General features: G+C 48.6%; 3 protein-coding genes and 1 long non-coding RNA gene across 4 annotated transcripts in view; 2 read left to right on the top strand and 2 right to left on the bottom strand.

Annotated features, from left to right (window-relative positions):
* Positions 1–3,814, top strand: part of LOC109755552 (uncharacterized) — a 6,019-nt gene extending 2,205 nt beyond the window's left edge. The window contains exons 2-4 of the mRNA XM_020314448.4: positions 1,089–1,789; positions 1,872–3,026; positions 3,128–3,814. Coding sequence (XP_020170037.3) covers positions 1,098–1,789; positions 1,872–3,026; positions 3,128–3,668 — 2,388 coding nt within the window. The 5' untranslated portion in view covers positions 1,089–1,097 and the 3' untranslated portion in view covers positions 3,669–3,814. The remainder of the gene's footprint in view (positions 1–1,088; positions 1,790–1,871; positions 3,027–3,127) is intronic.
* A 41,569-nt stretch (positions 3,815–45,383) lies between these two features.
* LOC109738302 (uncharacterized) lies at positions 45,384–47,254 on the top strand. Its single transcript, XM_020295909.3, has 2 exons — positions 45,384–46,478; positions 47,117–47,254. Exons 1-2 carry the CDS (start codon positions 45,384–45,386, stop codon positions 47,177–47,179), a joined length of 1,158 nt encoding a protein of 385 aa, XP_020151498.3. The 3' UTR covers positions 47,180–47,254.
* A 3,174-nt stretch (positions 47,255–50,428) lies between these two features.
* Positions 50,429–51,412, bottom strand: LOC109736704 (pollen allergen KBG 41-like). The gene has a single exon (XM_020295912.4). It carries the CDS (start codon positions 51,383–51,385, stop codon positions 50,681–50,683), a length of 705 nt encoding a protein of 234 aa, XP_020151501.2. The 5' UTR covers positions 51,386–51,412; the 3' UTR covers positions 50,429–50,680.
* Positions 51,413–62,146: 10,734 nt separating this feature from the next.
* Positions 62,147–64,695, bottom strand: LOC141025314 (uncharacterized). Its single transcript, XR_012186799.1, has 3 exons — positions 64,520–64,695; positions 62,841–64,166; positions 62,147–62,550 (listed from the first exon to the last, which is right to left on the bottom strand). It is a non-coding gene; the product is annotated as an uncharacterized lncRNA (long non-coding RNA).
* Positions 64,696–72,089: the final 7,394 nt, after the last annotated feature.

Raw genomic sequence — 72,089 nt, 5'->3', positions numbered from 1 at the left:
ATTTCAAATATTTGTGCACTTAAGGTTGCCACTATTTCAAACACTTTTTGCTATTGCGTTGTGATTGGAGAAGCAGGATTTCTATTGAACAGATGCTGCTGCTCCCGGTGGAACATGATATCCTATAACAGTGTTCCCGTTGACAGGAGTCATCGGTTCCTTCTTTTCCTAAGATTTCAGTGTTCCCTTGTTGCTTGTTCATGAAAAAAGATTCCATTTGTCCCCGTTGTTGCATTGGAGTTCACACGCTCTCGCCCCGCCGCCGGTCATGCAGAACTGGCCTCTCCATCAGTGGCGGAGGCAGGGGGGGCGAGCAGGGGCCTGGCCCCCCCCCCCCCCCCCCCCCCCCAACGATCGAGCGGTCATGAAGTACGTAGTATACAATTGACGATACATAGGCAGGCACGCATGTATTTGGCCCCCCTAATTATCTCAGCGTCAATATTGGTAGCAAGAAAAAAAGGCCCGTTGAAAAAAGCCCACTAATAGAGGCCGATGGGCATTGGCCCTAGTGCTCTACCGCTCTAGTCCCCTAGCTGGCTAGCTTTCATCGTAACTGTACATCCATAATTAGCGACGCCGCCGTTCCAGTTTTCGACGCCCTCGCCCCTGTTTGCCTGCGCCCATCTCTCTCCTGTCTCCTCATCTCCTAGCTGAGGCTCGGTGGCTCTGTCCTGGTCTTGATTCTCGATCAGGGATCAGGGATTCAGGTAAATGGCTGCTGCACTTGTCAATTCTTCGTGCAGACTGCAGTCCCGCTTCAATCCACGAACTAGCAAGTCGATTCTCATCTTGTATCCGTGTCGAATTGATGCTCCAGATTGTTTTTGCTTTGGTAATTTTGTTGTGTAATTTGTGACTCTATGGTCATTGATTCTGAGTTTCTGACCGCCCTCACAACTATCATGATAATTTGTGTAATTTGTAGTTCCCTGTTCCCATCTGTTCACATCTTCAACTGTGTGTGCCGGCCAGTTCTTATTTTTGTGAATTGTGATGCAATCCGTTATCTTGTATTAGTTCCTACCTAAGATTATGTCGAACTTATACAGTATGTTAATTCTCCATGACTCCATTCCAATCTGCAGGCAGCAGCTATGAAGAGAAAAGCAGGGCCAAACACCATTAAGATTAATGCTTTTTTTAAGCCCCTTGCTTCAAGTTCTCAACCTACTGAAATTGTTAATGAGGCGGATGTGCAATATACAAATCCAAGTCCAGTTAACGCTTCTGATCAGGAAATGCCGGACGTGGTAAATGTTGCAGAACAAACAGAAGTTATAACCACACCTTATCAGAGAGACCCCGGTAAACGTTGTCAAATTTGGGAGCTCCCACCGGACAAGCAAGATGATGCTCGGCATTTTTATATATCTAAGGGAGCATATCGACCAGAGTTGGAAGAATACCCATTTGATGAAAAGTCTAAACACCGTCGTCGATTTCAGAAAGATTGGTACACAAATTTCTGGTGGCTTGAGTATTCAACACACACTGATAGCGCATATTGTTTGCCGTGCTTTCTCTTCTCCAAAAAACCTGTTGCGAGATGTGGGTCTGATACATTCTCGGTCAAGGGTTTTAGAAACTGGAAAAAGGTTAACGATGGAAAAGCATGTGCTTTTTTAACTCATGTTGGGGGCCCGGACTCTGCTCACAACTATTCCGTTCGGTGCTACGAAGATCTCAAGACCAGTGTGGCTCATATCGACAAGGCGATGGAAAAGCGAAATGAGAAAGTAGAAAGTAATGCGAGATTGAGGCTTAAGACTACCATCGATGCCATGAGGTAAGCAAGTTTTTTACATCAACTAAAATTTGACATGACTTAGTGTTTTGGTATCTAACATCTAGTCGCTTTGTCCCATTAGGTGGCTGATATTCCAAGCTTGTTCTTTTAGAGGTCATGATGAATCTGCGGGGTCTAAGAACCATGGAAATTTTCTTGAAATGGTTAAGATTCTCGCTTCGTACAATAAGGATGTCGCAGGAGTTGTTCTGGAAAATGCTCCAGGTAATGCAAAGTATACATCCGGAGAAGTTCAGAAAGAGATTGTTGGCATACTTGCTCTAGAAGTGCAAAAAGCAATTAGAGAAGAAATAGGTAATGCCAAGTTTTGTATAATGGTTGATGAAGCTCGGGATGAATCAAAAAAAGAACAAATGGCAGTTGTTCTTCGGTTTGCCAACAAAGAAGCAGAAATAATTGAGCGTTTCCTTGATCTAGTTCATGTTAATGACACTGCTGCCTTAACTTTGAAAAATGCAATCTGTACTGTACTGTCAGATAATAACTTGAATGTACAAGACATCAGGGGCCAAGCATATGATGGTGCAAGTAATATGAGAGGGGAGTGGAATGGATTGAAGGCTCTTATTCTCCGTGAGTGTCCGTATGCCTACTATATTCATTGTATGGCTCGTCAATTACAATTGGCGCTTGTTGCTGCATCACGAGAGGTACATGAGGTACATAACTTCTTCCAGAATGCAAATTTTGTAATAAATGTTGTTAGTGCTTCTACAAAGCGGAGCGATGAGCTACTAGCGAACCAAGCGGAGGAAATTGCTCGTGAAATTGAGTTGGGAGAGCTTGATACAGGCAGAGGGCAAAACCAAATAGGAACCTTACAGAGACCAGGAGACACAAGATGGAGTTCACACTATAAGTCCATACAGAGCTTAAAGAAGATGTTTGCTGCTACAGTTGCTGTCTTAAGAGGTATAGCAAGTGACCGTTCAGTCTCAAAATATTCTCGTGGAGATGCCGTTGGATCCCTTAAAATTGTCATATCATTTGATTTCGTGTTCATTCTACATCTGATGGAAAAGATTATGAAGATCACTGATGTGTTGTGTAAGAAACTCCAATACAAATCTTTGGATATTTTAAATGCCATGGATTCTGTTTCTAACACAAAGGTCCTACTTGGTGAGCTAAGGGAACATGGTTGGGACTCTCTTTTAGAGGAGGTCAAATCTTTTTGTGTGAAGCACGAGATTGATATCCCAGATTTGGACCGCAAGTATGTTTTTCTACTTTCTAAAATTACTTAACTTATATTAAGTTATATCTTGGTTGTTTTTTATCTTGAGAATTTAGCTGACTTTGTAATGAAATTAACAGGTATGTTGATGTTACCAAATCTCGAAATAAGCATGACAACACAACAACGCTCCACCACTACAAAGTCGATGTTTTCAGTGTTGCAATTGATCAACAACTGAGTGAACTAAATGATCGATTCAGTACACAAGCAACTGAGCTCCTTACTCTCTGTTCATCATTGGATCCAAGGCATGAATCTTTTGATATCCCAAAGATAAGCACTCTTGCAGAAAAATTATATCCCGCTGATTTTTCAAGTCAAGAATTAGCTCAGTTGGAAAGTCAGCTACCTCATTTTCAGCTAGATGTGTGCAACCATCCAGAACTGATGACCTTGCCATCTATTGCTTGTTTAACAAAAGGGCTAGTTAAAACCGGAAAAGCTTCTTCATACCCAATGGTTGACAGGTTGCTGCAACTAGTTATCACTCTCCCAGTCTCAACGGCAACTGCAGAGCGGGCTTTTTCGGCTATGAAAATTGTCAAGACACGTCTTCGAAGTAAAATGGGAGATGATTTGCTTCGCCATTGCATGATAATTTACATAGAAAAAAATTAGCAGCTAAGATATCTTCTGATGAAATTATTAATATTTTTGATCTTATTGGCAATCGTAGATGCCACTTTAAATTAATAGAAATGTAATGATATTTTTATGACACTTCAGCAAAACCTTGTTCTATATGATTATTTTTGTACCGGATATTTTTTTCTTTGCTTGGTTTGGCTTGCCCCCCCCCCCCCCCCCCCCACCCCCCCCCATATCCAAATCCTGGCTCCGCCCCTGCTCTCCATGACGAGATCTATGGCACAAGTTACAGGTGAGGCTCTATGTTCTCTCCACTTCTCCCTTCTTCATCTTTGTCTGTCTCCAGATCCAGACTACATTCAGCTTGCCGTTGTGGTACTCCATGTCCAGATCGAGCCAGGTATAGCCAAGTATGCTCCTGCTCTGCCCACTCACTTCAAGTGGAAACCCAAGTCTTTTGTACAAAAAAATTGTGTGTACGTATGGCTAAGGATTTGGTAAAGCTGTACTGCAAATATTAACAGGGTGTGATATCGCAGTACAATTGTTGTAGGGTGTGGTTGGTTTGTTGCTTAGCTAACTTGGTTTTAGTATATCGTATGCGACTTTCACAAAATTGTTCTCATACAGATTAGCAGTTAACTTCAATTAACTAAATTATGGACCATAGCTGTTACAACCACAAGTGTTCCTTTATGTTAACAAGAGATAAAAAGTTATATACTTTAATCATACAAAACCATAATGGTCAAGGTTTTTCCCTCAAGAAAAAAGATGGTGAAGGTTTTACAATTTAAAAGGCGATGGACGCATGTTACGGAAAACTGTAGGAACAAGCATGGAATTCCCCTTGAGGAATGCTGAATCCATGATGTTAACTTTGTTTTCTCCAGGCACGTGATCATTGGCAACCATCATGATGCCTAGATATTTGGGGCAGTCAATCCTAATAGTGGCACACTTTCCATGTTTAGTTTATGTACTAACTTTTTTTGGTATCGTGGGTGGTATTGAAGTAAACTTCTCAACTGCTTGTGCTGTAGGTGTTTCTTGACATTTCAGAATCATGCTCCATAGGGGTAGGTAAGAATGTCTATTCATCTTGAGAGATTCCGGCGAGCCAATATACTACAAGGCGGAATCATTCATGCAAAAGGAGTTAATTATGTAGTCAATTAGGGGTTGAACATTTCCTCGTGCAAAAACATTTAAATTGTAAGTATTCTTTATCTTGTTTAACTAACAGGTATGGAGGTTAGCACACGACTTTTTCCTATGGGTAGTGTTGGCTTTCACTTTGCGTTTTCTTTTTTTGTTTTCATCCACTGTTGACCATATCCATTTACTGAGAGCTTGAAATTCCATTTCACTCACCCAGTTCATGCTTCCTTCCAACGAGGCTTCTGTACAAACACAACTAATCACATCGCACTTGGTGAGCTCAGCCTTTCCATTTGGTTGAATGCAAACACAGATCTTAAATACCTATGGTGCAGGCTTATGATGGATTATGGTACCAGCCATGCCATATTAGTGAATGGCAAAAGTAGAGTTGTTAGAACGTAAAAATGTAAAGAAAGATACTTATGTAATATTTTCTTTAGAAATGCTTATGCACTTTATTGCTTTTATGTGGCTGGGCAAAGCTGAATGTGTTGATGATACGTGCAACAAGTGCTGGAGGCGAGGAGGTTCCATTACTACTTTGTGTCATTAGTTATTTCGTTTCAGTTCTCTTCCACGTGCGTTGAAATAGTGGATATGTGGACTGTGGGCTATCTTCTAGGATTATATGAACAAACTTGGCACTCCAATTGATATTGATTGTGGCAAAATACTATTATGCCTTTTGAGATGAGGAGCTATCTATCGTATTTTCCATTAATTACTGGTGTTGTTATGTTGTCCTTAAATTGCAAACAACTTGGTTACTATATTTCATGCCACCAATAACGGTCACTCTACTGGAAAAATGAAAAAATAAACGGGCGCAGCAACGCGCGTCATCAATGATCTAGTGTGCATAAATATTAGGCTGTATTTAGGCTGTCAAATATATCGGTGTATGTGTCACTCTCCCAGCCGATGTAGTGTGTCTCAAACAAATTTAATACATACAAAAAAGTGTAGTTGTTCTAAAAAAAGTGTAGTGTGTTTGTATTTCTTTGAGCACATATTTTTGACACAAAAAAGAAGGAAAATAAATTAAGAAACTATGTGCATCCCACGTGTGTGCAAATCGAGTGGCATTATTTTTTAGAAAAATATCCAAACATCACTAATTTAGAAAAGAAACAATAACACAAATCCAAAATGCAAAAATAAATAGAAAGAAAAATAGAAAGTACAAAATCAAAATTGAAAAATAAATTCACATACTGGGACGCCCAAGCTCCTAGGCCCCCGCCCCGCCCGCACCCAAGTTATGCCCGGCTGCTGGCGTCGCTTGCAGTTGCATGCAAACTATAACATATGTGGTTGCACATGGGGCGCCGTGCAGCTGGTGGCGCGTTTGAAATAAGAAAACACCATTATTTAGAAAAGCTAAAAGACCTACAAGAATAAAAGTAGAAAAATAGAAATAGTGGCAGACATGCAACCACGGTAGGGGCGACACTTGCATTTGCGGCCTGCTATCCCCTCAAATTAAAAGCGCCGCTAAGTTGGAGTTGCGTCGAATACATGCAGTTGAAGTCGGGTCGATACTTGTAGTTGTTTACCTAATGCGGACATACAACTGCTACCCCTCCCCTGGACAAAACACCAATGAGTTGAAGTTGCAGTCGAGGGAGACATTTGTAGTTAGGGGTGGGGGGGGGGATAACGCTTGCAGTTTCATGGCTACTATCGGGCATGCATCTATCCTACTCCTACCCCATCGTTGTTGCCTCCGAAAAATAAATCCCCAGTTGGAACCATGTTGGAAGACATGGAATTGTAGTTGGGGGACGACACTTGTAGTTGCATGACTATTGTGGGACATGCAGTTGATCCCATCTCCTCGAGGTCCCTCCGACAAAACAAAAGCCTGATTGCAACCAAGTTTGAAAGACATGCAGTTGCATGACTACAGTTGGACATGCAGTTGCGGTCGGGTGCGACGCTTGCAGTTGCGGGGATGTTGTCGGGCTTGCAACTGGCCCGCCCCCTCTACCGGCGCCCCCTCCGACAGAACAAAAAAGCCTAGTTGCGGTCGGGCTAGAAGACATGCAATTGTGGTCGAGTGCGACACTTGCAGTTGCATGCCTAGTGTCGGACATGCAACAGGCCCGCCCCCTCTCTCGCCGACCCCTTCGACAAAGCAAAGGTCCAGTTGCAACCATGTTGGGGGACATGCAGTTGCGATCGGGTGCGGCGCTTGCAGTTGCGGGGCTGTTGTCAGGCTTGCAACCGGGCTGCCCCTCCGACATAACAAAAAGTCCAGTTGCGGTCGGGTTACAAGACATGCAATTGCTGTCGGGCGTGACACTTGTAGTTGTATTCCTAGTGCCGGACATGCAACTGGCCCGCCCCCTCTCCTACAACCCCTCCGACAAAACAAAGGTCCAATTGCAACCATGTTGGGGGACATGATGTTGCGGTCAGGTACGACGCTTGAAGTTGCAGGGATGTTGTCGGGCTTGCAACTGGCCCACCCCCTCCGACTGAACAAAAAAGTCCAGTTGCGATCAGGTTACAAGACATGCAGTTGCGGGGCTATTGTCGGGCTTGGAACTAGCCCGCCCCTCCGACAGAACAAAAAAGTCCAATTGCGGTCGGGTTACAAGACATGCAGTTGCGGTCGGGTGCGACACATGCAGTTGCATTCCTAGTGTCGGCCATGCAACTGGCCTACCCCCTCTCCCATCACCCTCTCTAACAAATCAAAGATCCAATTGCAACCATGATGGGGGATATGCAGTTGCGGTCAGGTGCAGCGCTTACAGTTGCAGGGTTGTTGTCGGGCTTGCAACTGGCCCGCCCCTCTACCGGCACCCCCTCCGACAGAACAAAAAAGTCCAGGTGCAGTCGGGCTAGAAGACATGTAGTTTGGTCGGGTGCGACACTTGAAGTTGCATTCCTAGTGTCGGACATGTAACTGGCCCGCCCCCTCTCTCGTCGCCCCCTCCGACAAAACAAAGGTCCAGTTGCAACCATGTTAGGGGACATGCAGTTGCGGTCGGGTGCGGCACTTGCAGTTGTGGGAATGTTGTCGGGCTTGCAACTGGCCCGCCCCCTCTACCGGCGCCCCCTCGCTGACAGAACAAAAACTTCCAGGTGCACTCGGGCTTGAAGACATGGAGTTGCGGTCTGGTGCGACACTTGCAGTTGCATTCCTAGTGTCGGACATGCAACCGGCCCTACTGATCTCTACTCGAACCACAAACAAAGTTAAAAAAACTCAAACCAGAAACAAAGTCTAGTTGGCCGGTGACAAATATTTTTGAGAAGAAAAAAGGTAAGTTACACGCCAATGACATACATACAACTATATGTGGCCGATATGCATGACACTGTGTGTGCTCGACGGGTGTGTCGGCGATAATATTTTTGGACAGATAAAAAGTTGCACACGGACACGGACAATAAAACATGTAATTGCATGTGATTCAATGTACATGCAATTGTGTGCGATCGATGTATGTGTAAACAAGTGACAATATTTTTTTAAATAATAATAGCAATTGAAAAAAAGGAAAAAAATGGGAACAAACCAAATCGAACAGCCCTATTAATCGCTCCTGTCCCACGCAACACGAGCACTAACAGAAAATTCAGCCTAGAAGAAAGCCCAAATAACAGACAAAGGAAAAGCCACACACCCCTCACGGCCAGCCCATGGGGCATCTCTGTCCAACACAAAAAATAGAAGAGAAGGCAAGAAAAGAAAAAGAAACAAGGCAATGGGCCGGGAGCACAACTAAAACAGGCCGATACATCACATGGAAACAGCGATCCTGAATCTCAAACAGAAAACTATCGAAGGTCAAAGTACATCGACTGAGTTACTCAAAAAAAAGTACATCGACTAAGACTTCCTTAACACTCACTCGACTGAGTTTTAGCCGTCCCCTTTTGTTATTCGTGTAAGCTTGCCAATCGATAAGAAAGTAACCGTGTTCACCCTAAAAAAAGGTAATTGGAACTAACAAAGTCTTAATTAATCCTATATATAGTGTTAGTCTAAATCAAGAAAGTAATTGGACGAAGATGGTGGCGACGAGCGAGCGAGCGGAAGCTGTGATGCATGGCCTCATGCAAGTACCATCAGCCGGTCCTCGATCGCGGCCTGCGTGCGAAGCTCTCGTGCTCATGGCCTCTCGACCACCCACCTGGCCACCTCTCGTGGTCGATCATGGTCGCCGCTCGCGCGCGAAGCTCTCTCGTTGCCCGGGCGGTCTCTGTGCCGTATAAAAAGCTAGCGATCATGGACATCAGACCACCCAGAGCTACCGATCGATCCTCTTCCTCCCTCCACGGACATCTGCTCCATCTAGCAGCTAGCTTGCAATGGCACCTCAGCGGCAGCAGCAGCAGCACAAGGCCGCCGTGGTCGCGCTCTTCCTGCTGTCCGCCCTCGTGGCCGCGCCCGCCGTTGCTGCTTCCAGGCCCGAATCCGGCGGCTACGCACCCGCCACGCCCTCCGAGGCCGCGACGCCGGCCGAGCCCGCCGCCAGCACGCCCTCCAAGAAGGCGGCAGGCTACACTGACTCTACGCCGGCCGAGTCCTCAGCCAGCACGCCCGCCGAGGCGGCGACGCCCGCCAAGAAGGCGGGAGGCTACACTGACTCTACACTGGCCGACTCCTCAGCCAGCACGCCCATCGAGGCGGCGACGCCGACCAAGGCCGCCGCCAGCACGCCCGCTGAGGGGGGGACGCCGACCGAGGCCGCCGCCAGCGCGCCCGCCGAGGCGGGGACGCCGACCGAGGCCGCCGCCAGCACTCCCGCTGAGGGGGGAACGCCCGACAAGGCCGCGGCGGGCTACACTGACACTACGCCGGCCGAGCAGCCCGCCGCCGATGGCACTAAGGTCAAGGTGCCGCCCGGGGAGGGGAAGGCGACGACGCCCGAGCAGAAGTTCATCGAGAAGGTGAACCAAGCGTTCAAGAAGGCTCTGGACGCGGCCAACGCGGCGGCGCCCGACGACAAGTTTTCGGTGTTCGACGCCGCCTTCAACAGGGAGATCAAGCAGTGCCTCGCCGGCATGAGTGCCAAATTCATCTCCATGATCGACCGCGCCTTCAAGATAGCGTACAACTCCGCCGTCGCCGCCACCAACGCGCAGGAAAAGTTCTCCTGCTTGGTGCTCACCCTCACGGAGGCCCTCCGCTTCATTGCCGCCACCCTGGACGCCCACGCCATCAAGCCAGCAATCGAGGAGGTGGTTGCCGGAGGCATGAAGGCCGCGGACGGCGCGACGCAGGTCATCAAGAAGCTCGACACGATCATCAAGGCAGCCTCCGCTGCTGCCAAAGAAGCTCCGAAAGCCGACAGGATCCTCGTGTTCCAAGCCGCCCTCAACAAGGCCATCAAGGAGCAGATGGGCCCCGGCTACGACGGGAGCAAGACGACCTCCGATCTCGACGCGGCGTTCAAAAAGGCCGTCGAATCCGCCGCCACCTCCAAGCCGGAGGCTAAGGACACCGACGTGGCGGACGCCTTGGCGAAGTCCATCACCACCATTGCCAATGCCACCAAGGATGGCGCCGAAACTGCTGCCGCGCCCGCCGCAGAAGCCGGTACCAAGACTGCAGCTGCCGACGCCGGCTACAAGGCCGCCGACAAATCCGCTGCCGAGCCCGCTGCCGCGCCAGCTGCCGAAGCCGCCGACAAATCCGCTGCCGAGCCCGCTGCCGTGCCAGCTGCCGAAGCCGCCGACAAATCCGCTGCCGAGCCCGCTGCCGCGCCAGCTGCCGAAGCCGCAACCGCGCCCGCTGCCGAAGCCGCTACCAAGCCCGCGGCTGATGAATCCGGTTACAAGGCCAAGGCCAAGGCCAAGGCCAAGGCCGAAGCCGCTCCCGAGCCCGCAGCAGAATCCGCTACCAAGTCCGCTGCCAAGCCCGCAGCCGATGCCCCTGCCGAGCCCGCTGCGGAAGCGGCTACCAAGCCCGCAGATGGCAAATCTGGCTACAAGGCCGCCGCCGATGCCGCGACCAAACCTGCTGCCGCAGGCGGCTACAATCTGTGAGCTGCTGGCGCAAGCTAGCTTTTCCCTTTCCATTCGTCCACGCATTTAGCCGCGCGATCGACACAGTGCCATTGCTTTAATAATTCCTTTTTGTAATTTTTGTCTAGCATTTATGTGATGGTGCATTGCATGGATGGATAACATGCAATCCCCATGATAAGTCAGGTTAAGTCCCTGTCAGCCGTGATAAATCTTCAGTTATGCTAATTTATAGTGGACTGGCTTTTTTTCAGCCGCATTCAAAAGAGTTTTGTCACTAGCTTATGTCTTTGGTCTATTTCAGTCCCAATTGTTCCCTAATTAGTACCCCTCCGTCCCATAATGTAAGACATTTTTTGACACTACGTCTTAACTAGTGTCAAAAAACGTCTTACATTATGGGACGGAGGGAGTAGTTTCTAATCTTGGCTCAAATGGTTTAACTGAAAAGCTCCATTGTTGCATTGGGAATGAACCATGTTCTAGTTATATGGAACAAAAAATTTCCTCGGGTCAGTTAATAACGTAACAATCTTGCCTAGTACAAATGAGTGAGAAGCCTCATGGGATTCTTCTCGGGTCCGATATCAGCAACACCATCCAACCGTGTCACAAGGGCACGAGTGCCATGATTTCATATCTGAACCTATTATACTTTCATGAATATAAGTGAGTTTGGATCCTAGCTTGGAAGTTGTATGCACCTACTATGTGTTATGATCCGCAGACCCCAAAGTGACAACAATTGGGACTAACTATCCGGTGATGACTGTAGTATGAGGAGTTCATGTATTCGTTGAGTGTTAATGCTTTGTTCCGGTTCTCTATTAAAAGAATGCCTTAATATCCCCTAGATTTCTTATGGACCCCGCTGCCACGGGAGGGTAGGATAAAAGATGTTATGCAAGTTCTTATTATAAGCACGTATGACTACATACTAAATACATGCTTACATTGAATTGATGAATTAGAGCTATTGTGTATTGCTCTAGGTTATGAATGCTATATGATGAATATCATCCAACACAAACATACATCATTGTTCCAATGCCTACGCTTTTCTCATATTGATCTTTGCTGAGTTACTGTTTTTGCTGCTGCTGTTACAGTCACTACAAAACTACTATTGTTACTGTTACTACTACCAAAACCATCAAACTACTGTGCTACTAAATACTTTGTTGCAGAGATATTATTTTTCAGGTATGGTGAATTCACAACTCAACTACTAAGGCTCATAAACATTCCTTGACTCCCCTTGTGTTGAATCAATTAATTGGGTGAAATACTAGCCTCGAAGACTGTCGTGATCCCCTATACTTGTGGGTTATCAATTATTTCGTCTATTAGGAGGTGGGGATGGGAGAAAAGCATCCCCATGGTGATATTTACTGAACTAATTTATTCCCCATTGGGTACAATGGAGATGGGGACGATATCCTATTCCCCAGTCCGAATACCCATCTGGGACCTGGTTTTTAACTGTGACACTGCGGTCAACCTTAAAATACTCACAAACAAACTTGCGAAAACGAAAAATGCCCTGAAGAAAACCTTAAACTATCCCACATCCTCACTTCAGCTGCCACCTTGACCAAGAAGTCAGTACGTCCTAGATCGACATTAGTAGGGCAAGGACAACACCATTTATATATGTTAATTATAGGGTGTCTGTTGGAAATATGCCCTAGAGGCAATAATAAATGGTTATTATTATATTTCTTTGTTCATGATAATTGTCTATTGTTCATGCTATAATTGTATTGTCCGGAAATCGTAATACATGTGTGAATACATAGACCACAACGTGTCCCTAGTAAGCCTCTAGTTGACTAGCTCGTTGATCAACAGATAGTCATGGTTTCCTGACTATGGACATTGGATGTCATTGATAACGGGATCACATCATTAGGAGAATGATGTGATGGACAAGACCCAATCCTAAGCATAGCATAAAAGATCGTGTAGTTTCGTTTGCTAGAAGCTTTTCCAATGTCAAGTATCTTTTCCTTAGACCATGAGATCGTGCAACTCCCGGATATCGTAGGAGTGCTTTGGGTGTGCCAAACGTCACAACGTAACTGGGTGACTATAAAGGTGCACTACGGGTATTTCCGAAAGTGTCTGTTGGGTTGGCACGGATCGAGACTGGGATTTGTCACTCCGTGTGACGGAGAGGTATCTCTGGGCCCACTCGGTAATGCATCGTCATAATGAGCTCAATGTGACTAAGGCGTTAGTCACGGGATCATGCATTGCGGTACGAGTAAAGAGACTTGCCGGTAATGAGATTGAACAAGGTATTGGGATACCGACGATCGAATCTCGGGCAAGTAACATACCGATTGACAAAGGGAATTGCATACGGGATTGATTGAATGCTCGACACCGTGGTTCATCCGATGAGATCATCGTGGAACATGTGGGAGCCAACATGGGTATCCAGATCCCGCTGTTGGTTATTGACCGGAGAGGCATCTCGGTCATGTCTGCATGTCTCCCGAACCCGTAGGGTCTCCACACTTAAGGTTCGGTGACGCTAGGGTTGTAGAGATATGTGTATGCGGAAACCCGAAAGTTGTTCGGAGTCCCGGATGAGATCCCGGACGTCACGAGAGGTTCCGGAATGGTCCGGAGGTGAAGAATTATATATAGGAAGTCAAGTTTCGGCCACCGGGAAAGTTTCGGGGGTTACCGGTATTGTACCGGGACCACCGGAAGGGTCCCGGGGGTCCACCGTGTGGGGCCACCTATCCCGGAGGGCCCCGTGGGCTGAAGTGGGAAGGGAACCAGCCCCTAGTGGGCTGGGCGCCCCCCCCATGGGCCTCCCCCCATGCGCCTAGGGTTGGGAACCCTAGGGTGGGGGGGGGCTTCCCACTTGCCTTGGGGGGCAAGGCAATGTAACGCCCACGATGCGGCTATATCTCCCACGTGTCGAGGCACGACTTAGAGGCATAACCGCATAGTGGTTTTGTCGCAAGAAGGGTCATCTTCACACAATCCCATGTAATGAACAAGAATGGGATAAAGAGTTGGCTTACAATCGCCACTTCACACAATACATAAATATTATCATACATCATCCAAAATACAATCATATAGACCGACTACGGTCAAAATCCAGATGAAAATAAGACAACCCCAAATGCTAGATCCCCGATCGTCCCAACTGGGCTCCACTACTGATCATCAGGAAAAGACACATAGTAACGACCACGTTCCTCGTCGAACTCCCACTTGAGATCGACGCCATCGTCTGCACTGGCATCGTCGGCACCTGCAACTGTTTTGGTAGAATCTGTGAGTCACGGGGACTCAGCAATCTCACACCCACGAGATCAAGACTATTTAAGCTTATAGGGGAGAATGGTGCAATGAGGTGGAGCTGCAGCGGCAAAAGCATATATGGTGGCTAACTTGCGCCAATGAGAGCGAGAAGAGAAGCAACAAAACGGACGTCATCTAGCAATGACCAAGAAGTGATCCTGAACACCTACTTACGTCAAACATAACACAGACCGTGTTCACTTCCCGGACTCCGCCGAGAAGAGACCATCACGGCTACTCACGCAGTTGATGTATTTTAATTGGGTCAAGTGACAAGTTATCTACAACCGGACATTAACAAATTCCCATCTGCCTCATAACCGCGGGCACGGCTTTCGAAAGATAATACCCTGCAGGGGTGTCCCAACTTAGCCCATCATAAGCTCTCACGGCCAACGAAGGATAAACCTTCTCCCGGAAAGACCCGATCAGTCTCGGAATCCCGGTTTACAAGACATCTCGACAATGGTAAAACAAGACCAGCAAAGCCGCCCGAATGTGCCGACAAATCCCGATAGGAGCTGCACATATCTCGTTCTCAGGGCACACCGGATAAGTCAAGCTACGAGTAAAACCAGACCACGAGTTTCCCCGAGGTGGCCCCGCAGGCTGCTCGGTTCGGACCAACACTCGAAGGAGCACTGGCCCCGGAGGGGGGGGGGTTAAAATAAGATGACCCTCGGGCTCGCGAAAACCCGGGGGAAAAGGCTTAGGCGGCAAATAGTAAAACCAAAGTTGGGCCTTGCTGGAGGAGTTTTATTCAAGGCGAACTGTCAAGGGGGTCCCATAAATCACCCGACCGTGTAAGGAACGCAAACTCAAGGAACATAATCCCGGTATAACAGTAACTAGGGCGGCAAGAGTGGAACAAAACACCAGGCATAAGGCCGAGCCTTCCACCCTTTACCAAAAATATATAGATGCATTAATTAAATAAGAGATATTGTGATATCCCAACATAACCATGTTCCGACATGGAACAAACTTCAACTTCACCTGCAACTAGCAACGCTATAAGAGGGGCTGAGCAAAGCGGTAACGTAGCCAAACAACGGTTTGCTTTGAAAGGATGGTTAGAGGCTGACATGGCTAAAATGGGAGACACGATATCACAAGTGATAGGTAGCGAGCATGGCAATAGAGCGAACAACTAGCATAGCAAAGGTAGAAGTGATTTCGAGGGGTGGTCATCTTGCCTGCAAGGTTCTCAGAGTTGTCGAAAGCTTGATCCTCGTAAGCGTACTCGACAGGTTCCTCGTTCACGAACTCGTCTCCCGGCTCTACCCAAGACAAGAACACAAACAAACGGAACCACAATCAACAACGAGAAATGCGCAAGCAACATGATGCAAAACATGTATGATATGCGAGATATGCGATGCATATGCGTGCTCCGGAAGGAAAATGATGAACATGGCAGTAGCTTGGCAAACCAAGCATGCCACTGGAAAGATGAGATGATTTCGGTCGAAATCGATATAAAGATCACCGGAATCGGATGCACGGTTTGCAAATGGCAAGCAAAACAAGAATGACACGAATCTGCGATTAACAGCAAGATAGCACTTAAAATGCAACAAGCAACAATGCTACAGCACCCCAACATAGCAACAAAGCACATGGCAGTAATCTACAGGAGATTCTTGACAAAAGATGAACACTGAGCTACGGCTAGTTCACAACATATCAAGCTCAATCAAGCATGGCAAAAGTGCAAAAGATTACAGGTTCACAGACTTGGTGAAAAACTGGACATGGCAGTAAACAGCATCAGGTATCAATGTTCAGAGCACGAAATAAACATGCTACAGGAACTTAACATAGCAAAACAAGGCATGGCAGTATTCTACTAAATGCACATGACAAAAGTCCCTTACTGACCATAAGCCAAAAAGGACCAGAAGATATGATGGCAAGCATGTAAACATAGCAAGTTTCGTTATCAGGTTTCAGACTTGGCAGAAAACAGAGCATGGCAGAAATATTAATATGTAGGCCTCTTTGTGAGCTTGATGCACTCACTACAGAGCAATGCACTACAAACCAAGCACACCTACAGCAATATGAGATGTTTATGTAGCTATCCATGGCAAGAACAAATGCATAGCATGTATGGATCAACTACAATAAGCTTGGCAAAAATGCATGTCATGTTAAGAATCTGCCAGAAATATTTTATAGCAAAAGTAGAGCTTGCAAACAATTGCAGGAATGGATCAATAGCTACAAAACATCCTTAATGAACATCTCGAAAATATGCATGGATCTCTCTGTAGCATCAAGTTTGCATGGCAACAAAATTACAGCAGACAAGGACTTGGAGAAAACACTAAGTTCCTGAAATCAGAAACATTACGGGGCCTACTTTGCATGCTTGTGCTAGTCACCACAGAGATCACAAAAATACATGGACTACACCACTGGAAATATGGCATGGCATAATTCAAAACACATGTAGAGCTCATGACCAAAAGATGCACAGATTAAATGATACAAAAATGACAAATCTCCAAGTTCTGTCAAGAACCAGAGAATAACAGCAACTAGCCCTCTTTCAACAGAGATTTGGGCATCAAGATGACCTCTAATGAACATGGTGCAATTGTGCTAAATGAAGAGCATCACGAGGCGAACAATTTGACATATTATACGCGCAAATCGGAGCTACATGCACGGAGTTATGGCATCGGGAACAAAGGCACATGCTGATAAAAATTCCACGACTTAGAGAAAAAAGAGGGGGCGAGAAGGTCAACGCTCACGTACAGATCGAGATCTCGCGAGGGCTACAGGAGCTCGAGCTCGGCCTCGCCGATGGCTCCGGTGGGCTGCTCGCCGGCGGGAGGAAGGAGGGCGGCGCGAGGCGGCGGAGGAGGAGAGGACGCCGCGGGGGAGCGGCGGCGCCGGCCGGCGGCGGGCGAGGAGGCCGCGGGAGGCGAGCCGGCGGCGCGGGCCTGGAGGGCCGGCCGTGGGCCGGCGGGCCTCGGGGCGAGGACGGCGACGTGGCGCGCTCCGGTTGGCCGGGCGGCGCGGCGGACGTTGTCCGGCCGGAGCGGACGCGTCCGGCGCGGCGCGGAGGGAGAGGGTTAGGGTTTGTCTGCGTATGTAATTCGGGATGCCCACATATTTATAGGTAGAGGGAGCTAGGACGCTCCAAATGAGGTGCGGTTTTCGCCCACACGATCATGATCGAACGACCTAGAGCATGAAAGAGAGTTTGGTGGGTTTTGGGCTGGTTTTGGAGGGGTTTTTTGCTGGACACTCAAATGGACTTTGCGGATGCCCGGTTAGCCGATGGAGTACCAAACGACCTCCAAATGGAACGAAACTTGACCGGTAGTTTCCGGGTGGTATATTAAGGCCACTTGACAAGCCTCGGTCCATTCCGAGAAAGTTTGACACACGCACACGAAAGAAAACAAGAGGGGTGCACCGGAGGAGATAGGAGCGCCGGATTGGAAAACGGACAACGGGGAAAATGCTCGGATGCATGAGACGAACACGTACGCGAATGCAATGCACATGATGACATGGTATGAAAATGCATGATATAACAAAATACAAAACGAAAGACAAAACCCGAAAACGGAGGGAAAATCATAACACATAGCCGGAAATGGCAAGAGTCGGAGTTACAAATATGGCAAGTTACATGCGGGGTGTTACAACACTCCACCACTACGAGAGGATCTCGTCCCGAGATCTAGGACTGAATGAACTCCGTATATTCGGAACAGAGATGGTCCTCGCGTTCCCAGGTGGCTTCCCGGTCGGAATGGTGCGACCACTTCACTTTCAGGAATTTGATAGACTTGTTGCGAGTCTTGCGCTCAGTTTCTTCAAGAATAGCAACGGGGTGCTCATGATAAGACAAATATTCTTGGAGGTCAATCTCTTCGAAGTCGATAGTGCGCTCAGACGTCTTGAAGCACTTGCGGAGCTGTGACACGTGGAACACATCGTGCACGTTCGCGAAGTTGGAAGGAAGCTCAAGTTGATAAGCGAGGTCGCCTCTTTTGCCAATGATCTTGAAAGGACCCACGTATCTAGGGGCAAGCTTCCCTTTGATACTGAAGCGACGAGTGCCTTTCATTGGAGAGACGCGGAGGTAGACATGGTCTGCGATCTCGAAAGCCAAATCACGATGCTTACTATCACAGTAACTCTTCTGACGCGATTGCGCGGCTTTGAGATTATCACGGATGACTTTACACATTTCTTCAGCTTCAGTGATTAAGTCATTGCCAAGAATTTGGCGTTCACCAGTCTCTGACCAATTGAGAGGAGTACGACACTTTCTGCCATAGAGAATCTCGAATGGGGCCTTGCCCGAACTCGCTTGGAAGCTGTTGTTGTAGGAGAATTCAGCATATGGAAGACAATCTTCCCATTTCATGCCAAAGGAAATGACACAAGCCCTGAGCATATCTTCAAGAATTTGATTGACTCGCTCGACTTGGCCACTAGTTTGAGGGTGGAAAGCTGTGCTGAAGCGAATGTTTGTGCCCATGGCCTTCTGGAAGGAGTCCCAGAAATTAGAGGTGAAGATGCTTCCACGATCTGAAGAAATAAATTGTGGAATGCCGTGCAAGGAGACAATTCTGGAGGTGTATAGCTCTGCCAGCTGAGCTGCTGTGATGGATTCTTTGATAGGAAGGAAATGAGCCACTTTAGAGAGCTTGTCGATGACAACAAAGATAGCATCATTTCCGCGCTTGGACTTGGGAAATCCAGTCACGAAGTCCATTTCGATATGATCAAACTTCCATTCCGGAATAGCAAGAGGTTGGAGGAGACCAGCTGGTCGTTGGTGTTCTGCTTTCACTCTTCGGCAGACATCACATTCATTCACGAATTGAGCAATTTCTCGCTTCATTCGAGTCCACCAATATGACTGCTTGAGGTCATGATACATCTTCGTACTTCCAGGATGAATGGAAAGGAGAGAATTGTGCGCCTCGTTCATTATGACTTTCCTTAGATCACCTTTAGGAACCACAAACCGGTCCTCGAAGAATAAAGTGTCTCTGTCATCAATGCGATAGCACTTGTATTTGGAAAGACCCTTGTCGATACCACGTTTCACCTTCTTCACCATGGCATCAAGAGTTGTGCCTCACGAATTTGATCTTCCAAAGTAGGAGAGACTATGAGGTTGGCAAGAAAGCCTTGAGGAACAACTTGGAGATTCAGCTTGCGGAAAGCTTCACAAAGATCCGGTTGGAAAGGCTTGAGAATTAAGCTGTTGCAATAAGCCTTCCTGCTTAAAGCATCTGCAATGACATTGGCCTTGCCTGGAGTATATTCAATACTCGGATTGTACTCTTGAATCATTTTGACCCATCGAGTCTGCCTGAGGTTGAGGTTGGGCTGAGTGAAGATATACTTGAGACTCTTGTGATCAGTGAAAATGTCCACTTGTCTTCCCAACAAGAGATGTCTCCACGTAATCAATGCATGGACAACTGCCGCGAACTCAAGATCGTGAGTGGGGTAGTTCTTCTCGTTGGGCTTCAACTGCCGAGAGGTATAGGCCACAACTTTCTTCTCTTGCATTAACACAGCACCGAGACCTTGGAGAGAAGCATCACAGAAAACTTCATACGGCTTGGATTCATCAGGAGGAGTCAAGACAGGAGCTGTGACTAGTTTCTCTTTGAGAGTGTTGAAAGCAACGTCACACTCAGGAGACCAGACATACTTCACATGCTTCTGTAGGAGGTTGGAAAGAGGCTTTGCAATCTTGGAGAAATTCTCAACGAATCTTCGGCAATAGCTTGCAAGACCCAGAAAACTGCGGAGCTGCTTGACATTTTGAGGAGGTTCCCAATCCACAACTGCGGACACCTTCTCGGGGTTAACAGCGATGCCCTTGGCAGAGATGATGTGACCAAGGAAAAGAACTTCATCGAGCCAAAACTCACATTTGGAGAACTTCACATAGAATTGATACTCTCTGAGCTTGTCGAGCACCAATCGCAAATGTTTGGCATGATCCTGCTTATTCTTGGAGAAGACCAAGATATCATCGAGATACACCAGGACGAATTCATTGGTATAGGGGTTGAAGATGAAATTCATCATCCGAGAGAACACTGGAGGAGCACTGGGCCGGGGGGGGGGGGGGTTAAAATAAGATGACCCTCGGGCTCGCGAAAACCCGGGGGAAAAGGCTTAGGCGGCAAATAGTAAAACCAAAGTTGGGCCTTGCTGGAGGAGTTTTATTCAAGGCGAACTGTCAAGGGGGTCCCATAAATCACCCGACCGTGTAAGGAACGCAAACTCAAGGAACATAATCCCGGTATAACAGTAACTAGGGCGGCAAGAGTGGAACAAAACACCAGGCATAAGGCCGAGCCTTCCACCCTTTACCAAAAATATATAGATGCATTAATTAAATAAGAGATATTGTGATATCCCAACATAACCATGTTCCGACATGGAACAAACTTCAACTTCACCTGCAACTAGCAACGCTATAAGAGGGGCTGAGCAAAGCGGTAACGTAGCCAAACAACGGTTTGCTTTGAAAGGATGGTTAGAGGCTGACATGGCTAAAATGGGAGACACGATATCGCAAGTGATAGGTAGCGAGCATGGCAATAGAGCGAACAACTAGCATAGCAAAGGTAGAAGTGATTTCGAGGGGTGGTCATCTTGCCTGCAAGGTTCTCAGAGTTGTCGAAAGCTTGATCCTCGTAAGCGTACTCGACAGGTTCCTCGTTCACGAACTCGTCTCCCGGCTCTACCCAAGACAAGAACACAAACAAACGGAACCACAATCAACAACGAGAAATGCGCAAGCAACATGATGCAAAACATGTATGATATGCGAGATATGCGATGCATATGCGTGCTCCGGAAGGAAAATGATGAACATGGCAGTAGCTTGGCAAACCAAGCATGCCACTGGAAAGATGAGATGATTTCGGTCGAAATCGATATAAAGATCACCGGAATCGGATGCACGGTTTGCAAATGGCAAGCAAAACAAGAATGACACGAATCTGCGATTAACAGCAAGATAGCACTTAAAATGCAACAAGCAACAATGCTACAGCACCCCAACATAGCAACAAAGCACATGGCAGTAATCTACAGGAGATGCTTGACAAAAGATGAACACTGAGCTACGGCTAGTTCACAACATATCAAGCTCAATCAAGCATGGCAAAAGTGCAAAAGATTACAGGTTCACAGACTTGGTGAAAAACTGGACATGGCAGTAAACAGCATCAGGTATCAATGTTCAGAGCACGAAATAAACATGCTACAGGAACTTAACATAGCAAAACAAGGCATGGCAGTATTCTACTAAATGCACATGACAAAAGTCCCTTACTGACCATAAGCCAAAAAGGACCAGAAGATATGATGGCAAGCATGTAAACATAGCAAGTTTCGTTATCAGGTTTCAGACTTGGCAGAAAACAGAGCATGGCAGAAATATTAATATGTAGGCCTCTTTGTGAGCTTGATGCACTCACTACAGAGCAATGCACTACAAACCAAGCACACCTACAGCAATATGAGATGTTTATGTAGCTATCCATGGCAAGAACAAATGCATAGCATGTATGGATCAACTACAATAAGCTTGGCAAAAATGCATGTCATGTTAAGAATCTGCCAGAAATATTTTATAGCAAAAGTAGAGCAAGATTGAGTCATGCTATGGCACTCCATAATTGCAAACAATTGCAGGAATGGATCAATAGCTACAAAACATCCTTAATGAACATCCCGAAAATATGCATGGATCTCTCTGTAGCATCAAGTTTGCATGGCAACAAAATTACAGCAGATAAGGACTTTGAGAAAACACTAAGTTCCTGAAATCAGAAACATTACGGGGCCTCCTTTGCATGCTTGTGCTAGTCACCACAGAGATCACAAAAATACATGGACTACACCACTGGAAATATGGCATGGCATACTTCAAAACACATGTAGAGCTCATGCCCAAAAGATGCATAGATTAAATGATACAAAAATGACAAATCTCCAAGTTCTGTCAAGAACCAGAGAATAATAGCAACTAGCCCTCTTCCGACAGAGATTTGGGCATCAAGATGACCTCTAATAAACATGGTGCAATTGAACAAAATGAAGAGCATCACGAGACGAACAATTTGACATATTATACACGCAAATCGGAGCTACATGCACGGAGTTATGGCATCGGGAACAGAGGCACATGCTAATAAAAATTCCACGATTTAGAGAAAAAAGAGGGGGCGAGAAGGTCAACGCTCACGTACAGATCGAGATCTCGCGAGGGCTACAGGAGCTCGAGCTCGGCCTCGCCGATGGTTCCGGTGGGCTGCTCGCCGGCGGGAGGAAGGAGGGCGGCGCGAGGCGGCGGAGGAGGAGAGGACGCCGCGGGGGAGCGGCGGCGCCGGCGGAGGCGCGGCGGCGGGTGAGGAGGCCGCGGGAGGCGAGCCGGCGGCGCGGGCCTGGAGGGCCGGCCGCGGGCCGGCGGGCCTCGGGGCGAGGACGGCGACGTGGCGCGCTCCGGTTGGCCGGGCGGCGCGGCGGACGTTGTCCGGCCGGAGCGGACGCGTCCGGCGCGGCGCGGAGGGAGAGGGTTAGGGTTTGTCTGCGTATGTAATTCGGGATGCCCACATATTTATAGGTAGAGGGAGCTAGGACGCTCTAAATGAGGTGCGGTTTTCGCCCACACGATCGTGATCGAACGACCTAGAGCATGGAAGAGAGTTTGGTGGGTTTTGGGCTGGTTTTGGAGGGGGTTTTTGCTGGACACTCAATTGACTTTGCGGATGCCCGGTTAACCGATGGAGTACCAAACGACCTCCAAATGGAACGAAATTTGACCGGTAGTTTCCGGGTGGTATATTAAGGCCATTTGACAAGCCTCGGTCCATTCTGAGAAAGTTTGACACACGCACACGAAAGAAAACAAGAGGGGTGCACCGGAGGAGATAGGAGCGCCGGATTGGAAAACGGACAACGGGGAAAATGCTCGGATGCATGAGACGAACACGTACGCGAATGCAATGCACATGATGACATGGTATGAAAATGCATGACATGACAAAATACAAAATGAAAGACAAAACCCGACAACGGAGGGAAAATCATAACACATAGCCGGAAATGGCAAGATTCGGAGTTACAAATATGGCAAGTTACATGCGGGGTGTTACAGGCAACTCCTTCCCCCCTTTGGCCGCCGCCCCCCTTGAGATCCCATCTCCAGGGCCGGCGCCCCCCCCCAGGGGGCCTATATAAAGGGGGGGGGGAGGGAGGGCTGCAACCTACAGCCTTGGGCGCCTCCCTCCTCCCCTGCTACACCTCTGCGTCTCGCAGAAACTCGGCGAAGCCCTGCCGAGACCTGCTACATCCACCACCACGCCGTCGTGCTGCTGGATCTCCATCAACCTCTCCTCCCCCCTTGCTGGATCAAGAAGGAGGAGACGTCGCTGCACCGTACGTGTGTTGAACGCGGAGGTGCCGTCCGTTCGGCACTCGGTCATCGGTGATTTGGATCACGGCGAGTACGACTCCGTCATCCACGTTCATTGGAACGCTTCCGCTCGCGATCTATAAGGGTATGTAGATGCACTCCTTTCCCCTTGTTGCTAGTATACTCCATAGATGCATCTTGGTGAGCGTAGGAAAATTTTAAAATTATGCTACGATCCCCAACAGTGGCATCATGAGCCAGGCCTATGCGTAGTTACTATGCATGAGTAGAACACAAAGAAGTTGCGGGCGTTGATGTTGCCAATTCTTCTTGCCGCTACTAGTCGTTTCTTGTTTCGGCGGCATTGTAGGATGAAGCGGCCCGGACTGACCTTACACGTACGCTTACGTGAGACAGGTTCCACCGACTGACATGCACTAGATGCATAAGGTGGCTAGCGGGTGTCTGTCTCTCCTACTTTAGTCAGAACGGATTCGATGAAAAGGGTCCTTATGCAGGGTAAATAGAAATTGGCAAATCACGTTGTGGTCATACATAGGTAAGAAAACGTTCTTGCTAGAAACCTACAAACCACGTAAAAACTTGCAACAACAATTAGAGGACGTCTAACTTGTTTTTGCAGCAAGTGCTATGTGATGTGATATGGCCAGAAGATGTGATGAATGATATATGTGATGTATGAGATTGATCATATTCTTGTAATAGGAATCACGACTTGCATGTCGATGAGTATGACAACCGGCAGGAGCCATAGGAGTTGTCTTTATTATTTTGCATGACCTGCGTGTCATTAAATAACGCCATGTAAATTACTTTACTTTGTTGCTAAACGCGTTAGCCATAGAAGTAGAAGTAATCGTTGGCGTGACGACTTCATGAAGACACAATGATGGAGATCATGATGATGGAGATCATGGTGTCGTGCCGGTGACGAAGATGATCATGGTGCCCCGAAGATGGAGATCAAAGGAGCATGATGATATTGGCCATATCATGTCACTATTTGATTGCATGTGATGTTTATGATGTTTTTGCATCTTATTTGCTTAGAACGACGGTAGTAAGTAAGATGATCCCTTTTGATAATTTCAAGAAAGTGTTCACCCTAACTGTGCAACGTTGCGAAGGTTCGTTGTTTCAAAGCACCACGTGATGATCGGGTGTGATAGATTCTAACGTTCGAATACAACGGGTGTTGACGAGCCTAGCATGTACAGACATGGCCTCGGAACACACGCAATACACTTAGGTTGACTTGACGAGCCTAGCATGTACAGACATGGCCTCGGAACACGGAGGACCGAAGGGTCGAGCATGAGTCGTATAGAAGATACGATCAACATGGAGATGTTCACCGATCTTGACTAGTCCGTCTCACGTGATGATCGGACACGGCCTAGTTAACTCGGATCATGTTTCACTTAGATGACTAGAGGGATGTCTATCTGAGTGGGAGTTCATTAAATAATTTGATTAGATGAACTTAAATTATCATGAAGTTAGTCTAAAATCTTTACACTATGTCTTGTAGATCTAATGGCCAACGTTGTCCTCAATTTCAACGCGTTCCTAGAGAAAACCAAGCTGAAAGATGATGGCAGCAACTATACGGACTGGGTCCGGAACCTGAGGATCATCCTCATAGTAGCCAAGAAAGATTATGTCTTAGAAGCACCCGCTAGGTGATGCACCAATCCCAGAGAACCAAGACGTTATGAACACTTGGCAGCAGCGTGCTGATGATTACTCCCTCGTTCAGTGCGGCATGCTTTACAGCTTAGAACCGGGTCTCCAAAAGCGTTGTGAGAAACATGCAGCATATGAGATGTTCGAGGAGCTGAAATTGGTTTTCCAAGCTCATGCCCGGGTCGAGAGATATGATGTCTCCGACAAGTTCTTCAGCTGTAAAATGGAGGAGAACAGTTCTATTAGTGAGTACATACTCAGAATGTCTGGGTTGCACAACCGCTTGTCTCAGCTGGGAGTTATTCTCCCGGATGACGCGGTCATTGACAGAATCCTCCAGTCGCTTCCACCAAGCTATAAGAGCTTTGTGATGAACTACAATATGCAGGGGATGGAAAAGACCATTCCTGAGGTATATTCAATGCTGAAATCAGCGGAAGGGGAGATCAGAAAAGAACATCAAGTGTTGATGGTGAATAAAACCACTAAGTTCAAGAAGGGAAAGGGTAAGAAGAACTTCAAGAAGGACGGCAAGGGAGTTGCCGCGCCCGGTAAGCCAGTTACTGGGAAGAAGCCAAGGAATGGACCCAAGCCCGAGACTGAGTGCTTTTATTGCAAGGGAAGTGGTCACTGGAAGCGGAACTGCCCCAAATACTTAGCGGACAAGAAGAAGGCCGGCAACACCAAAGGTATATGTGATATACATGTAATTGATGTGTACCTTACCAGTAGTCGTAGTAGCTCCTGGGTATTTGATACCGGTGCGGTTGCTCATATTTGTAACTCAAAACAGGAACTACGGAATAAACGGAGACTGGCGAAGGACGAGGTGACGATGCGCGTCGGGAATGGTTCCAAGGTCGATGTAATCGCCGTCGGCACGCTACCTCTGCATCTACCCACGGGATTAGTTTTAAACCTCAATAATTGTTATTTAGTGCCAGCTTTGAGCATGAACATTGTATATGGATCTCGTTTAATTCGAGATGGCTACTCATTTAAATCCGAGAATAATGGTTGTTCTGTTTATTTGAGAGATATGTTTTATGGTCATGCCCCGCTGGTCAATGGTTTATTTTTGATGAATCTCGAACGTGATGTTACACATATTCATAGTGTGAATACCAAAAGATGTAAAGTTGATAACGATAGTCCCACATACTTGTGGCACTGCCGCCTTGGTCACATTGGTGTCAAGCGCATGAAGAAGCTCCATGCAGATGGACTTTTGGAGTCTCTTGATTAGGAATCATTTGACACGTGCGAACCATGCCTCATGGGTAAGAATACCAAGACTCCGTTCTCCGGAACAATGGAGCGAGCAACCAACTTATTGGAAATCATACATACCGATGTGTGTGGTCCAATGAGTGTTGAGGCTCGCGGAGGATATCGTTATGTTCTCACTCTCATTGATGATTTAAGTAGAATTGGGTATGTCTACCTAATGAAACACAAGTCTGAAACCTTTGAAAAGTTCAAGGAATTTCAGAGTGAGGTTGAGAATCAACGTGACAGAAAAGTAAAATTCTTACGATCAGATCGTGGTGGAGAATATTTAAGTCACGAGTTTGGTGCACACTTCAGGAAATGTGGAATAGTTTCACAACTCACGCCGCCTGGAACACCTCAGAGAAACGGTGTGTCCGAACGTCGTAATCGCACTCTATTGGATATGGTGCGATCTATGATGTCTCTTACCGATTTACCGCTCTCATTTTGGGGCTATGCTTTAGAGACTGCCACATTCACTTTAAATAGGGCACCGTCAAAATCCGTTGAGACGACACAGTATGAATTATGGTTTGGAAAGAAACCTAAGCTGTCGTTTCTAAAAGATTGGGGATGCGATGCTTATGTCAAGAAACTTCAACCTGAAAAGCTCGAACCCAAATCAGAAAAATGCGTCTTCATAGGATACCCTAAGGAAACTATTGGGTATACCTTCTACCTCAGATCCGAAGGCAAGATCTTCGTTGCCAAGAAAGGGTCCTTTCTCGAGAAGGAGTTTCTCTCGAAAGAATTGAGTGGGAGGAAAGTGGAACTTGATGAGGTGATAGTCACCCCTTCCGAACCGGAAAGTAGCGCAGCGCGGGAAAATGTTCCTGTGGTGCCTACACCAACTGGGGAGGAAGTTAATGATGATGATCATGAAGCTCAGATCAAGTTACTGAACTTCGTAGGTCCACAAGGACACGTTCCGCACCAGAGTGGTACGGCAACCCTGTCCTGGAAATCATGTTGTTAGACAACGGTGAACCTTCGAACTATGAAGAAGCGATGGCAGGCCCGGATTCCGACAAATGGCTAGAAGCCATGAAATCCGAGATAGGATCCATGTATGAAAACGAAGTATGGACTTTGACTGACTTGCCCGATGATCGGCGAGCCATAGAAAACAAATGGATCTTTAAGAAGAAGACGGACGCAGATGGTAATGTGACTATCTACAAAGCTCGACTTGTCGCTAAGGGTTATCGACAAGTTCAAGGGGTTGACTACGATGAGACTTTCTCACCCGTAGCGAAGCTGAAGTCCGTCCGAATCATGTTAGCAATTGCCGCATACTATGATTATGAGATATGGCAGATGGACGTCAAAACAGCATTCCTTAACGGCTTCCTTAAGGAAGAGTTGTATATGATGCAGCCGGAAGGTTTTGTCGATCCTAAGAATGCTAACAAAGTATGCAAGCTCCAGCGCTCAATCTATGGTCTGGTGCAAGCATCTCGGAGTTGGAACATTCGCTTTGATGAGATGATCAAAGCGTTTGGGTTTACACAGACTTATGGAGAAGCCTGTGTTTACAAGAAAGTGAGTGGGAGCTCTGTAGCATTTCTCTTATTATATGTGGATGACATATTATTGATGGGAAATGATATAGAATTCTTGGAAAGTATAAAGGCCTATTTGAATAAGTGTTTTTCAATGAAGGACCTTGGAGAAGCTGCTTATATATTAGGCATCAAGATCTATCGAGATAGATCAAGACGCCTCATTGGTCTTTCACAGAGTACATACCTTGACAAGATATTGAAGAAGTTCAATATGGATCAGTCAAAGAAGGGGTTCTTGCCCGTATTGCAAGGTGTGCAATTGAGCACGGCTCAATGCCCGACCACGGCAGAAGATAGAGAAAAGATGAGTGTCATCCCCTATGCCTCGGCCATAGGGTCTATTATGTATGCCATGCTGTGTACCAGACCTGATGTAAACCTTGCCGTAAGTTTGGTAGGAAGGTACCAAAGTAATCCCGGCATGGAACACTGGACAGCGGTCAAGAATATCCTGAAGTACCTGAAGAGGACTAAGGATATGTTTCTCGTTTATCGAGGTGACGAAGAGCTCGTCGTAAAGGGTTACGTCGACGCTAGCTTCGACACAGATCTGGATGACTCGAAGTCACAAACCGGATACGTGTATATTTTGAATGGAGGAGCAGTAAGCTGGTGCAGTTGCAAGCAAAGCGTCGTGGCGGGATCTACATGTGAAGCGGAGTACATGGCAGCCTCGGAGGCAGCACAGGAAGCAGTCTGGATTGGGTCATGTCCATCACATCATTCTCCTAATGATGTGATCCCGTTATCAACGACATCCAATGTCCATGGTCAGGAAACCGTAACCATCTATTGATCAACGAGCTAGTCAACTAGAGGCTTACTAGGGACATGGTGTTGTCTATGTATCCACACATGTATCTGAGTTTCCTATCAATACAATTCTAGCATGGATAATAAACGATTATCACGAACAAGGAAATATAATAATAACCTATTTATTATTGCCTCTAGGGCATATTTCCAACAGTCTCCCACTTGCACTAGAGTCAATAATCTAGTTCACATCACCATGTGATTAACACTGACAGGTCACATCACCATGTGACCAACATCCAAAGAGTTTACTAGAGTCAACAATCTAGTTCACATCACTATGTGATTAACACTCAATGAGTTCTGGTTTGATCATGTTATGCTTGTGAGAGAGGTTATTAGTCAATGGGTCTGAACCTTTCAGATCCGTGTGTGCTTTACGAATATCTATGTCATCTTGTGGATGCAACCACGCGCTACTTGGAGCCATTTCAAGTAATTGCTCTACTATACGAATACGGTTTACTACTCAGAGTCATCCGGATTAGTGTCAAAGTTCGCATCGACGTAACCCTTTACGACGAACTCCTTTTCACCTCCATAATCGAGAAAATTCCTTAGTCCACTAGATACTAAGGATAAGTTCGACCGCTGTCATGTGATCCATTCCCGGATCACTATTGTACCCCTTGACCAACTCATGGCAAGGCACACTTCATGTGCGGTACACAGCATAGCATACTGTAGAGCCTACGTCTAAAGCATAGGGGACAACCTTCGTCCTTTCTCTCTCTTCTGCTGTGGTCAGGTCTTGAGTCTTACTCAATACTCACACCTTGTAACACAGCCAAGAACTCCTTCTTTGCTGATCTATTTTGAACTCTTTCAAAATCATGTCAACGTGTGTGTTCTTTGAAAGTATCATCGGGCGTCTTGATCTATCTCTATAGATCTTGATGCCCAATATGTAAGCAGCTTTATCCAGGTCTTTCTTTGAAAAACTCCTTTCAACCAACCCTTTATGCTTTCCAGAAATTTTACATCATTTCGGATCAACAATATGTCATTCACATATACTTATCAGAAATGTTGTAGTGCTCCCACTCACTTTATTGGAAATACAAGTTTCTAACAAACTTTGTATAAACCCAAAAAAAACTTTGATCACTCCATCAAAGTGTATATTCTGACTCCGAGATGCTTGCTCTAATCCATGGAAGGATCGCTGGAGCTAGCATACCTTTTAGCATCCTTAGGATCGACAAAACCTTTCCGATTGTATCACATACAACCTTTCCTTACGAAAACTGGTAAGGAAACTTGTTTTGACATCCATCTGCCAGATTTCATAAATGCAGCTAATGCTAACATGATTCCGACGGACTTAAGCATCGCTACGGATGAGAAAATCTCATAGTAGTCAACTCCTTGAACTTGTGAAAATACTCTTTTCCACAAGTCGAGCTTCATAGACGGTAACATTACCGTCGATGTCCGTCTTCTTCTTAAAGATCCATTTATCTCGGATTTCATGGCTTCTAACCATTTGCGGAATATGGGCCCACCATCGCTTCTCCATAGCTCATAGGTTCATCGTTGTCCAACAACATGACTTCCAAGACAGGATCACGTACTACTCTGAAGTATTACGCATCCTCGTCGTCCTACGAGGTTTGGTAGTGACTTGATCCGAAGTTTCATGATCACTATCATAAGCTTCCACTTCAATTGGTGTAGGTGCCACAGGAACAACTTCCTGTGCCCTGCTACACACTAGTTGAAGTGACGGTTCAATAACCTTATCAAGTCTCCACCATCCTCCCACTCAATTCTTTCGAGAGAAACTTTTCCTCGAGAAAGGACCTGTTTCTAGAAGCAATTACTTTTGCTTCCAGATCTGAAATAGGAGGTATACCCAACTGTTTTGGGTATTCTATGAAGACGCATTTATCCGCTTTGGGTTCGAGCTTATCAGCCTGAAACTTTTACACATAAGCATCGCAGCCCCAAACTTTTAAGAAATGACAACTTAGGTTTCTCTAAACGGTGTCGTCTCAACGGAATTGCGTGGTGCCCCTTTTAAAGTGAATGCGGTTATCTCTAATGCCTAACCCATAAACGATAGTGGTAATTTGATAAGAAACATCATGGTATGCACCATATCCAATAGGGTGCAGCTATGATGTCCGGACACACCATCACACTATGGTGTTCCAGGCGGTATTAATTGTGAAACACTTTCCACAATGTCTTAATTGTGTGCCAAACTGGTAACTCAGATACTCATCTCTATGATCATATCACAGACATTTTATCCTCTTGTCACGACAATCTTCAACTTCACTCTGAAATTACTTGAACCTTTCAATAATTCAGACTTGTGTTTTATCAAGTAAATACACTCAGCATCTACTCAAATCATCTGTGAAGTAAGAACATAACGATATCCACTGCATGCCTCAGCACTCATTGGACTGCATACATCAAAATGTATTACTTCCAATAAGTTGCTCTCTTGTTCCATCTTACTGAAAACGAGGACTTTCAGTCATCTTGCCCATGTGGTATGATTTGCATGTCTCAAGTGATTCAAAATCAAGTGAGTCGAAACGATCCATCTGCATGGAGTTTCTTCATGCATATATACCAATAGACATGGTTCGCATGTCTCAATATTTTCAAAAACGAGTGAGTCCAAAGATCCTTCTAGATGGAGCTTCTTCATGCGTTCTATACCAATATGACTCAAATGGCAGTGCCACAAGTATGTGGAACTATCATTACTATTTTATATCTTTGGCACGAACATGTGTATCACTACGATCGAGATTCATTTTAGGTGCAAGACCATTGAAGGTATTATTCAAATAAACAGAGTAACCATTATTCTCCTTAAATGAATAACCGTATTGCGATAAACATAATCCAATCATGTTTATGCTCAACGCAAACACCAAATAACAATTATTTAGGTTTAACACCAATCTCGATGGTAGAGGGAGCATGCGATGCTTGATCACATCAACCTTGGAAACACTTCCAACACATATCGTCATCTCACCTTTAGCTAGTCTCCGTTTATTCCGCAGCTTTTATTTCGAGTTACTAACACTTAGCAACTGAAACAGTATCTAATACCCTGGTGCTGCTAGGAGTACTAGTAAAGTACACATTCATATAATGTATATCCAATATACTTCTGTCGACCTTGCCTGCCTTCTCATCTACCGAGTATCTAGGGTAGTTCTGCTTCAGTGACCGTTCCCCTCATTACAGAAGCACTTAGTCTCGGGTTTGGGTTCAACCTTGGGATTCTTCACTAGAGCAGCAAACGATTTGCTGTTTCATGAAGTATCCCTTTTGCCCTTGCCCTTGTAGAAACTAGTGGTTTTACTAACCATCAATAATTGATGCTCCTTCTTGATTTCTACTTTCGCGGTGTCAAACATCGCGAATGGCTCAAGGATCATCATAACTATCCCTGATATGTTATAGTTCATCACGAAGCTCTACTAGCTTGGTGGCAGTGACTATGGAAAACCATCACTATCTCATCTGGGAGATTAACTCCCACTCGATTCAAGCGATTGTGGTACTCAGACAATCTGAGCACATGCTCAACGATTGAGTTTTTCTCCCTTAGTTTGCAGGCTTAAGAAATTTGTCAGAGGTCTCATACCTCTTGACGTGGGCACTAGTCTGAAATCCCAATTTCAGTCTTCGGAACATCTCATATGTTCTGCGACGTTTCAAAAACGTCTTTGGTGCCTCAATTCTAAACCGTTAGCAATACGCACTGAACTATCACGTAGTCATCAAAACGTGTATGTTAGATGTTTCGTAACATCTACAGACGACGCTGAGGTTCAGCACACCGAGCGGTGCATTAAGGACATAAGCCTTCTATGCAGCAATGAGGACACTCCTCAGTTTACGGACCCAGTCCGCATAATTGCTACTATTAACTTTCAACTAAATTTTCTCTAGGAACATATCTTAAATAGTAGAACTAAAGCGTATGACATAATTTGCAAAGACCTTTTGACTATGTTCATGATAATTAAGTTCATCTGATTAATGAACTCCCACTCAGATAGACATCCCTCTAGTCATCTAAGTGATACATGATCCGAGTCAAACTAGGCCGTGTCCGATCATCACGTGAGACGGACTAGTCATCATCGGTGAACATCTCCATGTTGATCGTATCTACTATACGACTCATGTTCGACCTTTCGGTCTCTTGTGTTCCGAGGCCATGTCTGTACATGCTAGGCTCGTCAAGTCAACCTAAGTGCTTCGCATGTGTTCCGAGGCCATGTCTGTACATGCTAGGCTCGTCAACACCCGTTGTATTCGAACGTTAGAATCTATCACACCCGATCATCACGTGGTGCTTCGAAACAACGAACCTTCGCAACGGTGCACAGTTAGGGGGAACACGTCTCTTGAAATTTTAGTGAGGGATCATCTTACTTACTACCGTCGTTCTAAGCAAATAAGATGCATAACATGATAAACATCACATGCAATCAAATAGTGACATGATATGGCCAATATCATTTTGCTCCTTTGATCTCCATCTTCGGGGCAGCATGATCATCTTTGTCACCGGCAAGACACCATGATCTCCATCATCATGATCTCCATCATTGTGTCTTCATGAAGTTGTCACGCCAACGATTACTTCTACTTCTATGGCTAACGCGCTTAGCAATAAAGTAAAGTAATTTACATGGCGTTATTCAATGACACGCAGGTCATACAAAAAATAAAGACAACTCCTATGGCTCCTGCCGGTTGTCATACTCATCGACATGCAAGTCGTGATTCCTATTACAAGAATATGATCAATCTCATACATCACATATATCATTCATCACATCTTCTGGCCATATCACATCACATAGCACATGCTGCAAAAACAAGTTAGACGTCCTCTAATTGTTGTTGCAAGTTTTTACGTGGCTTGGATAGGTTTCTAGCAAGAACGTTTCTTACCTACGTAAAACCACAACGTGATATGCCAATTTCTATTTACCCTTCATAAGGACACTTTTCATCGAATCCGTTCCAACTAAAGTGGGAGAGACAGACACCCGCTAGCCACCTTATGCAACTAGTGCATGTCAGTCGGTGGAACCTGTCTCACGTAAGCGTACGTGTAAGGTCGGTCCGGGCCGCTTCATCCCACAATGCCGCCAAAACAAGATAAGACTAGTAGCGGCAAGAAGAATTGGCAACATCTACGCCCACAACTACTTTGTGTTCTACTCGTGCATAGAAACTACGCATAGACCTAGCTCATGATGCCACTGTTGGAGAACGTAGCAGAAATTCAAAATTTTCTACGCATCACCAAGATCAATCTATGGAGTTTACTAGCAACGAGAGGGAAGGAGTGCATCTACATACCCTTGTAGATCGCGAGCGGAAGCGTTGCAAGAACGCGGATGAGGGAGTCGTACTCGTAGCGATTCAGATCGCGGTTGATTCCGATCTAAGCGCCGAACCACGGCGCCTCCGCGTTCAACACACGTGCAGCCCGGTGACGTCTCCCACGCCTTGATCCAGCAAGGAGAGAGGGAGAGGTTGGGGAAGACTCCATCCAGCAGCAGCACGACGGCGTGGTGGTGATGGAGGAGCGTGGCAATCCCGCAGGGCTTCGCCAAGCACCGCGGGAGAGGAGGAGGAGGGAGAGGGGTAGGGCTGCGCCAAAAGAGAGACGTTCTCATGTCTTGGGCAGCCCCAAAAACCCCAATATATATAGGGGAGGGAGAGGGCTGCGCCCCCCATCTAGGGTTTCCCCCTGATGGGGTGCGGCCAGCCCTAGATGGGGCTTGGGGGGCGGCCAAAGGGGGGAGGAGTGCCTCCCAAGTCAAGTGGAGGCCCTCCCCCTTAGGGTTTCCCCTCTCCCATGCGCATGGGCCTTGGGGGGGGGGCTGGTGCCCCTGGCCCATTAAGGCTAGGGCGCCCCCTTACAGCCCATGCTGCTGTATTGGACGTGGTGGAACATTTTCCGGACCTCCGGACCCCTCCGGAATCCTCCGGAACCTTCTGGAAGCTTCCCGGTACAATACCGAAAAAACCCGAACTTTTCCCGGAACCCGAACAACAACTTTCCATATATAAATCTTTACCTCCGGACCATTCCGGAACTCCTCGTGACGTCCGGGATCTCATCCGGGACTCCGAACAACATTCGGTAACCACGTACATGCTTTCCCTATAACCCTAGCGTCATCGAACCTTAAGCGTGTAGACCCTACGGGTTCGGGAACCATGCAGACATGACCGAGACGTTCTCCGGTCAATAACCAACAGCGGGATCTGGATACCCATGTTGGCTCCCACATGTTCCATGATGATCTCATCGGATGAACCACGATGTCGGGGATTCAATCAATCCCGTATGCAATTCCCTTTGTCCATCGGTATGTTACTTGCCCGAGATTCGATCGTCGGTATCCCGATACCTTGTTCAATCTCGTTACCGCCAAGTCTCTTTACTCGTTCCGTAACTCACATCATCCCGTGATCAACTCCTTGGTCACATTGTGCACATTATGATGATGTCCTACCGAGTGGGCCCAGAGATACCTCTCCGTTTACACGGAGTGACAAATCCCAGTCTCGATTCGTGCCAACCCAACAGACACTTTCGGAGATACCCGTAGTGCACCTTTATAGCCACCCAGTTACGTTGTGATGTTTGGCACACCCAAAGCATTCCTACGGTATCCGGGAGTTGCACAATCTCATGGTCTAAGGAAATGATACTTGACATTAGAAAAGCTCTGAGCAAACGAACTACACGATCTTGTGCTAGGCTTAGGATTGGGTCTTGTCCATCACATCATTCTCCTAATGATGTGATCCCGTTATCAACGACATCCAATGTCCATGGTCAGGAAACCGTAACCATCTATTGATCAACGAGCTAGTCAACTAGAGGCTTACTAGGGACATGGTGTTGTCTATGTATCCACACATGTATCCAAGTTTCCTATCAATACAATTCTAGCATGGATAATAAACGATTATCACGAACAAGGAAATATAATAATAACCTATTTATTATTGCCTCTAGGGCATATTTCCAACATCCTCAAGTTCCTAGTCAGCAGAGAGCTACCGGCTGATGAGATCTCAGCGAGACTAGTGCAACGACGAGCCGCAGCATATGCAATAATCAACAGAGAGCTTGTGAAGCGCAGCGTCACTGGGGTCTTCCAGCGTTGTGTCGAGCCAGAAAAAGGAGTGGCAATCCTCAAAGACATCCACCAAGGCGAATGCGGCCACCACGCAGCCTCAAGATCACTTGTGGCCAAGGCTTTCCGCCATGGTTCCTTCTGGCCGACTGCCTTGGAGGACGCTAAAGAAATAGTCAAGAGCTGCAGAGGATGCCAAGTTTTTAGTTCCAAGCAACACCTGCCGGCTTCTGCACTCAAGACCATTCCCCTCACCTGGCCTTTTGCCGTCTGGGGACTGGACATGGTGGGCCCTTTCAAGACAGCCCGCGGCGGCCTGACGCATCTACTTGTTGCTGTGGACAAGTTCACAAAGTGGATCGAAGCAAAGCCGATCAAGAAGCTGAACGGGCCGACTGCCGTGACATTCATCACTGACATCACTACTCGGTACGGCGTGCCGCACAGCATCATCACCGACAACGGCACGAACTTCGCCAAAGGAGCACTGGCACGATTCTGCGCGACGCAGGGCATTCGACTGGACTTAGCGTCCGTTGCCCACCCGCAGTCAAACGGCCAGGTCGAGCGAGCAAATGGACTCATCCTCTCCGGCATCAAGCCCCGACTGGTTGTACCACTGGAGCGATCAGCCGGCTGCTAGCTCGATGAGCTGCCGGCTGTCCTCTGGAGTCTACGCACTACACCCAACAAGTCAACCGGCTTTACTCCATTCTTCCTTGTATATGGTGCCGAGGCTGTCATCCCAACAGACATCAAGTTCGACTCGCCTCGGATCACCATGTACACGGAGGCGGAGGCCAAGGAAGCAAGAGAAGACGGCGTCGACCTACTGGAAGAAGGCCGGCTGTTAGCACTCAGCCGGTCCGCCATCTACCAGCAAGGGCTGCGCCGCTACCACAACCGCAAGGTCAAGCCAAGATCCTTCCAAGAGGGCGACCTTGTGCTCCGGCTGATCCAGCGAACAGCCGGCCAGCACAAGCTCTTGGCCCCTTGGGAAGGCCCCTTCATCATCAGCAAGGCACTCGGCAACGACTCCTACTACTTGATCGACGTGCAAAAACCAAGAGCACGCAAGAGAGACGACTCCGGCAAGGAGTCGGAGCGACCATGGAACGCAAACCTCCTGAGAAGATTTTACAGTTGAAAGCAGTATGTATCATGCTACCCTTTTGTATTAAGTACGAACCAATAGGCTCCCCGAGGAGCACTCGGGGATTGCCTTTATTTATGAATGACAAGTGTCGTATCCATGAATGTATTATTACATTTGCTTCCTTGTCTGGCACCGGGTTCGACTAGTTGGCCCGGGGACTGGCCGCCTCAAGCTATATTAAAAGTTCTACCTGAAGTCAGACAAGTAGTGTGCCGGCTCCCGAGTCCTCTCTTGTTGAAAGTCGCAGCTCGAAGAACCGACTGTCCGACTAGCAAGAGAGAAGGCAGAAAGGATGCCCACACGAAAAACGGCTAAGGACCAACGAACTTATATAGCAAAAAGACGGCCTCCAAGCACGCTTGCCGGCTGTCAAAGCAGCCGGCTGGCCGGCTTCCTAAACACTTAGCTCTAATCCAACAAAGCTAGAGTACTTGCCCTCCCAATTGGCCAAGTACTCCTCCAGCCACAGATTGCAGAGCAACTGTCTGACTGGGGAGGCGGCAACCAAGGGAGGGCGACAAAGGAAACATCCGGAGGATAAAAAGCAAAGTACGAGGAAAAGCCAAATGCATGCATAAGTTATATATACATATAAAGCCCCAAATAGGCTAGCTACGGACATAAGTTCGAATACACCCCCAGTGGGTGGAATTGTGTAGACTTAAGAAAGTATTGTTCCAAAAGTGACAAAACAGGAAAACAAAAGATGGCAGACTAGACTAGGGCGCAGTGCGGGAGCCAGGCTGGTCGATGGAGACGGCATCGCCGGCTGAAGGAGTGGCCGCCTAGCGGGTCTCGGCCTGGTCACCACCAGTCGCGGGCGATGCACTCGCGTGTGACGTGGTACTGGAGGCGCGGTCAGGCTGAGGCTGGTCGGCTGCTCCACCAGCCGGATTGGCGTCTTCACCTTCCTCCTCCTCTTCGCCCTCATCGCTGGAGTCGATCTCCTCCGCCGAGTCTTCACCGTCCGCCGGGTTCAGCCCGAACCACTCCTCCGGCTGGGCGACACCGTTGTCATCTACCTCGGGGGCGAAGACGCTGGTGTCGGTGTAGTCGGCGATCGCCGAAGCCCGTCGGATGATAGCCGGCCGCGCCGGCTCCAGCTCCGTGTCGGCTTGCTGCCGCCAGGTAGCCAGTTGATCCTGGCTCAGGCCAGGATACCAGGCCTTGACGAACTCCAGCGCCCGCCTGGCGCCGGACCGAGCCGCCGAGGCCTTCCAGGCTTCGAAGCGGCCGACTGCCACCTCCAGCCAGTCGGTAGTTCGACTGGGGGTGCGAGGAATCTCTTGGCCGGGCCAGAGGGCGGCCAGTACTTGCGCCCCGGCACGCTGAAGCCGGCTAAGCAGTCGGTGAGCCGGCTGGATGCGGGCCTGGATCGCCAAGAGCTGCTCCTCCAGCGAACGGCCGGCAGTTGGCGAAATCTCGAAGCCAGCCTGCCTTCGCGCCTGGCGGCGGGCCTCGATGACCTGGTTGGCGGCGGTAGAATAGCCAGGGAAATACTCTGTACAAGAAAGAAGAAGAAAAGAAGAGAAGAACACCAAGTCAGAAATCGAGCCAAAGCGGCAGACGGCAAGAAAGGACGAAGAAGTAGGTGGCTTACCGTCAACCAGATCTTCGATCTGACCATAGCCAGAGATCAGAGTTTGCCTCGCTTCAGCCCAGCCAGCCGCCTCCGTCTTGTACTCGGCCTGGAGGGCGGCTTCGCGGTCCTGCACCACCTTCAGAGCCGCCTTATGGCTCTTCTCCTGATCGGCCAACCTCTTAGCCAGGCGGTCGCGCTCCTGCACCAAGGCGGCAAGCTCGGCCTCCTTGGCACGAAGGGCAGTCTGAGACTCTCCCAGCTGTACTCTCAGACCGGCGTTGGCCGCTGCAGAGATGGCAGAAAAAGAAGAAACAATAAGAGGAAGTCGTCAAGGAAGATCCGACCCGACTGCTCAGCAGTCGGCCCGAATCTCGGGGACTACATCCAGTGGGTGCGCTGACGCGCCCCCACGTGAGATAAAGAACAAAGCACTTACCCCGGCTCTCAGTAAGGTCGGCGGTCTTCTGGGTCAGCTCCCGAGCCTGGGAGTTGAAGGCAGCTGCACGAAGATTGTGGTAGTCCTGCAAGATAGACAGAAGATCGAAGTAAGAACAAGAATAACAAAGCCAAATCCACTGAGAAGTTCCAAGCCGCCTGCTCAGCAGCCGACTCGGAACTCGGGGACTACACCCAGTGGGTGCGCTGACGCGCCCCCACGGAAGAAATCAAGATCAAGAAGAAGCAAGATAAGAAGACTAACCCTGATGGCCGCCCGCGTGGCAAGGAATTCGTCGGTGTACCGCCTCAGCGCCGTCGCCTGGGCCTAGAGCCGGGTCCGGACGTCCTGCGCGGCCACGTTCATCAGGGCCGTCCCTCCGCCCGGCGTCCACCCCGAGGTAGCGCTGGCCACCTCCACATCCTGGGCCGACGAGCTGGAGCCCACGGCCGGTTGCGGCTCCGACGCGGCCTTTTGTGGCTCTGACACAGCCTTCCCCGCGCGCCGGCTCGGCGGCATCCGGACCGCCATCTCAGTCCTCGCGGCCGGCTCGACCCCTGCCGACTGCGCAGGCGGCAGATCAGGCCGGCCGCCTTGAGCCGCCCCAGTTGGCGGGGTCGGCACTGGCACCCTCTCTAGGACGACAACGCCGTCGTCCCTCTCTAGCCTTGGCTGGTCGCCGCCGGCTCCTTCTGGCGAGGGCTCCATGGCCCCAGGCGCTGCGACGCGCAGCGGGGTGACCATCAAGACCTCCTCTGCCGCCGCCGCAGCTGCAGCCTCCGCCTGGGCCTTGGCTGCGGCGTCGACGAGCGCCTTCGCCGCTTCCTCCTCCTGCGCCGCCTGGGCGGCGGCCGCCTTCCGTGCCTCCGCCTCCCGCGCCTCCTGCTCCTCCCGCGCCTCCCACGCGTTCCGTTCCGTCGCCGCCTGAAGCTCGGCGCGGGGGTCCACACGGCGAGTGGTGCTCCCGGACCCCCTCGGCGACTCGACGACGGAGGCAGTAGCCACCCGCTCAAGCGACAACGGAGCTCTGGTCGTTTGGAGAAAAAGACAAGGATTCAGGAACCACCAGAGAAAAGAAAGAAAAAAGAGTACATGAAGGGGTTTGAACTTACGCCGACACCGTCTGCGGTTGTTTCACCGCCTTGCGGAAGCGAGCCGCCTCCTCCCGCCTAGTCGCCGCCGCTCCGCCCCTGGGTTCTTCGTTCGACTGCCCAACAAACCCTGTGCGGCGCGACGCTTTTGACCGCCGCCCCGAGCAGGCGGTGCGGCAGAGGAACCCGCGCCGCGACCAGATGCCGGTTGACGGCGCGGGACGACTTCGGCCTCGTCATCGTCCGGCCAGTCGTCGAAGGTGACTCCATTCCCGGAGCCGCCTGCTTCGCCGCCGGCTTGGCCACCACCCGGCTCGATGTTGTCGTCCATAGCGGCCGCCCCCAAGTTGGGGTCCTCCAGGTCGTGCTCCGTCCGGTCCGGAACGAATCGACGCTCCGCGTCTGACCCGCCGGCCGGCCGAAGAAGAGGGCTCTGTCGGAAAAAAGCCAACTAAGTTAGAGTCGGCCAAGAGGAACTCGGCAACAGAACAGAGAAAAGAAAAAGAGACAAGGAGAACATACCGTAGGCGGCGGATTGGCTCGACTATATGGCTCCTTGCCGAACTGCCACTCTTCGGTGAGTTTGCAGTTCGCGAGGTAGCTCACCATATAGGCGACCTCCGCGTGTGGCATGTCCTTGGTGCACATCCGGCTCGGATCGAGCTGGCCGCTCATCTGACTGATCAGATGAGGGCGGCTCTGGAGCGGGAGTACTCGGCGCGTGACGAAGGCGGCCAGCAGGTCGGGCCCCGTCAAGCCCTCCGACTGGGTCATCACTCGCACTCGGGCGACGGCTGCGGACCCAGCCGGCGTCAGAGTCATGGCCCGGAAGGACCACTGGGGCCGCCTGCCCGCCGGTGGGCCGGCTACGTAAGCCGGCAGGTTGATGTAGTCGCCCCGTGGGGCGATGTTCCGCACGTAGAAGTACGACTTTTGCCACTTCTTCACCGACTGGATCAGCGTGATGACGGGGAAGGGGTTGTCGGCGACCGACCTCCACAACGCGATGAAGGCGCCAGTCTGAGCCGGCACGCCCTGCATACCCGTGCCCAGCTTGGACTGGAAGAATTCCCCCCAGAGCTCGAGGGTAGGAAGGACGTCGAGGTAGCCTTTGCACAGGGTGACGAAGGCAGACATCAGCACCACCGCGTTTGGGGTGAGGTGGTGCGGCTGGAGCTGGTAGAAATCGAGCCAGGAGCGGAAGAAGGCGCTCGCGGGCAGGCCGATGCCACGCAAGAAATGCGAGCGGAAGACCACCCGCTCGCCCTCCCGCGGCTCTGGCGTAATTACCTTCGCCGGTGCGAGACGGACCTCCACCTTGTCCGCGCCGGGCAGCCGCCGCGTCTGGCGGAGGAACTCGATGTGATCTCCGTGGACATTGGAGCCGTCCCAATCCCCGCCATATTGCTCCGTGGCGGGAGGCATGGTGAAAACAAGCGCGGCGGTGGAGGAACGAGTAGTGGAAGAGCGCGGCGGCGAGGCGCTGTCGCAAGAAACGGCAAGAAGAAGAAGATGGTGGAAGGAGGAGGAGCGTGCGAGAGCCTGCTGCTCTCCCCCTCCCCCTACTTATAGCTTCGCCAGGCGAAGCCGGGGAGGCGGGACGTGGGATTAACTGGACCCGCTCCCCCACGCCTCGCGATTATTACGCCCTAAAGGCGTGCCGAAACTGCCGCAAGGAGACGTGCGGGTGGTTTCGGGCTGCAGAGAATCCGCGCCTGGGCCCGGGCGTGGACATGGCGGGCCCCCGCCCTGCGGCGACGTCCCGTCGCGCGCGTGGGCTGGCAGGCTTTCTGGCTGAGAGAGGCCACGTGGTTCGCAGAAGGCAAGTGGCCGGCCCGCGGCCCGGTACACGCACTAGCGAGCTCCCGCCCTCCGACTCCGGAGTTTTCGACCAAGGCGGCGCGCCTAACCAAAGCCGGCTCCCAGCTGCCAACTTGTCAAGATAGGAAGCTGATCGAGCTTCTCGACTCCTACCCAACCTCGGAGCCCAATCAGCTTCGGGGACTACTGTCGGAGTAAATAGCCACGGGTAGCCTAACCGACTGCCCCTGGCTCTTCAGAAAATTATTAGGCCATTTGGGCCTCCAAGCATTTCAAGCACTGGGCCGCCTTCCCTAGCCGGCTACCTCTGAAGCCGACTCTCGGAAGGCGACCCGGCCTCAGCAACCTCCCCCCCAGGACAACTACGGGGTGGCCGACTCCAAGAAGCCGGCCAAGAAGAGCGCCGACTCCAAGAAGCCGGCCAAGACCGCAACCACCAAAACTACGCCCACATAACGGTGACGAGACGGGGTGTGGCTACAGTGAGGCCCACTACCCCCAAAGCCCGAGGCAGGCATGGCCAGAGGACGCCGTACGGGACAGCCATCTCCCGTCCGGCTCGGCACTGTAGCCACGCCGGCCTCAACGTCACCCACGACAGACGCCAGTACGGCCCGCGGGCGGCGGGCCCCTTTGGCCAGAGAGAGGCGCAAAGGTGGCCCGGCCTCCCCCAGTCGGCCAGGGGTGTAGCCGGCCCCCAGAAGCCGGCTACCCCCTTTCTCGAAGCAGGAGCCACATTAAGGAGACAAGACGAGGTAAGGCTACAGTGAGAGCCCTCGAGGCGGCACACTGTAGCCATGCTTACCTCGACGAAGCCCTCGTCATCAGAGGCGAGGCTACAGTGAGCAGCCGCCGACAAGACCCTAGGCGGTGGGGCCGGCCTATCGACCAAGAGGCCGGCAGCCGGCGGGACCCACCAGTCGGCGGGCCCCAACGGCCGGCAGAGAAGCTGGCGAGCGTAGACACTGACGGCTGGGACCAATGCCCAGCCGGATTACAATTGTACCCCCAGGGGGTAGGCCTATATAAACCCCCCGGGGCACCCATGCAAAGGGTTGGCTTCTAAGCACAGCACACACACACACCATAGAGAGAGAGAAGCAAGAGCTAGCCTTGTTCTTCTTCTCCCTTGAACAAAACAGCTCTAGGAGCGATTGTAGCTACTTTACCTGATCTAGTTATCATGCGGAGACCCCGCAGAGCAGGACTAGGGGTGTTATCTCCTCGGAGAGCCCCGAACCTGGGTAAGATCCGCCGGCGTGCATGTCTTCGCCTTATCCCGTTTCCAGGCACCGACGACGTCTTATTGGCACCCACAATGATAAGCCACCCGTTGGCATATGTCGCATCAACCACCCGACATTTGGCGCCCACCGTGGGGCAGGTGCACCGCCGTCCGGAGACCTGTTCCGGACGGGAACCCTCTTCCTCCCCCGCGAGCGCAGCCAGCCTGCTGCGCCCGATGGCGTTTGCCTCGACGCGCTGCAAGGCGTCGACGACGCCTGCGCAGCGAGCTGCCTCGCTGATCTTTTCGGCGAGACTCGCATCTCCGACGAGCCTGCGTCCGACGCATGCACGGACTACCCCGAGAGCCGCCTCGTCAGCCTCCTCGACCAACTTCACGTCTCCAGCGAGCCTGCTAAGGATGTGGAGTCGGTCGGCTCCACCGACCCGATGCTCGTCGACTCCGACACGGCATCGCTCGACGCCTACCACACCGACGTGGTGGTCTTCGACGATCCTCTCCCTCGAGCTGACAGTGGCAGCAGCGCTGTCACCGAAGTGTTGGTCATCAGCCACGTCGCCAACTCGGGCGAGAACGCCCACAACACCCTGCAAGCGGCAATGCACGACCTCTCCGTCCCCATCCCGGCCGACGCGGACGCCGAGACCCTGGAGGCACGCCGCCTCGCCCTCATCGCGGAAGGCCAGAAGATAGCCTCCATGAGACGCCTCACCGAGGCCCACCAGCGCGAAGTCGACCGCGCCGCCTTCAGTACGCCGCCGCCTGGCGGCCCGAGCTGGGCCGGCTTCGTCCAGAAGCGCGGCGCGGCTATCGCTGGCATGCGGGGGGCAGATCGCCCCATCTACGCCACCCCGCTCGAGAATCTGCGAGCCGCTCAGGCGGCCGCAGAAGAGCTCAATGGGCTGGGAGCCGACGAGCTCCCTTACATGACGAGACGAATCCAGCAGCTGATCGACGCGGCTGCGGAACGGCACGAAGCCGGCGCCCGAGCTGATAGTCAACCCCCGCGCCGGGAGCATGCCGCGACTTCCCGCTCGCCGACTGCGAGCGGTGCCCGCCAGAAGAAGGACAATAAAACATGTAATTGCATGTGATTCAATGTACATGCAATTGTGTGCGATCGATGTATGTGTAAACAAGTGACAATATTTTTTTAAATAATAATAGCAATTGAAAAAAAAATTAAAAAAAATGGGAACAAACCAAATCGAACAGCCCTATTAATCGCTCCTGTCCCACGCAACACGAGCACTAACAGAAAATTCAGCCTAGAAGAAAGCCCAAATAACAGACAAAGGAAAAGCCACACACCCCTCACGGCCAGCCCATGGGGCATCTCTGTCCAACACAAAAAATAGAAGAGAAGGCAAGAAAAGAAAAAGAAACAAGGCAATGGGCCGGGAGCACAACTAAAACAGGCCGATACATCACATGGAAACAGCGATCCTGAATCTCAAACAGAAAACTATCGAAGGTCAAAGTACATCGACTGAGTTACTCAAAAAAAAGTACATCGACTGAGACTTCCTTAAAACTCACTCGACTGAGTTTTAGCCATCCCCTTTTGTTATTCGTGTAAGCTTGCCAATCGATAAGAAAGTAACCGTGTTCACCCTAAAAAAAGGTAATTGGAACTAACAAAGTCTTAATTAATCCTATATATAGTGTTAGTCTAAATCAAGAAAGTAATTGGACGAAGATGGTGGCGACGAGCGAGCGAGCGGAAGCTGTGATGCATCGCCTCATGCAAGTACCATCAGCCGGTCCTCGATCGCGGCCTGCGCGCGAAGCTCTCGTGCTCATGGCCTCTCGGCCACCCACCTGGCCACCTCTCGTGGTCGATCATGGTCGCCGCTCGCGCGCGAAGCTCTCTCGTTGCCCGGGCGGTCTCTATGCCGTATAAAAAGCTAGCGATCATGGACATCAGACCACCCAGAGCTACCGATCGATCCTCTTCCTCCCTCCACGGACATCTGCTCCATCCAGCAGCTAGCTTGCAATGGCACCTCAGCGGCAGCAGCAGCAGCACAAGGCCGCCGTGGTCGCACTCTTCCTGCTGTCCGCCCTCGTGGCTGCGCCCGCCGTTGCTGCTTCCAGGCCCGAATCCGGCGGCTACGCACCCGCCACGCCCTCCGAGGCCGCGACGCCGGCCGAGCCCGCCGCCAGCACGCCCTCCAAGAAGGCGGCAGGCTACACTGACTCTACGCCGGCCGAGTCCCCAGCTAGCACGCCCGCCGAGGCGGCGACGCCCGCCAAGAAGGCGGGAGGCTACACTGACTCTACGCCGGCCGACTCCTCAGCCAGCACGCCCGCTGAGGGGGGGACGCCGACCGAGGCCGCCGCCAGCGCGCCCGCCGAGGCGGGGACGCCGATGGAGGCCGCCGCCAGCGCGCCCGCCGAGGCGGGGACGCCGACCGAGGCCGCCGCCAGCACACCCGCTGAGGGGGGAACGCCTGACAAGGCCGCGGCGGGCTACACTGACACTACGCCGGCCGAGCAGCCCGCCGCCGATGGCACTAAGGTCAAGGTGCCGCCCGGGGAGGGGAAGGCGACTACGCCCGAGCAGAAGTTCATCGAGAAGGTGAACCAAGCGTTCAAGAAGGCTCTAGACGCGGCCAACGCGGCGGCGCCCGACGACAAGTTTTCGGTGTTCGACGCCGCCTTCAACAGGGAGATCAAGCAGTGCCTCGCCGGCATGAGTGCCAAATTCATCTCCATGATCGACCGCGCCTTCAAGATAGCGTACAACTCCGCCGTCGCCGCCACCAACGCGCAGGAAAAGTTCTCCTGCTTGGTGCTCACCCTCACAGAGGCCCTCCGCTTCATTGCCGCCACCCTGGACGCCCACGCCATCAAGCCAGCCATCGAGGAGGTGGTTGCCGGAGGCATGAAGGCCGCGGACGGCGCGACACGGGTCATCAAGAAGCTCGACACGGTCATCAAGGCAGCCTCCGCTGCTGCCAAAGAAGCTCCGAAAGCCGACAGGATCCCCGTGTTCCAAGCCGCCCTCAACAAGGCCATCAAGGAGCAGATGGGCCCCGGCTACGACGGGAGCAAGACGACCTCCGATCTCGACGCGGCGTTCAAAAAGGCCGTCGAATCCGCCGCCACCTCCAAGCCGGAGGCTAAGGACACCGACGTGGCGGACGCCTTGGCGAAGTCCATCACCACCATTGCCAATGCCACCAAGGATGGCGCCGAAACTGCTGCCGCGCCCGCCACAGAAGCCGGTACCAAGACTGCAGCTGCCGACGCCGGCTACAAGGCCGCCGACAAATCCGCTGCCGAGCCCGCTGCCGCGCCAGCTGCCGAAGCCGCCGACAAATCCGCTGCCGAGCCCGCTGCCGCGCCAGCTGCCGAAGCCGCAACCGCGCCCGCTGCTGAAGCCGCTACCAAGCCCACGGCTGATGAATCCGGTTACAAGGCCAAGGCCAAGGCCAAGGCCGAAGCCGCTCCCAAGCCCGCAGCAGAATCCGCTACCAAGTCCGCTGCCAAGCTCGCAGCCGATGCCCCTGCCGAGCCCGCTGCGGAAGCGGCTACCAAGCCCGCAGATGGCAAATCCGGCTACAAGGCCGCCGCCGATGCCGCGACCAAACCTGCTGCCGCAGGCGGCTACAATCTGTGAGCTGCTGGCGCTAGCTAGCTTTTCCCTTTCCCTTCGTCCATGCATTTAGCCGCGCGATCGACACAGTGCCATTGCTTTAATAATTCGTTTTTGTAATTTTTGTCTAGCATTTATGTGATGGTGCATTGCATGGATGGATAACATGCAATCCCCATGATAAGTCAGGTTAAGTCCCTGTCAGCCGTGATAAATCTTCAGTTATGCTAATTTATAGTGGACTGGCTTTTTTTCGGCCGCATTCAAAAGAGTTTTGTCACTAGCTTATGTCTTTGGTCTATTTCAGTCCCAATTGTTCCCTAATTAGTACCCCTTCGTCCCATAATGTAAGACATTTTTTGACACTACGTCTTAACTAGTGTCAAAAAACGTCTTACATTATGGGACGGAGGGAGTAGTTTCTAATCTTGGCTCAAATGGTTTAACTGAAAAGCTCCATTGTTGCATTGGGAATGAACCATGTTCTAGTTATATGGAACAAAAAATTTCCTCGGGTCAGTTAATAACGTAACAATCTTGCCTAGTACAAATGAGTGAGAAGCCTCATGGGATTCTTCTCGGGTCCGATATCAGCAACACCAGCCAACCGTGTCACAAGGGCATGAGTGCCATGATTTCATATCTGAACCTATTATACTTTCATGAATATAAGTGAGTTTTGGATCCTAGCTTGGAAGTTGTATGCACCTACTATGTGTTATGATCCGCAGACCCCAAAGTGACAACAATTGGGAGTCACTATCCGGTGATGACTGTAGTATGAGGAGTTCATGTATTCGTTGAGTGTTAATGCTTTGTTCCGGTTCTCTATTAAAAGAATGCCTTAATATCCCCTAGATTTCTTATGGACCCCGCTGCCACGGGAGGGTAGGATAAAAGATGTTATGCAAGTTCTTATTATAAGCACGTATGACTACATACTAAATACATGCTTACATTGAATTGATGAATTAGAGCTATTGTGTATTGCTCTAGGTTATGACTGCTATATGATGAATATCATCCAACACAAACATACATCATTGTTCCAATGCCTACGCTTTTCTCATATTGATCTTTGCTGAGTTACTGTTTTTGCTGCTGCTGTTACAGTCACTACAAAACTACTACTGTTACTGTCTCTGTTACTGTTGCCACTACCAAAACCATCAAACTACTGTGCTAGTAAATACTTTGTTGCAGAGATATTATTTTTCAGGTATGGTGAATTCACAACTCAACTACTAAGGCTCATAAACATTCCTTGACTCCCCTTGTATTGAATCAATTAATTGGGTGAAATACTAGCCTCGAAGACTGTCGTGATCCCCTATACTTGTGGGTTATCAATTATTTCGTCTATTAGGAGGTGGGGATGGGAGAAAAGCATCCCCATGGTGATATTTATTGAACTAATTTATTCCCCATAGGGTACAATGGAGATGGGGACGATATCCTATTCCCCAGTCCGAATACCCATCTGGGACCTGGTTTTTAACTGTGACACTGCGGTCAACCTTAAAATACTCACAAACAAACTTGCGAATACGAAAAATGCCCTGAAGAAAACCTTAAACTATCTCACATCCTCACTTCAGCTGCCACCTTGACCAAGAAGTCAGTACGTCCTAGATCGACATTAGTAGGGCAAGGACAACACCATGTATATATGTTAATTATAGGGTGTCATATTACGTATATGAGTATTTGTTTATGGGGATGGGTACCCTAATGCCCCGTTTCCCAGTGGGGCATGGGTATGGAGAAATTTCATCCCCAATCATGTAAACGGGGATGGGAATGGGATAAAGGGGAATAGATGGGGATGGGGATATTCTAGATATCCCCATATGGGATTGTCCCCATTGCCATCCCTAGCTCATGCAGCCTCGATGCTGAATGCGAGTTCTAGGGACCGCTCATAATATAGGGCTCTTTATGCGCGACATCTAGGTACTGATGTCAGAGGACTCACAGGAGATTTCAATTACGCATTTTAGGCGTACTAAAAAAAAGTTATTCATAGCCTCGTCGCCTACGGGCGTAGTACACTCCGTACTGCCATTTGGTTTGGTATGGGCACAGATGAAGTTGTAAACTTGTGTACGGCTGAAAAGCCGCCTTGAGTAATGAAATCTTCCTATTTCCTACAAATAATAATAATTAATGTGGTGTTGTTTTACTTGTAGAGATTGCATTTTTAGACGTTTGCACTATCTTATCTGAATATGGCAATCCCTGCCTACCAAACAAGTTTTCATATGGAGGGGATTGTGCCCAAGGGGTTTGGGATTTCAAGGGGTTTTGATGGGATTGGGTGGAAGGAAGGGATTCACCAAATCCTCTGAAATCCCCCTCACCAAACCTCCCCAATCCACTTCTACCAAACAAATGGAGCAACTAACTGATGAGTGCTCCTTCGGGAGCCCCCCCCCCCAAGTGTCACTTGGGGTGGGCTAGGAGCACGCCACTTGGCACGCTCTCGGCCGCCGCCACATGTCGTGCTCTGGGCGCTCCCTTCGATTTTTTCCCCACATGCGTTTTCGGCTTTTTAGATGAGTTTTTTCGGGGGCTTTTCCGTTTTCATTGGTCTTTCTTAGCTTAGGACAAAAGAATCGGAAAAAAACATGAAAACATGCATATTCTTTTTCTGCTTCCACTAGAGGTACGGATTTGCTTCCGCGCCGTGCCTCTCAAAAAAAAAATAGGTTTTCTTTTTTTCCAGCAAGAGGCACAGATTTGCTTGCGTGAGAGGCACAGTCGTGCCTCTTTCGTAAAGGAAAAAAATGCTCCGTTTTTGTTTTTTCGTAAAAAAAAAGTCCGTCCAAACCTGTCAACATGGGATCTAGTTTTGAAGTTCAAGATTTAAACGTATGGTTTAAAAGATTGCAGTGCGTCATTTGTCGCAACATGATAAGGTGGAAATGACCTTTACAAAAAATGCTACTTAATTAGTGATTTCGCCAAACAAAGCCTGGGAGAAAGCCCGAAGTTACCATGCCAATATTTTGGCGAAGGTTTTCGGCACCGTTGACTCGGCCGCATGCCGGCGAGAATACACGGGGTGGGTGAATCAAACAACCTCAGAAAAAAGGTAGTACCGGCCCATAAGTACTGGTATTTTCAGTCTGGTATCTATTTTACAACCGTCAGATTATGGTCGATGGACTGTCCCTAAAATTTCCAACCACTGTGAAGCTTCTATATATGGGAAATACAGTTAGAGAACAATCACACCATTTGTGTGTGTGTGTGTGCGTGTGTGTGTGTGTGTGTGTGTGCGTGTGTGTGTGTGTGTGTGTGTGTGTGTTGGGTGTGATTATTGCGGTAGATAGAAATGTAGGCGTCAGAATAATAAAGAAACACGGTAGAAAGGGCTTAGTATGCCCTGCGATTGCAATGTGATACTACTGATAGTAAAATGCAATCTTGGTTTCCAAGAGTTAATCAAGGAAAACTCATCCAACAATAGATAGTACAATATGCCGATTTGATGATCCCGCTTGTCATGGGGATTACCAATTCATAAAAAAAGATTACAAATATTTTGTTATTATTACAGGCACATGCACAAACGGTCGATCGCGGCTGCATGAAACGAAAGCATCACGAAAATCCCTGGCCGCCAAGGCCACGCACGTACATATATACAAAGCATAGTATGCGTGCGTGATGGATGTGTGTTGTTGGCGAGCTCAGGCTTTGTAGCCACCGGCAGCGGCGCCGGCGCCAGCGGCAGCGGGCTTGGCATCCTTCTCGGCTTCAACCATGGCATTGATGGCCTTGCTCAGGGCGGCCTGAAAGACGGCGTACTTTACCTCGGGCGCGGAGGCGACGGTGGCGGCGTAGGCCTGCTTGACGGCAGACTCAAGGGCGGGGACGAACGTGTAGTTGTCGTATGCGCCGCCCGTGGTCTCCTTGATGGCCTTGTTGAAGGTGGACTCGAAGACGGTGAACTTGTCGTTGACCGGGGCAGCGTCGGCGGCGGTGGCGGCGCTCCTGTAGGCGGCGTCGATCTGGTCGATGGTCTTGAGCTGGGGGGCGGGGATCCCCTTGACCTCCTCGGCGGCGGGCTTGACGGAGTGGATCTCGAAGGCGCCGGAGATGACGCGGAGCGACTCGGTGAGACTGGCGACGTAGGTGTCGTACTTGGTCTCGGGGGTGGCGCCCTGGGCTTTGTCGTAGGCGAGCTTGTAGGAGGCTTCGAGGCTCTTGGAGAGTGAGGCCATGGAGGCTGACTGGGCGGCCATCTGGCCGGAGGCGGCGGCCTTGAGGACATCTGCGAATGCCTTGTTAGAAGCCGCGCTGAAGGTGGCCTCGAACGTCTTGTACTTGTCGGCCGGAGGGACGGCGGCTGCGGCCGCCACGGCCGCCTTGAAGCCGTTGTTGATATCCTCCATCAGCTTCTGCTCCGGAGTCGTCGCCTTGGGCTGGGTCCCTGGGGCGGCGGGGGTGGCCGGGGCGCCGGGGGCGTAGGCGGCGTAGGAGACGGCCGGCCCCGCCACGAGGGCGACGGAGAGGAAGAGCGCCACCGTGTACTGCTGCACCGCCGCCATTGCGCTGCGTTGGTTGGCTTGTAAGCTGGCCGGAGGAGAGGAGAGATTGTCGTGCGTTGTGAGGATGAAGGAGGTGGCTTTATATATATACACATGCTGGCTGCACCACGTACGTACGGTGAGAGGCCGGGAGAGCTTCACGCGCCCAAATTAGCTAGCAATCGCTCCTCCGCTCAGTCTTCCCGGCTTCCGCTCCCCTCCTCTCTCTTTTCTTGCCCATGACTCTTTCCCTGCTCTTTTCTTTTTTTAGCCAAATTTTAATTTTAAAGGCGTGCAGATTTTTTTTTTGCAACTTGATCTTTATTCTATATAAATGAGGCGTGCAGATAGATATTTTCACACGCGGCCTATGCCCGTCAGTATGTACTATGTATGTATGTATGTACTACCTCCGTCGAAAATAAGATATAAAATATATGCTATAAATAGTATGTTGTTGCATTTGTATTTGAAAGAGCTTTTCGAAGGTATAATTTTTGTGGCATATAGTTTACATTTTATTAGTTAAATTTATTGGTCAAACTTTAGCCCAAAATGAAAGGGGGCCTAATAAACCCGAATGAAGGTAATATGTACGTATGTATGTACTAGCAAAGTATCCGTGCGTTACAAAGGATTAAAAAAACACAAACAAAGCACTAGTTTGGCATCGACCACACCACATTGGCATGTGTTGAAATCATGAAAGAGACATTGTTTTCAGACGATATGACATAGCATCTAATCAACAATGAAGCAATTTTGTACTGTATGACAACTGAAAGAAGAAAAGGATGGTGGATCTTTTTTGTGTGTGCTGAACGGCGTATGTTCAATAAAACACCTGCAGGTGTATCTGAAAAATATACATACACACCTTCATCCTCATAGCAATGACGGGCGTATTCCTGAAAGCAAAAAAAAAAAAAAAAGGATACGCAGAAGGCTGTTGATGTTTGAGGTGATTAATCCTCCTAGATGCATTGTCAAGATTTGCTAAGAAGAACACAATCGAGCAATTTGCATGACCTGACTCCGCAGTACGCACTGTCGATTGCTAGCCGTGGCGTGCCATCTCACTGACCCGTGTGCGTGCTCAAGTCATAATAAAACAAATGGGCATAATTATGCCGTTATCTTGTTGAAGGCTTTGTCTTCTTGCTGACATGCTGGTCTTTAGTGGTTGCATCAGCTTTAATAAAATTGGATGTGTGCATCACAATGATGGAAAGACCGGAAGTTTCAACCTCCTCCTCGAGGAAAGGGAGAAAAACAAAATATGTTGCAGCAGCATAGAAGTCAAAGAAGACGGAAGAAATAGGTTAGGATACATGAAAACATTGCGGAAGTAGATCAAATCGGCATTTGTAGGTAGGTCGGGTAATGTTAGATAAAACCAGCGGGCTCGACTCGTGTCAGCATAGAGGAAGAAGAACTGAGCAAGCAGATGAAACAATGGCCAAGTAGCCGGAGAATTTGTGCAAACGTCTCAAATGCTGCATCGGTTTCTAGGGGAAATGTATAGTTGATCATAACTGTTGCCTTTGTTCCTGAATACAAAACTGTCGGCGTCCTGAGAACGGGGGTCACCAGACTTGCCTGCCTCTGACCCACGGTGTGGCTCCACCAGCGGCCCAGTATGGCCCATCTTCGCCAGCAAACACTCAAGACCCTCGCGAGGGGCCATGCCTCGCGAGGAGGAGGACGCAAGACCTCCTCGGGGGCGGTCTCACTAGGCTGGCTCGCAAGGGGCGGAGAGATCAAGGCAAGGGGCACCTCGCGAGGTTCCTGTGACGCAAGCAATGACGACCAAGGCCAGGCAGGCGCCAGCGCGCGCAGTGTCCTCGTTTTCTCTTTGGTGCTAAATGTTGGAGATCGTTGCAGAAATTAAAAAATTTCTACGCATCACCAGGAACAATCTATGGAGTTTTCTAGCAACGAGAGGGAAAAGAATGCATCTACATACCCTTGTAGATCGCGAGCAGAAGCGTTCAAGTGAACGGGGTTGATGGAGTCGTACTCGTCGTGATCCAAATCACCGATGACCGAGCGCCGAACGGATGGCACCTCCGCGTTCAACACACGTACGGTTGGGGAAGACGTCTCCTCCTTCTTGATCCAGCAAGGGGAGGGAGAGGTTGATGGAGATCCAGCAGCACGACGGCGTGGTGGTGGAAGCAGCGGGGATCTCGGCAGGGCTTCGCCAAGCTCAGCGAGAGGGAGAGGTGTCACGGGAGGGAGAGGGAGGCGCCAGGGGCTTGGGGTGCTGCTCCCATGCGCCTCCCCACTATATATAGGGGTGGAGGGGGCTGGTTTCTTGCCCTCCAAGTCCATTGGGGCATTGGCAAAGGTGGGGGAAAGAAATCCCATCATTTCCCTTCCCCACCGATTGTTATCCCTTTTTTTAGGGATCTTGATCTTATCCCTTCGGGATATGATCTTATTCCTTCTAAGGTGGGATCTTGGTGCGCTTTGACCAGGGGTGTGGGGCCTTGCCCCCACTACCCACGTTCATGTGGGTCCCACTTCGGAACCTTCTAGAACCTTTCCGGTACAATACCGAAAAATCCCGAACATTTTCCGGTGGCCAAAATAGGACTTCTCATATATAAATCTTTACCTCCGGACCATTCCGGAACTCCTCGTGACGTCCGGGATCTCACCCGGGACTCCGAACAACTTTCGGTTAACCGCATACTAATATCTCTACAACTCTAGCGTCACCGAACCTTAAGTGTGTAGACCCTACGGTTCGGGAGACATGCAGACATGACCGAGACGACTCTCCGGTCAATAACCAATAGCGGGATCTGGATACCCATGTTGGCTCCCACATGTTCCACGATGATCTCGTCGGATGAACCACAATGTCAAGAATTCAATCAATCCCGTATACAATTCCCTTTGTCAATCGGTACGTTACTTGCCCGAGATTCGATCGTCGGTATCCCAATACCTTGTTCAATCTCGTTACCGGCAAGTCACTTTACTCGTACCGTAATGCATGATCTCGTGACCAAACACTTGGTCACATTGAGCTCAGTATGATGATGCATTACCGAGTGGGCCCAGAGATACCTCTCCGTCATACGGAGTGATAAATCCCAGTCTCGATTCGTGCCAACCCAACAGACAATTTCGGAGATACCCGTAGTGCACCTTTATAGCCACCCAGTTACGTTGTGACGTTTGGCACACCCAAAGCACTCCTATGGTATCCGGGAGTTGCACAATCTCATGGTCTAAGGAAATGATACTTGACATCTGGAAAAGCTCAATTTCAACGCGTTCCTAGAGAAAACCAAGCTGAAAGATGATGGCAGCAACTATACGGACTGGGTCCGGAACCTGAGGATCATCCTCATAGTAGCCAAGAAAGATTATGTCTTAGAAGCACCGCTAGGTGATGCACCAATCCCAGAAAACCAAGACGTTATGAACGCTTGGCAGCAGCGTGCTGATGATTACTCCCTCGTTCAATGCGGCATGCTTTACAGCTTAGAACCGGGTCTTCAAAAGCGTTTTGAGAAACATGGAGCATATGAGATGTTCGAGGAGCTGAAATTAGTTTTCCAAGCTCATGCCCCGGTCGAGAGATATGATGTCTCCGACAAGTTCTTCAGCTGTAAAATGGAGGAGAATAGTTCTGTTAGTGAGCACATACTCAGAATGTCTGGGTTACACAACCGCTTATCCTAGCTGGGAGTTAATCTCCCGGATGACGCGGTCATTGACAGAATCCTCCAGTCGCTTCCACCAAGCTACAAGAGCTTTGTGATGAACTACAATATGCAGGGGATGGAAAAGACCATTCCTGAGGTGTATTCAATGCTGAAATCAGCAGAAGGGGAGATCAGAAAAGAACATCAAGTGTTGATGGTGAATAAAACCACTAAGTTCAAGAAGGGCAAGGGTAAGAAGAACTTCAAGAAGGACGGCAAGGGAGTTGCCGCGCCCGGTAAGCCAGTTGCCGGGAAGAAGTCGAAGAATGGACCCAAGCCCGAGACTGAGTGCTTTTATTGCAAGGGAAGTGGTCACCGGAAGCGGAACTGCCCCAAATACTTAGCGGACAAGAAGAAGGCCGGCAACACCAAAGGTATATGTGATATACATGTAATTGATGTGTACCTTACCAGTACTCGTAGTAGCTCCTGGGTATTTGATACCGGTGCGGTTGCTCATATTTGTAACTCAAAACAGGAACTACAGAATAAACGGAGACTGGCGAAGGACGAGGTGACGATGCGCGTCGGGAATGGTTCCAAGGTCGATGTGATCGCCGTCGGCACGCTACCTCTGCATCTACCCACGGGATTAGTTTTAAACCTCAATAATTGTTATTTAGTGCCAGCTTTGAGCATGAACATTGTATCTGGATCTCGGTTAATTCGAGATGGCTACTCATTTAAATCCGAGAATAATGGTTGTTCTATTTATTTGAGAGACATGTTTTATGGTCATGCCCCGCTGGTCAATGGTTTATTTTTGATGAATCTCGAACGTGATGTTACACATGTTCATAGTGTGAATACCAAAAGATGTAAAGTTGATAACGATAGTCCCACATATTTGTGGCACTGCCGCCTTGGTCACATTGGTGTCAAGCGCATGAAGAAGCTCCATGCAGATGGACTTTTGGAGTCTCTTGATTACGAATCATTTGACACGTGCGAACCATGCCTCATGGGTAAGATGACCAAGACTCCGTTCTCCGGAACAATGGAGCGAGCAACCAACTTATTGGAAATCATACATACCGATGTGTGTGGTCCAATGAGTGTTGAGGCTCGCGGAGGATATCGTTATGTTCTCACTCTCACTGATGATTTAAGTAGATATGGGTATGTCTACCTAATGAAACACAAGTCTGAAACCTTTGAAAAGTTCAAGGAATTTCAGAGTGAAGTTGAGAATCAACGTGACAGGAAAATAAAATTCTTACGATCAGATCGTGGTGGAGAATATTTAAGTCACGAGTTTGGTGCACACTTAAGGAAATGTGGAATAGTTTCACAACTCACGCCGCCTGGAACACCTCAGAGAAATGGTGTGTCCGAACATCGTAATCGCACTCTATTGGATATGGTGCGATCTATGATGTCTCTTACCGATTTACCGCTCTCATTTTGGGTCTATGCTTTAGAGACTGCCGCATTCACTTTAAATAGGGCACCGTTGAAATCCGTTGAGACGACACCGTATGAATTATGGTTTGGGAACAAACCTAAGCTGTCGTTTCTAAAAGTTTGGGGATGCGATGCTTATGTCAAGAAACTTCAACCTGAAAAGCTCGAACCCAAGTCGGAGAAATGCGTCTTCATAGGATACCCTAAGGAAACTATTGGGTATACCTTCTACCTTAGATCCGAAGGCAAGATCTTCGTTGCCAAGAACGGGTCCTTTCTAGAGAAGGAGTTTCTCTCGAAAGAATTGAGTGGGAGGAAAGTGGAACTTGATGAGGTGATAGTCACCCCTTCCGAACCGGAAAGTAGCGCAGCGCGGGAAAATGTTCCTGTGGTGCCTACACCGACTGGGGAGGAAGTTAATGATGATGATCATGAAGCTTCGGATCAAGTTGCTACTGAACTTCGTAGGTCCACAAGGACACGTTCCGCACCAGAGTGGTACGGCAACCCTGTCCTAGAAATCATGTTGTTAGACAACGGTGAACCTTCGAACTATGAAGAAGCGATGGCGGGCCCGGATTCCGACAAATGGCTAGAAGCCATGAAATCCGAGATAGGATCCATGTATGAAAACGAAGTATGGACTTTGACTGACTTGCCCGATGATCGGCGAGCCATAGAAAACAAATGGATCTTTAAGAAGAAGACAGACGCGGATGGTAATGTGACCATCTACAAAGCTCGACTTGTCGCTAAGGGTTATCAACAAGTTCAAGGGGTTGACTACGATGAGACTTTCTCACCCGTAGCGAAGCTGCAGTCCGTCCGAATCATGTTAGCAATTGCCGCATACTATGATTATGAGATATGGCAGATGGACGTCAAAACGGCATTCCTTAACGGCTTCCTTAAGGAAGAGTTGTATATGATGCAGCCGGAAGGTTTTGTCGATCCTAAGAATGCTAACAAAGTATGCAAGCTCCAGCGCTCAATCTATGGGCTGGTGCAAGCATCTCGGAGTTGGAACATTTGCTTTGATGAGATGATCAAAGCGTTTGGGTTTACACAGACTTATGGAGAAGCCTGTGTTTACAAGAAAGTGAGTGGGAGCTCTGTAGCATTTCTCATATTATATGTGGATGACATACTATTGATGGGAAATCATATAGAATTCTTGGAAAGTATAAAGGCCTATTTGAATAAGTGTTTTTCAATGAAGGACCTTGGAGAAGCTGCTTATATATTAGGCATCAAGATCTATAGAGATAGATCAAGACGCCTCATTGGTCTTTCACAGAGTACATACCTTGACAAGATATTGAAGAAGTTCAGTATGGATCAGTCCAAGAAGGGGTTCTTGCCTGTATTGCAAGGTGTGCAATTGAGCACGGCTCAATGCCCGACCACGGCAGAAGATATAGAAAAGATGAGTGTCATCCCCTATGCCTCGGCCATAGGGTCTATTATGTATGCCATGCTGTGTACCAGACCTGATGTAAACCTTGTCGTAAGTTTGGTAGGAAGGTACCAAAGTAATCCTGGCAAGGAACACTGGACAGCGGTCAAGAATATCCTAAAGTACCTGAAAAGGACTAAGGATATGTTTCTCGTTTATGGAGGTGACGAAGAGCTCGTCGTAAAGGGTTACGTCGACGCTAGCTTCGACACAAATCTGGATGACTCGAAGTCACAGACCGGATATGTGTATATTTTGAATGGAGGAGCAGTAAGCTGGTGCAGTTGCAAGCAAAGCGTCGTGGTGGGATCTACATGTGAAGCAGAGTATATGGCAGCCTCTCCCTCCCCCCCTTTATATAGGCCCCCTGGCGGGGGGGGGGGGGGGGGGGCGGCCAAAGGGGGGAAGGAGGTGCCTTGCCCCCCAAGGCAAGTGGGAAGCCCCCCCACCCTAGGGTTCCCAACCCTAGGCGCATGGGGAGAGGCCCATGGGGGCGCCCAGCCCACTAGGGGCTGGTTCCCTTCCCACTTCAGCCCATGGGGCCCTCCGGGACAGGTGGCCCCACATGGTGGACCCCCGGGACCCTTCCGGTGGTCCCGGTACAATACCGGTAACCCCCGAAACTTTCCCGGTGGCCGAAACTTGACTTCCTATATATAATTCTTCACCTCCGGACCATTCCGGAACCTCCCGTGACGTCCGGGATCTCATCCGGGACTCCGAACAACTTTCGGGTTTCCGCATACACATATCTCTACAACCCTAGCATCACCGAACCTTAAGTGTGTAGACCCTACGGGTTCGGGAGACATGCAGACATGACCGAGACGCTTCTCCGGTCAATAACCAACAGAGGGATCTGGATACCCATGTTGGCTCCCACATGTTCCACGATGATCTCATCGGATGAATCACGGTGTCGAGGATTCAATCAATCCCGCATACAATTCCCTTTGTCAATCGGTATGTTACTTGCCCAAGATTCGATCGTCGGTATCCCAATACCTTGTTCAATCTCGTTACTGGCAAGTCTCTTTACTCGTACCGTAATGCATGATCCCGTGACTAACGCCTTAGTCACATTGAGCTCATTATGATGATGCATTACCGAGTGGGCCCAGAGATACCTCTCCGTCACACGGAGTGACAAATCCCAGTCTCGATCCGTGCCAACCCAACAGACACTTTCGGAGATACCCGTAGTGCACCTTTATAGTCACCCAGTTACATTGTGACGTTTGGCACACCCAAAGCACTCCTACAATATCCGGGAGTTGCACGATCTCATGGTCAAGGAAAAGACACTTGACATTGGAAAAGCTCTAGCAAACGAAACTAGACGATCTTTTATGCTATGCTTAGGATTGGGTCTTGTCCATCACATCATTCTCCTAATGATGTGATCCCGTTATCAATGACATCCAATGTCCATAGTCAGGAAACCATGACTATCTGTTGATCAACGAGCTAGTCAACTAGAGGCTCACTAGGGACATGTTGTGGTCTATGTATTCACACATGTATTACGATTTCCGGATAACACAATTATAGCATGAACAATAGACAATTATCATGAACAAGGAAATATAATAATAACCATTTTATTATTGCCTCTAGGACATATTTCCAACACTAAAGAGGCAAGCACAGGCGAGGAGTCCCGAGGCATCAGGCAAAGGTTCCATATCGGTGCAACGAGACCAAGACCAGCAGGACGGCAGGACGAAGGTCACCGTGGAGCCCAAGACGGCATCACTACCAGAGCCCTTTGGCAGGCGAAGACCGCCTTTAGTCAGGATAACTTGTACTAGTTGCCCCCCTTGAAATTGGCCATTGTGGGATCCCTTCCCGCCTAATATTTGGGAAGAGGACCCGGGCCTCTATATATAGGACTAGCCACCACCATTGTAGGCATCTGATCTTTGACCGGATCCATTCCACCAAAGCCACCACACAAGCTCACCGAGCTCAAGAACGCCTCTCCTCAGGAGGCTGTTCTTCCCTTGTACTAGTACTTCCTCAGCCCAAGAGGCAATCCACCATACCACACTGGAGTAAGGTATTACACCACATCGGTGTCCCGAACCAGTATAAATCTTGTGTCCCTTTGTTCTGCAAGTTCGACGCGCTGAGCCTTGAGATCGCGATGAGGGTGTGAGCTAGAGAGAGGAGAGATCTTCGTGCACACCCCAGTGTTCGAACCTCAAGGGTTTTGCCGGAACCTGAAATCCGACATTTGGCGCGCCAGGTAGGGGTGCGCCAAAGCTTTCCTTTCGCCGATCCGCGTTCCGTCGCTCCACCGCATCCATGGCGGACGCGCGCCGAGCCCGCGCCGAGCGTCGGGCTGCCCTCGCCGCCCGCGTCGCTCAGACAGCTCCTGTCGGCGGGCCTCCCCGTTGTTCCCCGTCACCCGCCGCCAACGCCTCCACCGGCCTGGCGGGAAACGAGCAGCAGGCGTCCTCGCTGCACCCCTCTGTGCGGCGGGACGGCCGCACCACCACTCCGTCGCTGACCCCAGCCGGCTCGTCGTCTCACGCTTGTCGAGCTCCCACCGACGCGCAGGCCGCACTGCTCATGGCACACGAGCTCCTGCGCTACCGCCCCGTCGAAGACCTCTATGAGGACTGGCTGGACCGCATCGCCGAGCTCGTCAGCGCCGCTGCGGGCTCTCCCGCACCGTCCCTCTCGCTGCCTCGCCCTCCGCCAGCTGCGAGCGACGTGGCTCACGGAGCACCTCCACCACCTCCGCACCAAGATGGCGCTCTGGCGCCAAGGCGTGCGCCCCCCGACATGACCCACCGCGTTGGGCGCCCGCGCGAGATGAAGGAAGCTGCCAAGAGGTTCCCCGGCCGCAAGAGAAGGCCCCCGCGCTCCCAGCGCCACCGCGACAGGATCGCGCGCCGCCTGCGGTGGCGGTGCGCGGACATCAAGGGCAGGCTCCGCCTCTACAAAGGGCCCCGATGGCCACAGCAGGCTGCCGCGCCTTCACTCCGGAGCTACGTAGTGTCGTCTGGTCGGGCAAGTTCAAGCCGGACCTGCCTCCTCGCTACGACGGCACCCCCGACCCTGCGGAGTTCTTACAACTCTACGAGCTGAGCATCGAGGCGGCAAACGGCAACGAGAAAGTCATGGCGAACTGGTTCCCCATGGCACTCAAGGACGGTGCTCGCTCGTGCCACCTGAACTTGCCCCCTGGCTCGATCTCCTCTTGGGATGAGATGTGCGACCGCTTCGTCGCCAACTTCCAGGGCACTCGCGACTACCTCGCGGCTGCGGGTGACCTGCGCTGCATCAAGCAGCAGCCAGGGGAGACTCTGCAAAAGTACATCTAGCGCTTCAACATCGTTCGTCTCAAGATCCCCAAGGTGACGGATGAGGCCATCATCTCCGCGTTTTCTGATGGCGTCTGCGACGTCAAGATGAAGGAGGAGCTCGCCATCCACGAGGAGTTGTGCACGGCTCTGGAGCTGTTCAACATGGTGACCAAGTGCGCACACTACAAGAAATATGTCAACTTGCGACCATCACTATTGGTCACTGAAAGGTCATTGCTTTTCATTTGCGACCTTTTTGTGACCAAAAACAGAAGGTCAAAAGCTGGCAGTCGTAAACTGAAATTAACGACCTTCTCTGTGAGAAGGTCGTGGAATTCCATGACCAAAACAAAAGGTCGTTGATCCTACGACCTTCTATTTTGGTCGCTAGCTCTCTCCCCAGGCCACGTCGGATCCGACGTGGCAATCTGACGTGGAAAAATTGCGATGAATTGAAAAGGTCGTTGATAAGATTCAGCCCAGTCCAGTTCGGTATTTTACATGGGCCGAGCCCAATAACTCGGCCTTTTTGTTCCCTAAGCTTCGTTCAGTGTTTTTGGGCCTCAGCCTTTCTGCGATCCATTTCTTTTTTGGGTCTCATCTATTTTTCTTTTGGGCCTTGGCCTTTTTTCAGTCAATTTCCTTAATTTTTAGCATTTACTATGAATATTATTTGGTAAATGGCCTTTTGGATGCCAAATACTACTAGGTCCCACTTCTCAGGTTCTAATTAACAACGGCCCAGGTTTGAACTTCCACAATTTGAAACAATTATTTCAATGAGAACAGTAAACAGATGAAAATTATCAAAACACATGCCAATTAGCCAAAATACTACAAATATACTTCTCAGGTTGTCCTAGGTTAGAGCTCACAATCTTTACATCGTTCATTTCACCAACATACTATCATATATACTACAAATATACTTCTGACTTCTTCACTTCCAGGCTAGAGCTCTGGTAAATGTTCGTAGAGGCTGAACGAAGCAGCATGACCTTGTTGAGCAGCAGATCGTCAGCATTATCCCAGGTTGGATCAGCTACATCCCCGGTCGTCGCCATGACTTGAGCAGCAACATCTCAGGTTGATAACCAGATCCTGTAGCAAGCAGCAGCAGCTGATCCAACATTCCTGCAATAGCAACAGAAGTTTCGATCAGCAACAGTACAACATATAGTATCAGCAACATTAACTACTCCAAATCAACAACAACTACAGCATATCAGATCAACAACTACTACAGCAGATCAGATCAACAACTACTACTATAGCAAGATCAACAGCAACTACTATAGCAGATCAGATCAACACATTTGTTTGAATGGAGTAACTTGGAGAATCAGTACAACAGATCAGTAACTTAGAGTACTCCAAAATGGATTTCGATTTGAATTGTACTCCAACTGAAGAAGAGGACGTACCTGGAGGAAGTCATGATGACCGAAATTGTGATTTCAACATGAAAGAAGATCCCATTCAAGATGCAGGCTGCGAGTACTCGAAGAACATGCATTCAAATAGAGATCATGAGCATGTTCAGTGTGATATTGAACTCCCGTTACAATCTTATGAGCATGCATTCAAATAGAGATCATGCAATCAAATGGAGTAGTTACAGTCTTAACTAAGAAGATCATGAGCATGTGCATGAGTAAAATGAGCATCAGCATGTGTTAACAGGATCATAAGCATGTGTATGAGTAAAATGATAGAGGATAAGAAGATATGTTTAGTTACAGTCTTACAATTGATGCTTTGTAACTACAGATAACTGAAAAATGAGTACAGTAGATGTACAGAATTTGTAGGCTCCATTTGTAACTACAGTACTCCTTTCATTTGTTTGACATTTTCAGTAGATGTCACAGTAGCATGATAAAAATTTCAGTTGAAACTAAAGCTGCAGTACACTAAATTACTCAAGCCTTCCTAAACAGCAAGTCTTACAGTAAACATCATGACTTAATTACTTACTCTACTACTAACAACAAGCCTATATTTAATTACTTACTCTACACTAAATTACTTACTCTATTACTACATTAAACAACAGGATTAACCTAAAAGGTTTCCATTAGTTTTAATTAAACTGAAACCCTTCTTTAATTATAATTAAAGGAAAGGTTTCAATGTAATTTAATTAAACAAATAAATTCAGTTAATTATTTAGAGTTACTGGACTGAATTATGTTAACAAGACTATCAAGAAGAGATACTGGACTGAAACAAGCTAGCAGCATCATGATATATAGGGGATCAGTCTTGACAACAAACCACCAAGAGCATCTCAGAGCACCACATGACCTCACTCGATATGACTTTGTTGCACTAAAACATTACACATCAAGAAGAGACTCTGGAAATTTTAATTGAATTTAATTAAATTTGTGCTACTGCTGCTGTTATAAAACTACTGAAACTACTCATGCAACAATTAGCATGAGATACAAGCAGCACTAAGCACCAAGATTACTACACCAAGTCAAATTTAAGCTACTGGAAAATGGTGGAAGATTCATGACAAGAATAACAGTAGCAGAAGCTTCATGTGCTAAAATATTGAAGCTTCATGTGCAAAATTACTCAAGCTTTATGTGCAAAATTAACTGTAGGTGCTGAAGCTATTCCAAAATTATCACAAAATTTAAGATATCATCCTGCTGCAGAAATAGCCACCGTCCAGGCCCCCGTCATCCGTCAGGCTGCCGCCAAGCTCCAGCCCCTCCAGCGGCGACCACAAGGGCCTCCTGTACGACATCATGGGAACAGTCAAGGACTGCAACATCCAGGTAACAACAAAGTTCAGCACAATAAAATCGGTATTATGGTCACTTGACTACAATGATTCTTCCTACTGTTGTCATTCTTAGAAGTGCAAAAGCTTTTGCTAGCCATTCTGTTACTTCATAGTGTCATGGCATGTCAATATATTCAGTACAAACATATAGTAGTAGGTATGTAGGAGAACCACATGCTTGACAGGGGTTTCTCTGAATTTAATGGATGACAGCCCCTAGCTTACTGAATTAACAAACACACCAGCAAGCACTTAACTTGATAGGAAGGAAGGAAGGAAAATGAAGGACGAGAGATGGCATACCTCGTGTACGAGACCTGTACTGCAGCTCGTGCCCGGTCCTCGTGGTTGGCGATGGAGGAGGTCGTCGGGTGCCTCGTGCGTGCAGGCGACGACGACAACCTTGGTGAGCCGCCATCACCAGCGTGCATGGACCAGCCTATGCCCATCAGCCACGCGAGGGCTTGACGACGACCTGCATGAGGAAGAAAACCAAATCGGGCATGCGTGAGCAACAGCCAGATCGAATCGAAAGGAGAAGAGAAGAGGACAAGAGAATACCTTGTTGACGAGTTCCACGGTGTCGAGCGCGCGTGATGAGGGCGCGGATCCGGAAGTAACGCGGCAGATCTGGCCGCCGCCTCCGCCTGACCTGCTGCTGCTCAACGGGTAGATGCGGATGGGCGCGCGGGACTGCTGCAGGGGGAGCTCTGGGAGGAGGAGGGACGCGTGGAGAGGAGGCGGCAGGGAGGGAAGGAGAGCGAGGGAGGCAGGGGAGATGAGGACGACGAGGAGCCGTGGGGCGGGGCTAGGGTTTGGCGAGACGACGAGGTTGGGGGTGGGCTGTGGCAGGGATGCGGCGAAGGTGTCGAGGTCATCGGGAGGGAAGCGGGACGGCGGCGGCGCGTCGGTAACGAAGGTGAGGGCCGGAAGTCGGGGAAGGAGTGGAGGTCGGCAGACGTCAGCGGCGATTGGGGAAGAGGCTGCCGGCGGCTAGTTGGGGGACGGGGAGAGGCGAGAGGAGGAGGGCGTGGGGGAGGCCATGAACGGCGGCGATCTCCGCCAGAGGGAGGTGGTGGCGGCGATGGATCTGGAAGGGAGGAGGCGAGCTCTCTCCATCGGGCGAGACAGCAAGGAGACGGGGGATCATGAAGGGGATCGATGGATGGATGTGGAAAGAAAGGAGGCGGGAGGGGGGGGGGATGGATGCAAAATGACCATCTAGGGTTTCGGGGTTGGTGTGGAAGGGTTGAGGACTGTCGTTGGATCCGTGAGCATCCAATGGTGTTTGATGCATGATCCGCGTGATACGGCCACGGACCAATCATAATGCAGTACGACGTTATGACCATCTAAATTGGTCGTAGTTGACTAAAAATAATTTATTTGAGTGCCCAAAGTGAGTTTTTTTGTGAAGAATCTATAATATATTTGTTGCAAAATTGGACCAAATAAATTTTCATAAATATTAGGCCATATTTAATGTATAATTGACAAAATGGTTGGGTGTCAAAAGTTTTGATCCACCTCTAGTGAAAAAGACAAATTTCCGCCAATTCAGCTGGAAGCGGGTCAAATTTGAACAGCAGCTGCCTCATAGTTGGCTCTTTATTTTTTTTCCAATAATCATTTCTAGGTACATAATTATCTATTCAATCAGAGAAACACGAAAAATATTCCAAGATTCAACCACTAGCTGGGAACAGTCATTCCCGCCGTTTTGACCACATTTTGAAACGGGCATAAAAAATTCAAAAAAAATCAAAAAAATTGGAAAACCTTCGCATTGTGTCATTACATGTGACCAAGTTACTAGGAAAAATAATAAACTTGTAATACGGCAATTCTTTTGAAGAAGTGTTCTCGGAAATGAGCTATTATCTTTGAAGATTCATGGCTTTCAAGGTAAATGAGCAATCTTATGGCCACATTCATGGCATAGTTTGTTAAAATGATCTCATATTGTGCAGCAGGGTGCATCTTCGAATGGCAAACATGGTTGCCTAAGGGAGTTTTCATATTTTTTGATGAAAAATCAATTTTCCATTTTTTGAGTGCCCAAAACGAGTTGTTTTTGTGAAGGACCTACCATATATTTGTTGCACAATTGGACCAAATCAATTTTGTAAAATACTAGGCCATATTTAATGTAAAATTGACCAAATGGTTGGGTGTCAAAATCTTTGATACACCTCTGGTGAAAAAGTCAAATTTCCGCCGATTCTGTTGGAAGCGGGTAATATTTGAACTGTGGCTGCCTCATAGTTTGCTATTTATTTTTTCAAAAAATCATTTCTAGGTACAAAAGTATCTATTTAATCATAGAAAAACCAAAAAAATTCAAGATTCAACCACTAGCTAGGAACGGTCATTCCCGCCGTTTTGACCGCATTTTGAAACGGGCATAAAAAATTAAAAAACAAATCAAAAAATTGGAAAACCTTCACATTGTGTCATTACATGTGAGCAAGTTACCAGGAAAAATAATAAACTTGTAATACGGCAATTCTTTTGAAAAAGTGTTCTCAGAAATGAGCTATCATCTCTCAAGATTCATGGCTTTCAAGCTAAATGATCAATCTTATGGCCACATTCATGGTATAGTTTGTTCAAATGATCTCATATGGTGCACAAGGGTGCATATTGGAATGGCAAACAATGTTGCCTAAGGGAGTTTTCATTTTCTTTGGATGAAAAATCAATTTTCCATTTTTCGAGTGCCCAAAATGAGTTTTTTTGTGAAGGACCTTCCATATATTTGTTGCAAAATTGGACCAAATCAATTTTATAAAATACTCGGCCATATTTAATGTATAATTGACCAAATGGTTGGGTGTCAAAAGCTTTGATACACCCCTGGTGAAAAAGACAAATTTCCGCCGATTCAGTTAGAAGAGGGTCAAATTTGAACTGCGGCTGCCTCATAGTTTGCTATTAATTTTTTCAAAAAATCATTTCTAGGTACAAAAGTATCTATTTAATCAGAGTAACACCACAAAAATTTCAAGATTCAACCACTAGCTACAAACGGTCATTCCCGCCGTTTTGACCGCATTTTGAAACGGGCATAATTTTTTTAAAAAAGATCAAAAAATTGGAAAACGTTCACATTGTGTCACATGTGACCAAGTTACCAGGAAAAATAATAAACTTGTAATACAGAAATTCTTTTGAAAAACTGTTCTCAGAAATGAGCTATCATCTTTGAAGATTCATGGCTTTCAAGCTAAATGATCAATCTTATGGCCACATTCATGGCATAGTTTGTTCAAATGATCTCATATTGTGCACAAGGGTGCATATTGGAATGGCAAACAATGTTGCCTAAGGGAGTTTTCATTTTATTTGGACAAAAAATCAATTTTCCATTTTTCGAGTGCCCGAAATGAGTTTTTTTTGTGAAGGACCTACCATATATTTGTTGCAAAATTGGACCAAATAAATTTTCTAAAATACTAGGCAATATTTAATGCACAATTGACCAAATGGTTGGGTGTCAAAAGTTTTGATACACCTCTGGTGAAAAAGACAAATTTCCACCGATTCAGTTGGAAGCGGGTCAAATTTGAACTAAAGCTGCCTCATAGTTTGCTCTTTATTTTTTCCAAAAATCATTTATAGGTACAAAAGTATCTATTTAATCACAGAAACACCACAAAAATTCCAAGGTTCAACCACTAGCCTGGAACGGTCATTCCTGCCGTTTTGACCGCATTTTGAAATGGGCATAAAAAATTCAAAAAAAATCAAAAAATTGGAAAACCTTCGCATTGTGTCATTACATGTGACCAAGTTACCAGGAAAAATAATAAACTTGTAATACGACAATTCTTTTAAAAAAGTGTTCTCAGAAATGAGCTATCATCTTTGAAGATTCATGGCTTTCAAGCCAAATGATCAATCTTATGGCCACATTCATGGCATAGTTTGTTCAAATGATCTTATATTGTGCACAAGGGTGCATATTGGAATAGCAAACAATGTTGCCTAACGGAGTTTTCGTCTTCTTTGGACGAAAAATCAATTTTTCATTTTTCGAGTGCCCGAAATGAGTTTTTTGTGAAGGACCTACCATATATTTGTTGCAAAACTAGACCAAATAAATTTTCTAAAATACTAGGCCATATTTAATGCACAATTGACCAAATGGTTGGGTGTCAAAAGTTTTCATACACCTGTGGTGAAAAAGACAAATTTCCACCGATTCAGCTGGAAGCGGGTCAAATTTGAACTGGAGCTGCCTCATAGTTTGCTCTTTATTTTTTCCAAAAATCATTTATAGGTACAAAAGTATCTATTTAATCAGAGAAAGACCACAAAAATTCCAAGGTTCAACCACTAGTCAGGAACAGTATTTCCCGCCGTTTTGACCACATTTTGAAACAGGCATAAAAAATTACAAAAAATCAAAAAATTAGAAAACCTTCGCATTGTGTCATTACATGTGACCAAGTTACCAGGAAAAATAATAAACTTATATACGGCAATTCTTTTAAAAAAGTGTTCTCAGAAATGAGCTATCATCTTTGAAGATTCTTGGCTTTCAAGCCAAATGATCAATCTTATGGCCACATTCATGGCATAGTTTGTTCAAATGATCTTATATTGTGCACAAGGGTGCATATTGGAATGGCAAACAATGTTGCCTAACGGAGTTTTCGTCTTCTTTGGACGAAAAATCAATTTTTCATTTTTCGAGTCCCCGAAATGAGTTTTTTTGTGAAGGACCTACCATATATTTGTTGCAAAATGGGACCAAATCAATTTTCTAAAATACTAGGCCATATTTAATGCACAATTGACCAAATGGTTGGGTGTCAAAAGTTTTGATACACCTCTGGTGAAAAAGACAAATTTCCGCCGATTCAGCTGGAAGCGGGTCAAATTTGAACTGCAGCTGCCTCATAGTTTGCTCTTTATTTTTTTCCAAAAATCATTTATAGGTATAAAAGTATCTATTTAATCAGAGAAACACCACAAAAATTCCAAGATTCAACCACTAGCCAGGAATGGTCATTCCTGCCGTTTTGACCGCATTTTGAAACGGGCATAAAAAATTTCAAAAACAATCAAAAAATTGGAAAACCTTCGCATTGTGTCATTACATGTGACCAAGTTACGAGGAAAAATAATAAACTTGTAAGACGGCAATTCTTTTAAAAAAGTGTTCTCAGAAATGAGCTATCATCTCTGAAGATTCATGGCTTTCAAGCGAACCGATCAATCTTATGGCCACATTCATGGTATAGTTTGTTCAAATGACCTCATATTGTGCATAAGGGTGCATATTGGAATGGCAAACAATGTTGCCTAAGGGAGTTTTCATCTTCTTTGGACAAAAAATCAAATTTCCATTTTTCAAGTGCCTGAAATGAGTATTTTGTGTGAAGGACCTACCATATATTTGTTGCAAAATGGGACTAGGTCATTTTTATAATATCTTAGGCCATATTCAATGTACAATTGACAAAATGGTTGGTCGTCAAAAGTATTGATACGTCTCCGTCGTATCTACTTTTCCAAACACTTTTGCCCTTGTTTTGGACTCTAACTTGCATGATTTGAATGGAACTAACCCGGACTGACGCTGTTTTCAGCAGAATTGCCATGGTGTTATTTATGTGCAGAAACAAAAGTTCTCGGAATGACCTGAAACTTCACGGAGAATAATTTTGGAATATATAAAAAATACTGGAAGAAGAATCCACGTCAGGGGGGCCTCCACCTGTCCACGAGGGTGGGGGCGCGCCTGCCCCCGCTGGACGCGCCCCCCCGCCTCGTGGGCCCCCTGACGCTCCACCGACCTAAACTGCAACTCCATATATTTGTGTTCGGGGAGAAACAAATCAGAGAGAAAGTTTCATCGCGTTTTACGATACGGAGCCGCCGCCAAGCCCTAAAACCTCTCGGGAGGTCTGGTCTGGAGTCCGTTCGGGGCTCCGGAGAGGGGAATCCGTCGCCATCGTCATCATCAACCATCCTCCATCACCAATTTCATGATGCTCACCGCCGTGCGTGAGTAATTCCATCGTAGGCTTGCTGGACGGTGATGGGTTGGATGAGATCTATCATGGAATCGAGTTAGTTTTGTTAGGGTTTGATCCCTAGTATCCACTATGTTCTGAGATTGATGTTGCTATGACTTTGCTATGCTTAATGCTTGTCACCAGGGCCCGAGTGCCATGATTTCAGATCTGAACCTATTATGTTTTCATGAATATATGTGAGTTCTTGATCCTATCTTGCAAGTCTATAGTCACCTACTATGTGTTATGATCCGGCAACCCCGAAGTGACAATAATTGGGACCACTCCCGGTGATGACCGTAGTTTGAGGAGTTCATGTATTCACTATGTGTTAATGCTTTGGTCCGGTACTCTATTAAAAGGAGGCCTTAATATCCGTTAGTTTCCGCTAGGACCCCGCTGCCACGGGAGGGTAGGACAAAAGATGTCATGCAAGTTCTTCTCCATAAGCACGTATGACTATATTCGGAATACATGCCTACATTACATTGATGAATTGGAGCTAGTTCTGTGTCACCCTATGTTATGATTGTTACATGATGAACCGCATCCGGCATAATTATCCATCACTGATCCAATGCCTATGAGCTTTTCACATATTGTTCTTCGCTTATTTACTTTTCTGTTGCTACTGTTATAATCACTACAAATCCAAAAATACTACTTTTGTTATTGTTACCGTTACTTCCATACTACTTTGCTACTAAATACTTTGCTGCAGATACTAAGTTATCCAGGTGTGGTTGAATTGACAACTCAAATGCTAATACTTGAGAATATTCTTTGGCTCCCCTTGCTTACCGTTTCTTACCTACGCAAAAGCCACAATGGTGATATGCCAATTGCTATTTACCCTTCATAAGGACCCTTTTCATCGAATCCGATCCGACTAAAGTGGGAGAGACAGACACCCGCTAGCCACCTTATGCATCAAGTGCATGTCAGTCATTGGAACCGGTCTCATGTAAGAGGACGTGTAAGGTCGGTCCGGGCCGCTTCATCCCACAATGCCGCCGAATCAAGATAAGACTAGTAACGGTAAGCAAATTGAACAAATCGTCGCCCACAACTACTTTGTGTTCTACTCGTGCATAGAATCTACGCATAAACCTGGCTCATGATGCCACTGTTGGGGAACGTAGCAGAAATTCAAAATTTTCCTACGTGTCACCAAGATCAATCTAGGAGATGCTAGCAACGAGAGGGGAGGAGTGCATCTACATACCCTTGTAGATCGCGAGCGGAAGCGTTCAAGAGAACGGGGTTGATGGAGTCGTACTCGTCGTGATCCAAATCACCGATGATCCTAGCGCCGAATGGACGGCACCTCCGCGTTCAACACACGTACGGAGCGGGGACGTCTCCTCCTTCTTGATCCAACAAGGGGGGAGGAGAAGTTGATGGAGATCCAGCAGCACGACGGCGTGGTGGTGGAAGTAGCGGGATCCCGGCAGCGCTTCGCCAAGCGCAAGCGGGGAGGAAGAGGTGTCACGGGATGGAGGGAGGCGCCAGGGCTTGGGGTGCTGCTCCCATGCGCCTCCCCACTATATATAGGGGTGGAGGGGCTGGTTTCTTGCCCTCCAAGTCCATTGGGGCGTTGGCAAAGGTGGGGGAAAGAAATCCCATCATTTCCCTTCCCCACCGATTGTTATCCCCCTTTTTTAGGGATCTTGATCTTATCCCTTCGGGATATGATCTTATTCCTTCTAAGGTGGGATCTTGGTGCACCTTGACCAGGGGTGTGGGGCCTTGCCCCCACTACCCACGTTCATGTGGGTCCTCCCATGTAGGTGGGCCCCACTTCGGAACCTTCTAGAACCTTCCCGGTACAATACCGAAAAATCCCG

This window comes from Aegilops tauschii, chromosome 6 (assembly GCF_002575655.3).
Source record: "Aegilops tauschii subsp. strangulata cultivar AL8/78 chromosome 6, Aet v6.0, whole genome shotgun sequence".
Lineage (NCBI taxonomy): Eukaryota > Viridiplantae > Streptophyta > Magnoliopsida > Poales > Poaceae > Aegilops > Aegilops tauschii.
Note: the sequence above shows the minus strand (reverse complement) of the source record. Positions and strands in the feature narration are given on the sequence as shown.

What these genes read in the sequence shown, in the direction of transcription:
- LOC109738302 (XM_020295909.3), top strand. Translation starts at nt 45,384, where the DNA reads ATGGCACCTCAGCGGCAGCAGCAGCAGCACAAGGCCGCCGTGGTCGCA. An exon ending in ACGCGGCGTTCAAAAAGGCC is followed by an intron (nt 46,479 to 47,116) that starts GTCGAATCCGCC and finishes ATTTTTGTCTAG; the next exon opens with CATTTATGTGATGGTGCATT.
- LOC109736704 (XM_020295912.4), bottom strand. Translation starts at nt 51,385, where the DNA reads ATGGAGGATATCAACAACGGCTTCAAGGCGGCCGTGGCGGCCGCAGCC.